Raw genomic sequence first — 72,089 nt, 5'->3', positions numbered from 1 at the left:
AATGCATTATTTTGGCTTCTGAAAGGGCAAACTACATGGAGAGATCTCTTCGTGGAAATAATATGGCTCTGAAAGTGAACATCCGTAAAGCTTTTGACACTCTTAACTGGAATTTTCTTTTATATGTTCTTCAGGTGTTTGGCTTTCCTGATATCTCCTGCTCTTAGATTAAGACTATTCTTAATTCTGCGCGTATATCGATAAGCTTCAACAGTTCCTTGCATGGCTATTTTACTTGTAGTCGGGGTGTTCGCCAAGGTGACCCTTTATCACCAATTTTATTTGGCTTGGCAGAAGATGTCCTTAGCCGTCTTCTCGCTGATGCGGCGCACAAGGGGCTGATTATGAGTATGCGGTTCTCTTGAACCATGCTTTTTTCCTCCCACTTACTCTATGCAGATGACGTACTTCTTTTATGCCGTGCTTCTAGACGTAATTGCATCATGATTGACTCGATTCTTCAGTCGTATGCTTCAGTGTCGGGTCAGGCCTGTAATAAGCAAACGTCCATGCTCTATTTTGGGAAGGGTATTTCCCCGACTCGGCGTTTGCGCCTTCAGCGGGTTCTGGGGTTTGTCGTGGGTTCCATGCCTTTCATCTATCTTGGAGTGCCTATTTTTTTCGGTCGTGCTTCGACTGCCAAGCTTCGACCCACGTATGATAAAATTTTGGCTCACTTTCCTCGATGGCAAGGCTCCCAACTCTTGATGGCTGGCCGTCTCTGTTTGGTGTCTTCGGTGATTAATAGTGCGGCGGTTCATAACATGCTGGTTTACAAATGGCCGGCTAAACTCCTTCACGCTCTTGACAAAGCCTGGCAGTCCTTTATTTGGACTAGTAGCATTCATCGGAAGCCGTCTTTCTCTGTGAGTTGGGGCAAAGCTTGTGCTTTAAAGGAGCATGGTGGCATCGGGTGAAATCTTTTTCGAATATCAATCGTAGCTTTATGTATCGCCTTGGCTGGAACATCATGAAGCATGACTCATTTGGTTATTATATACTCCGTCAAAGATATCTTACTCTTACTATGGATTTTATTTCTAAATGGGCCACGTCTTCTGTTTGAAAGGGGTTTATGGGACTATCAATGACTTGATCATTAACTCTTTTTGCACTATTGGAGCAGGTGATAGCATTTACTTTTGGAGGGACAATTGGCTCGGATATTGCCTTGTTGACAAACTTAACATCCCGGATTTTATGTTGCCTTACTTTTCTCAACGGATTTGCGATTACTATAGAGACAACACTTGGCATCTCACGGCTAATTTTGTGCAGGCTTTCTCGAGCATTGCATTAGATATTGTTGCTACTCCATTTGCCGGGAATGTGGACGATAGATCCTGGGTTCACACGGACTTTGGTGCGGTCTCTGCAGCTTCTGCTTTTGCTTATATCAGGCCTCAGTTCTCGAAGGTCAGCTGGGGAAGCTGGATTTGGGACTCCTTTATTCCTGCACGCAGGTCGCTTTTGGCTTGGCGTACTATCATTGGCAAGCGGCTTACTTTCGATGTGCTCCGTCGGCAGGGCATTCATGGCCCGAGCTGTTGTCCGCTTTGCTCAGCCTCGAAGGAGTCCATGGATCACCATTTTTTGACGTGCACCTTCTCGCTTTCCATTGGGACGGAGTTTTTTCAATGGTTTAATCTTTAATGTCCTACCATTTTCGACGTCGACAGCCTGCTCCTCTTCGCTAGTAATAGGCGCGCTAGTAAGCAAGTTACCAACTTATGGAAAGTGGACGTGGTTTCGCTCATTTGGAGCCTTTGGACTCACCGCAATGACATCACTCATAAGGATGTTACTCCGTCGCGTTACTTCATTCTCAAGCAGCTTAGGGTTTTCCTTTTGGAAGTCGCGAATAATTTTGATCTGGGGCTGATGGATAACTCAGTGTCGGATCTTCTGATTCTCCACAAGCTTTCAATCATTGGTCAGCCTAGGAAGCCGACCTCTTATACTTATGTGGCTTGGCATTTTCTTTCGCCTAATTGGGTTAAGATAAATACTGACGGCTCAATACGTGAGGGGAATATTCACGCTGGTTGTCTCATTCGGAATGCTTTTAATGATGTCCTGGGCTATTACCACTTCTCGGGCGATCGTGGGGCAACGTTTGAAGCTGAGCTTCTTGCTATCATCATCGGCATTGAGTCGGCTTATCGTGCGGGCTGGAATAGAGTTTGGTTTGAGTCGAATTCCATCTTTGTTGTAACACCCTAATCTAATGAAAGTGTTAAATGAAATTTAAATAACCTTTTGGCAGCAAAAATATCGTAAAGTAAAATTTTTGATTATTTTAAAACCATTTTCAAAAGACATAAACTACTAAATAGAATACTCAAATGAAAGCTTGAATTTAAAAGTGCTAAACCATGACATAATCACAATATATTAATATTATGACATGAAAAGTTGGACATGATATGCAATTAGTTTAGGATTCAAAACTTATGCTACACCAAAATATTGGATACTAAACTAAGTTTTAAATGACATAGTTTGAGATGCAAAACTTAAGCTATACAAAATATTTGATACTACACATATTTCAAAATGACATCTTTGAACTTGTTCAAAATATGACTAGATGTACCCATTCGACCCTCCATTGCAACTCCAACTTCAATTTCATGAAAATGTTAAATATTTGGGGGGTGTGCATACAAAGTATACTCAATGTGGGATATCATGCAATTGTCCAAATTAATAAAACGGTAACGCATACAGTCATTTCATATATAACCTCGATTCGCACGGTGGCAATCGAAGGACTTTAATGTCCCGAACCCTATTTACGGGCCCCTGATGATAATATAATGGTTGCAACCTTAACATGTAATCGCATTGTGGCAATCCAAGGACATTTCCGTCCTGGACCCTATTTACGGGCCCCTAGCGATACATAACAACCTCAAATCACATTGTGGCAATCCAAGGACTGTGAAGTCCTGGACCCTATTTATTGGCCCCTAGCGATATATAATTTCAAAACACATATGGTAAGCACATAATATTAAAATGGACAATAGATAACCACGACATGTACTTAAATAAATCCCACACCTAAAAATATGTACTTGATAGATAACGTGAGTAATTTAAATAAACAATTACGTCTTAATCGCACCGCACCTAATCAGGTAAAATTCGATAATAAAATGTAAGGGCCTGAATGTACTTGAAAAATAATTTAATACTTGATAATTTATGCTACAAAACCTTTTTCAAATAAACATCATTTGTTCAAAATAATAAAACAAATAAATAATTAGAAATCTTTTGTTATAGTTCAAATCTCAACTTAAACCACGCCCGATTTTAATTAACAGATACAACTTAAAAGCTTAATTATATTAAGAACGTCAATCTCACTTCATATATAAATTAAGGGTGATTCTATTCATAGCCCCAATTTTACTCTTGGTAGCCACCTATTTAAATTAATATTTAAAAATAATTAAAATTTTACTAATCTATCCTCCCCTCCATAGCCCCAAATAATTAGAATTATACTCTCTACGCAAGCAAGTAGCACAACAATGGCAGCCGCCAAAGGAGAGAAGAAGCTCGCCGAGACGAAACCCGCCGCCGAGAAATCTCCGGCGGAGATGAAGCCCAGGGCCGGGAAGAAGCTACCGAAGGAGGCCGGCGAGGGGCGCCGCGCCTGGTGCGCACAGGGCCTCCGCCTAGCACTGGAATCGCGGTTGCTGGACACCGGATCTGTCGAGCATTGAAGCTCCACATGTTGGCGTCGAGGGCGGCGGTTCCTCCGGCGATTGCTGTCTGCTCAACGGCCGTTCATCGTGTGGAAGAACGGTGTGAAGGTGGATGGCGGAGCTCCCGGTAGGAGACGCGATCTAACGGGGAGATGAGTAGTGTTTTTCATTGCGCCTCCTTCTCGTTTCGCGTCGACCGGCAGCGATTTCCCCAGGGTGGAGGCGGTGTGAGTCGGTGGAGCCGAAGGAGAGGCGACGGGAGTGCGGAAGGTGAGGAGGCTTGGTGGCAGACGCGATTTCAGAACGCGATCTGAGTTCTCCGGCGTTTCTGTGCGGCATTAGCTCTCGTGCTGGGGCGGCGGCTGTCGGCGTCGCAGTGGGCAGAGGTCGACGTCGGCGGGATTGCAGGCGGCGTGCCTGGGCAGAGGTCGAGGTCATCTTCCTTTACTCTCAAAAAGATGTTTTCTTCGTCAATTTGGGGCTATAAAGTAAAGGCTAAATTAGTAAAATTGTAAGTATTTTAAATTATTATTGTAAATTAGAGGCTATAAAGAGTAAAATGGGGGCTACAAATAGAATTACCCATAAATTAATTTAAGAATAAATTTTAAAATCCAATAATTAATATTAATATGTGAGCCCAAGAATTTAATCCCAAATTTTCTTGCCCATCAATTAAGTCTATCCCAGGCCCACTTCTTCAAACCTAAAATAAAATAAATTAAAGCTTCGGCCCAAATTCTTCAACTCTCTTAAATCCCTCTCTGCACTTTTATTACACACACACGAGCACACAAACACACGCACTCACACAACACACACACACACACACACACACACACCAGCGCACCTATGATGCACGGATTCTTCAAAAATTAGCATGTACGGCGAATCGGGTGCGATTCTCTTGGATTCTCGTCGGATTCGCACCCGATTCGCCACGTGGCGTATCTTTTAAAACAATTTATAAAAATAAACCGGATTCGCAAATTCCACAGGCGAAATTCACGTATCTCGTGCACGAAAGGCTTACACAAAGTTATTTTGATAATTTTATTTTCAGTTATGACTTATATATTGGACTAATAATATTTGAATCGTTATATTGTTGCTCAATTAACTTATATAATTGAAAATGCTTAACATTTGGATAAAATAAAATGTAAATTACATATAATTAATTTAAGAAAATTTAAATTGTATATATTTTATAAGTATTATATATCATAAAATTTTAATAATTAGATGTATCCTTGTCGAATCGCACCCTATGATTTTTAAAAACCCGTATCCCCGTACTCGTATCGTATCGCCCCCGCATCCGCACCTCCGTACCTGTGCAACATAGCAGCGCACCCTCTCTCTCTCTCTCGGCCTTCCTGCCGTCGCCGCCTCCTCACAGCAGCGCTGCTCGACGGAGGTCGGCGTCCCTCTCTCCCCCCCCCCCCGACGTCTCTCTCCCTGACCTCTCCTTTCTCTCGGCCAGACGGCCATCAATGGAGAGCCAACACCACCACGCCTCACGCCTCCTCTGCTCCGGCGGTCAGCTCCGCCCTGCCGCCACCCCCGTTACCGACAGCAGCAACTGGCAGGCCACCGTCCCTGCTTCCCTCTTCCCGGCTCGATTACAGTCGTTCCCCCCAACATCCCCAATTTCTCATTTCAAAACTCTCTTATTTCCTTCTAGTTTCAAATTTCTCATATTTCTTCCAAATCAAAATTCTATTTTCCATTTCCTGAAATAATCCATGGAGTTCATTTAATGTGATTTGTTATGAAAGATTTCAGATTTTAAGATAGTTTGATTTTTGGTGTTTATTCCTTGATGCGAAAGTATTGTATATGAAATATATGAAAAGTAGTTTGAAAAAAAGTAGCTTGCTGTGAAGAAATACTCCCTCCGTCCGCCAAAAGTATTCCACTTTGGCCGGGCACGGAGTTTAATAAAATGTGTGATGATGTTGATGTAGTGGAGAAAGGGCTCCACCACTTTATGAGATGTGTGGTTGAGATTGAATTTAAGGTGGGTTTTTTGTAAATAAAGAGTGTTTGTAAGGATAAAATATAAAGGTGAATGGTGGGACCATGGCTTAAAAAGGAAAGTGGAATACTTTTTGCGGACGCCAAATATAGTAATTGTGGAATACTTTTGGCAGACGGAGGAGTTTGAAAGATTTTACAAAATAAAGGGGATTACCGTATGGAGCTTTGCCAAGAAGAGAAGTATGAAGCTTTTGCAGAGAGAAAAGTAGAAATGAGTTTGAGCTTGGTGAGTGTTTTGAAAAATTTCAGAGAAGTAAAATGAGAAACGAAGGCATCAATGAAAATATATAGGATAAATGTCACTTTGTGTCTCATCGTTTGGCCGAATTATCGATTATGTTCCAACTTATCGATAATATTTAATTGGTACTCAACCTACCAATATTTTTTTAATTGTGTCCTGTTAAAATTTTTCGGCGCCCGGAAGATGATGTGGAGCGTCGGAGATTAATTACATGGATTTATTAATCCACATGGAATTTTCAACATTATTAAAGTTTTAAAAAACTAAAAACAAATACTTATGCGGCACATTAGCCCTAAACGACACCGCTTGAATCAAAGAACAAAAATCTGCACTTTCTCAATGAAAAGAACAAGTGTCGAAAGAATAAGGGTCTCAAGTCATTGAAGAACCTTTGTGAAATTCGAAGAAATCGCAAGGGTCAATCGACGAAGAGACATTCCCTACACTTTAGAGGTGAAATCGATTCCCTATTTCAGTCGAAAGGACAAGGGTCGAGCGACGGCGAATGCTGAAATCAGTAAGCTCATTTCGTACCCTAGTTTTTCATTTTTTTTTTGTTCTGATTTTTCGACTTGTTGCAATGATTTTGGTGAAATCGATTCCTTAAATCCACGTGATTGCTTGCCATTTTGATAAGACATTACGAGAAACTTAAGATTTGGGCTCCAAATCAGCCTGACTTTATAAACTTAGTTTTTATATGAGTTTTGGGCTCCCAATCTCGTTTCTTGCCATCATTTCTTCTATGAGTTTTGTTCAGTCAAGGGTTGGCGTTGACATGTTGTTGTTCTCAAGTTGATTATTTTTTTTTTCATACAGAAATGGCGTCCCTTATTGTTCTTTTTAGAATGTGGCATGATAGTTCTTTTGTGGCTGATGACAAGGAGTATGTAGGGGGGCAAGATTATATTGATGTTCCTAATTATGATGTGTTTGAATGGGAGGATACATTTGTGGCTGAGTTGTTGCAATCTGATTTGGGCAATGAAAGAATCCAAAGGTATGGGTTTAGAAATAAGGAGAATGGTGGTTTTTTCTTTGTTATCCTGAGGATAGTTCCATAGATTTCGTGAGTCTTGCCATGAAATTTAAGGATGATAAAGAGAATATGTTAGAAATATTTGCTGAGTGTGACAAAGGAGTGTCTCAAGATATAGTAATTGGGAAAAAGAAGGGCAAGCAAAAATTAATAGAAGAAGAACAGCCTACCGTTGAAGATGAAGAGTGGAGCGAAGATTCCGACTATGAAGTAGACATCACGGTGTTGGAAGATGAAGATGAGACAGATGATGGGATGGAGGACATGGACTTCTCCGATGAGGATGATGAATTTCTTAACGCGAGAAGCTTGATGAGAGAGTTAATCGAATGAAAACAATGGCTGAAGTGACTAAGGAGAAATGAAAATCAATGGCTGAAGTGACTAAAGATCAAGGAAAATCAGTGGTTGTCAATGATGTAACAAAGAAGGTTGTGCTTGATGAGGAAGAGACGAGCAACATCTATCTTCGTGTATGTGTAAAATTCAATGTTGTAAGCATATATTCATTCGTTGATGTGAATATTGATGCAAGTTGTCTTCTTTTTTGGATTCGGGAACACGACGTGTGCATTTGGTTAGTGATTCTCGATTGACTCCTAGACCTTCGAAAAGGAAGAAGGACACGATGACAAGCACACCAGGATCGCAAGGGGTCGAAAGCGGCAGCTAAGTGGACAATCCGACCCCTCCATAGAACTCTAGACCGATAGCTATTTCTTTTTAGTAGTTAATTTTTGTAAGGCTCGTTTGTTGAGAATGCACTCTGTCGAGCTCTATCTTTTGTCTTGATAAGTCTCTTTTTGTGATGCTCATGGGATACTAGACATGATTTAGGAGTGTGTTACTCTACTTATTTTACTAGAGATATTGTTATTTGGTTCATTTGCTGTTTTAGATATGCATTAGTTGCAGCATTTTGTTTGATGTGGCCTGTCGTTTTGTTTCAAGATAGTGTAATCATTTGCCTGGGTGTTTCATCAATGGGTGTAGTTTGAAACTAATGACCTCTTGGAAGTTTTTAGGTTTTTTGAAGCAGCTGCAAAACTTAATATTTCAATTAACATTAGCCAAATTGGAAGTGATGGCCAAGTGCGCCTATATATCAATTTTCTAAGCCAATAACTGTATGGATCATGCAGATGACACGAAGCTGATTGTGTAGCACTCTACGTCCATCTCGGTATTTGCTTGTGTTCCATGACATGAAAAATGTCGGTTGTTCTAACTTGTTAATGGACATAGATTGTTTATTTTTGTAAGTTGTGAACAAAAATGAAAAAATAGAAACATGAGAGACTCTTCGCAGCTCTATTACCAAACCTAAAAAACACAATAGAGTTTAATACATGATACACTAAATAGCATAATTCGGATGACACATAGTTTCACTTAGGAAGATGAAGTCTCGGTGACGAGACAAACTCTACATGACCTACGAAAATCCAAACGAACAATACCATATAGGTAACAATGAGAACAAAGAACAATGCTTGAAGTCTACCCTTCATTGCCTTCAAAGATTTCTTCAACGACCTATTCTCAACACGGTATGTTTGCATCTTCATCTCAAGCTCATCCTTCAAATATTCAAGCTTTTGGGCAGCAAGTTTTTGCTCTTTTTGTATCATTACATTACTTTTTCGTATGCAATGAAGAAGAGCCAATCTCGCTCTACCATCAAATGGGTCACCGTACCATTGAAAAAATTTGCAGTCATCGGGCTAATTATCAAAAAACTGAATTTTAGGAACAATTTCATAAAAACTAATTAAACATAAATTACAGGAGGAACAAAACTTACCAAGCTTGCAAGAGGACACCTCCAAAATATTCTACCAGGATTAGCTACACTAAAGGACCTAATAAGGTTACATTCTCCATGAATGCAATGTTCTTTGTGACCTGAATTGAGGAACTCCTCACTGTAAGAATTCTCCATGAAAGAAAGCCTTCTTCTTCTTCTTTTTTGAAAAAACGCGCCGAGTTTCTTCAAAGAAACACTCTGAATTGCCACGCTGAGTTTCTTCTTAAAAACACTCTTCAATTGCTACGTTGAAGAGTATTAGGGAAAACACGCTGAATTGCAAGAATTTCTTCAAGAGAAACAGCGGTGAATTGTGTGACTTCTTTTATTTGATTTGGGAGAATTCTCCACTTAGGGCTAATGTGCCACATAAGTATTTGTTTTTGGTTTTTCAAAACTTTAATAATGTTGGAAATTCCATGTGGATTAATAAATCCACGTAATTAATCTCCGGCGCTTCACATTATCTTCCGGGCACCGGAAAATTTTAACAGGACACAATTAAAAAAATATTGGTAGGTTGGGTACCAATTAGATATTATCGATAAGTTGGGACATAATCTATAATTCGGCCAAACGATGGGACATAAAGTGATATTTACCCAAATAAATATAATGAATTTTAAAGTGATACATGGTTGTGCAGATTAGGTGGCTTAAGCTGTATACCACACGTAAAATCTCTCTTAAAATTAAAGTCAACTGTAATTTGTTAAAAGATAAATGGGCCTGTGATAAGTGAAAATAAATGGGCTTCTAAATTATATATATAAAAAAATAATCTTAACCCATTAACAAAAGAAAAATATAAGGCCCAATATAAATAAGTTGCAACTAATTTTATTTAGGCCCAATTTTTAAAAATCTCTAGAATATAAGTTTCCATATTTATGGATATAATCTCTAATTTAAAGTCTTATATCTAATTAGGGGTACGACTAGACAATTTATAATTGACAATAGAATAAATTTTTCAATAATCTCACAAGAATTAAAAATTCAAAATAATTCAAAGCTAAATAATTTCAAATAAATAAATTGGTTTCAGACTGTCACATTTGTTGTCCACTTACTTCAAACCTACGCTTCCTCTGTTCCGTGGAGGTTTAAAGCGCGCTGGATGCAGGCGCTCCACTATCTCGATTCCTTCGATTGGCACATCTCCCACATTTATCGTGAAGGCATAGATCAGCTAATTGCCTTGCTTCTCACGTGGATGTTGAGGGTTTTTGGACTTACGCTATCACCGGTCTTCAGGCTTTCGTCACTGATGATTTCCACATTCCTTTTTTTACTCGCATGTCTTGAGTTTTTGTGCTTTTCTTTTTCGCTTGGCATGGGCCGGGTTAGCTTAGGGGTGATGGTTCGGCCGGAATCTCTGAAGCTATCCCACCTCCGCTCTGCCTGCATTTTGCTTCTTTTTTAGCACTCTTTTTCCTCATTAAGCTTTTCCCTCTCGGGTTTTCTTAATGAGGTTTTAACAAGGCTCCGCCCTTAGTCTGCTACGTTGTGCTTTGAAGGGTGTTTTGTTTTTGCTTCTTCTTATGTTTAATAAAAATTTATTTAAGCACTTAATATATTGTTTCAACTATAATATGATTATACTACATTCGTCTACTAAAAGTACGACACTTTTGATGGACACATATTTTAATAAAATATGTGGTGTTTCTTATATAAGAGAGAAAGGATCCCATCAAAATTTAAGATGAGTGTTTGAAATTGAATTAATGATGATTTTTTGTAAATGAAGATATTTGTAAGGATCAAACATAAGAAAATGAGTTGGGATTATGTCTTAAAATGGAAAGTGCCATAGTTTTTGTGGCTCAAAATGATAAAAATGTCGTACTTTTTGTGGACGGGTGGAATATCAATTATACTAGTGTTACGCCCGTGCGATGCACGGGATTTAATTTTTTTTATAGTTATATTGTCAATATTTTAATATATTTAAAATATAATAAATAGTCATACTATACGTATATTACCATTTGATAATCTATAATTTTTAAACTTTAAGGAGCCATATAGTATCTTATTACATTATATATATCTTATAAGTACTAAAATATATATTTAAGCATATAATCTTATATTTTAAGATTATATCGTTAATAGAAAAGTAAATTTAACTTAAAATAAATGAAGAAATAATAGACAAATAAATTTAAAACGTATTGTTCTTCGTAAATATATAGAACAATGTAGTTAAAAGTAGAATATTATATATTTTGCAATACTTCCTTGTATACAACATTTGTAGTAGCAGTTTTTTTGTTGTCACCATCATTCTCACAAATCAAAATTTTTAAACCATTATGATTTGTCAATGTAACACAAAGTATTTAACACATATAAAATATTCAGTTTAGAGATATTGTATGTCTTTAATTGTACCTCTGAATTCTCACAAAGGTCTTTTATGCTTGTCACGGTGACTCCAGTTGCAAGCTCATCAATAACAGATGAACTTATTTCTTGTGAAGTACTTGAAATAACCGTAGTGCTTAAGCCGGAGTGAATAAGCCTTGAAATCAAACATGGTCAACAATCAGAAAATATATACACATTAAAAGATGAATATGTCTTCAAACAATAAATGGTTTGGCATCAAACAATTAGTTAAATGAAACATACCTCTCCTTGAACTCATGTATGTCACGTATATCTTCGTTCAACAAAATTTTAGTAACTTGGTACCCATTTTGCACTTTTACAACACCTGTGAGTTTAAATAATAATAATAATAATAATAATAATAATAATAATAATAATAATAATAATAATAATAATAATAATAATAATAATAATAATAATAATAATAATGAAGTTGCAATATAGCCTAATAGATATTAGAAGCACAAAAAGTTAAATTCGATTAAGACTACTTATTATATTCTTAATAGAACATGTGAAATAGAATTTAACATGTTTCGAAAATTAAATAGTTATTTATTGCTAATAACATGTTCTGAAAATTAATAAAAGAAATTATATTATTATATTCTTAATACAACTTGTGAAATAGTTATTTATCTCTAAAAACATGTTCTCAAAATTGATAAAAGATTCTCAATTTTGAAACATAAATAAAAGTAAGATTGTCACAACACAAGTTGAAAATAATTAAATAGTCATTTATCTTCAAAAACTTGTTCTGGAAATTAATAAAAGAAATTATATTATTATATTCTTAATAGAACTTGTGAAATTGTTATTGTTATTTATCTCTAAAAAACTGACTTCAGGGAGTACATAATAAAACTCAAAATTTGTTTCAATCTCAAAATAAGTTATTTATCTCTAAAAATATTTTATGAAAATTGATAAAAGAAATTATATTTGAAACATAAATTGAAGTATGATTGTCACTACACAAGTTGAAAATAATTAAATAAGTAAAGCTATTGACTCAAACAAAATAAAGTTAAGTTCAATTTTTTAAGTGTCAACATTGTACTGACCTTGAAACATACTTAGCCTACAAAAATGTAACACAATAATGTTGACATCCATTTGACGTTCTTCATATTGTTTCATGAAAATATCAACATAATTCTCCCACAAAGTGCAAGACATTCTCTTTCCCCTTTGAACCAACATTATATAATATAGTAAGAACAACAATAGTTTAGTTTTAATAATAAAGAAATAACGACAAAAATGTACATAAATACTCACTCGGTATCTTCTAGAATAAGATCCAATATTTTTTTTTATTTACCATCTCGAGTTGTCAGTTTTGTTGGATTAGGCCGGGAGGCAATTCTGCCTATAACATCTGCACATGTCACATTGATGGGACTAAGATTTTGTAGTGTATGTAAATATATGAAAAAAAAATATAAAAATATTTTATCATTACCAATTGGAAGAGCATCTGCAATGTTTTCAGTGGCTTGAATATCATCAAAGGACTTGAATGCATAAATGATATTAGGAAAAGTTGGATTAGCTTCAACTCTCACTTTCGTGTTTCCATAAAAAGTTGCTTTATATTTATTCGAAGTAACTCTAAACTTTAATTGATTATGTGTAACACCGAAGTTACGTATAGCATAAAGTCCTCCTTCTTGAAACTTAGAGATGAACTTAGATACTATAAGTTTTGGTGCTGTGAAATGGTACCTAGTTCCCTACAATTTGAATCAGAATGGATTAGAATGCATGAGGGTTTTGAAAAAAAAAAATTGTATATGCTATATGTTCTATATTTAAACTGTTACATGTCTTTTGTTTGTATATGTTTCAAATAGATAAACTAAAATCTTACAAAGCGCGCCCCGGAGAGATTCTTCAAAGACGTGTAATCTTTTGTTTTAAAATCTCATGTGAAAATTGTGATTTTCTCTTGTTTTCTAATAGAGAAAATTTGATGGAGAATTAGGAAATTGGTGTGTATGTGAATGTGGTGCACACTTTGAAGTGGGGAACAAAGACACACCCAATAATTCTTCATTCATCACACATGCTTACACGTCATTCCACTTCTAATCATATCCAAATCCTCAAATCATTAGAATTTAACAACAAAAAACTGACCTCGGAGAGATTCTAACATTAATGGTTTGTTCTATAGGTAGATTTCAGTTTCAGTTTCAGAAAACTTATAGGTATGATCGCCTCTTAATAGTATCTTAAGCTTTAGCTTGCTGAAGTGAATAGGAAAATGTTAATTAGCAAGCCTCTATACAGGTGCATGCTTTTTATTTTTAAGAACTTTTTTTTCTTTTGTCTACATATGTAAGTTGAAACCTGCCTTATTAGATTTGCTTACCAACTTGAGGATTTGAACTTTGGATTTGAATGTAGAATGCAGGATGGTGTTGAAAAAGAATTGTATATGCCTTATGTTCTATATACATGCACTGCTATAGAGTATTGGAATTTAAAAAAATCACGCAGATATTCAAATCATTTCAATCGATAGCATGTATGTAGAGAAGTAAAGAATGCCAAAATCTGTGTGACTTATATGACCAATTTTTGAAAATGAGGCCTGTTGCAATATCAGCAAACTTATAGGTATGATCATCTCTTGATAATATCTTAAGTTTGTTTATAATCATTAGAATTTAACAGTAAAAAACTGACTTCAGGGAGTACATAATAGATCTTACGAATTATGTCCCAATCTCAAAATAAGCATAAAAAACTATTTTGCTCATCATTTTTGGTTGAAGGCATGCTATAACATCTTATAAAATTTTGATATATAAATCATACCTCTATATCATGGAATATGCATTCAAAACTATTTAGCTCATCATTTTTGGTTGAAGGCATGCCATAACATCTTATCAATCTCGCTTTAACTGCAGGTGACATTGCCAAAGGGCGAAGCTCGTTGAAGAGTGACCACATTCCGACCATCGGTGTTTTTGAACACAATGAATCTACAACCATTTTTAGTTATTAGATATTGAAACTGTAGCAGCTATAATGTAATATATAAACATTACATCTCTTAAAATACTACACTAACAATGACATTATGAATCTGCAACAACATTTAACTATTAGATTTGCTTACCAACTGGAGGATTTCAAATCTGGATTTGAATGTAGAATGCAAGAGGCTGTTGAAAAAAAATTGTATATGCCTTATGTTCTATATATATGATTTGTTAGTATTGGAATAATAAAAGTTCAGGCAGGTATTTTGGGGCATTTCAATCGGCAGCATGCTGAAATCTGACACATTTATCTTTTTTAAATTATGAAGGTTATATATTACATTTTGTTATTATATCTTATTGCAGAATTGTGTTGAGTATGAAGGTGAAAAGTGAGCATGCGCCGCCCTTTTTACTTTTTAGTGTTTGCAAGTCAAAAAAAGTGGATGAGAATATGAAGTGACATGGAGTTAATTAATATAAGTAATAAGTAATAAAATATTATTTATAATAAAATAATATTTTTTGCATGGAAGATGGGTTTTTGGCGGGAAGTTTTCATGCAGAAAACTTTCCTATAGTATAATAGTATAGATATGGAATTTGAAACGAATTAAAAATATCTTGTAAGTCGAATATGTGGGCACTTAATAATTTAAGGGTGGAAATTTAAAATACCCATTTTCATATCTTATCTATAAAAAATAACCACTTTTATAATAAACATGCTAAATCTACCCAATTTAATTGTTCCTACCCTTGGAAAGTGATAGGTTTGTATAGTTTTTTTTTTGTAAAAGTTCTTACATTTTTTTTACACAATGTACTTGTGTAAAAAACAATTATTATGCGCTCCCGGCCCGGATGGGTTCTCGGGCCGCTTTTACCAGAATTGTTGGAGCATCATCAACGTTGATATCTGTGTTGTTGTTCGTGCTTTCTTCGTACATTCTTACTTCCGGCCGGATGTAATGCCAGCACTCTGATTTTGATACCTAAGAAAGAACATGTGGATACGGTGACGGATCTTCGCCCTATCATTCTTTCAAATTTTTTCTTTAAAATTATCTCCAAGATTTTGGCTGCCAGATTAAGTGCGGTGGCGGCGACCTGTGTTTCTCCTAATCAGTTTGGCTTCATCAGTGGTCGTTCGATTCATGATTGCATTGTGTTGGGCTCAGAGGGTTTTAATTGCATGAATAGAACTGGTCGTCACTCGAATTTTGCTTGCAAGATCGATATTCGTAAAGCCTTTGATACGATGAATTGGGGGTTCATCTTGCAGGTCTTGAAGGTGAATGATTTTCATGACACCTTTATCAGATGGATATCTGTGATCTTTACTTCGGCTCGCATATCTATTCTTTATAATGGGCAGTTGAATGGCTATTTCGCGTGTTCCCGGGGCGTTCGGCAGGGAGATCCCCTCTCTCCCATTTTATTTGGTATTGCGGAGGATGTTCTGAGCTTTCTCCTTCTTAATTGCGTGCAATCGCGGCATCTGGTGCCGATGGATTTTTGCCGAGGATTTCACTTTCCCACTCACCTCCTATATGCTGATGATATTCTCATCTTCTGCAAAGCTTCGATTAAAAATGCCCAAAAGATTAAAGAAATTTTGAATCTTTATGGTGAGCTGTCGGGTCAGATCTGCAATCAGTCTAAGTCTCATGTTTTCTTCTCCTCCAATGTTACGACCTCCATGAGAAATAACATTAAGAGAGAGCTTGGGTTTGCCACTGGTTGTTTGCCTGTTACGTATCTTGGTGTTCCTTTGTTTACGGGTCGGATTCGTGCGTCATATTTTATGCATATTTATGACAAAATCGTTAATAAATTTGCCAATTGGAAAGGGCGGCACCTCTCTATGGCAGGTCGTCTCTGCTTGGTTCGTTCTGTGATTCAAAGCTCGGTTACTCATTCCATGATGATCTATAGATGGCCGAAGTCTCTTATTTATAATTTGGACAAGTGTCGCAACTTCATTTGGACCGGGAATGTGGACTCTAAGCCAACCTGCCCGGTGAACTGGAATCGAATTTGTGCCCCTCGCACGGAAGGTAGTTTGGGGGTTCGATCCTTCTCTACAATGAATAAGAGCTACTTAATGAAAATGGCGTGGCGCATGGTTCAAGGGAAAGATTTTGCTTTCACTTTACTGCGCAATCGTTATCTCACCACGTTTGGGTATGCGAAGCATAATATTGCCTCTTCTCCTTTCTGGACGGGCACTCGGGAACATGTGAATCATCTTGTTGAGAATTCTTACTCTTATGTGGGCAAGGGGTCGACTACATACTTTTGGAAAGATGATTGGTTGGGTTATAAACTAATTAATAAACTGAGCATCCCTGTTTTTATGCATGAATTCCTTAACCAGGCGATTGAGGACTATTTTTTCGACGGAGTTTGGCATTTCACAGAGGACTTCATTATTCATTGTTCGGATATCGTTGTGGACATCCTGCTCATCCCCTTTGGTGAGGAAAAAGATCAGCGCTTCTGGAAACTGTTGCTTTCTGGTGAGGTCTCGGCTGCTTTGGCGTTTGCGGCCAATAATCATTGTTTTCCCAAAGTGTGCTGGGGTCGTTGGATTTGGGAAAAGTTCATCCCGGAACGTAGATCGCTGCTTACTTGGAGAATCATTCATAGGCGCTTACCTACACAAGATCTTCTCATCCGTCATGGCATGCTGATGGGGCCGACTAGATGTGCCCTCTGTGGTATGGACGAAGAAACTTTAAGTCATTTGTTTTGGTCCTGTTCGGCGGCAAAGTTGGTTTGGCGCGAGTTTTTGGAGTGGTTTCAGAAGGCCGAGTTTATGCATCATGTGGACATTCATGATTTCCTGGTCATTGCATGGAATGCTCACTTCAGCCTGTTGGTTAATTCGTTCTGGAAAGCGGGGGTAATCAATACTTTATGGAAGATTTGGGATTGTCGTAATCAAGTTACTTTTGAAGATAAAAATTTCTCGCCACGGGATGTCAGTCGTTTTATTAAGGTGGCTTTCAAAGAAATTGATGCGCATTTTTCCAAAATTGGTACCTCCAATAACTCTTGGTCGGACTATGTAATTTTACGTAGTATTGGGGTGGCCACTCGTGCTGCTCCTCCACCGGTTATGATTGAAGTTCATTGGTGGCCTCCGGTGGGACAATGGATGAAAGTTAATACAGATGGTTCTGCGATGGGAGCTCCGGGAAGCATTGCAGCTGGTGGGGTTTTCAGGGATCATTGGGGCTGGGTTCGGGGCTGTTATCATTATAAAGGTGGAACGGGTTTTGCCTTTGAAGCGGAACTCCTGGCCGTGATTTATGCTATTACTATTGTGCATCAAAGAGGTTGGCTAATGTTGTGGATTGAAGGGGACTCTGCTTATATTGTTCGACTTTTGGAGTCTAGGTCGCTCGACGTTCCCTGGCGTTTCATGGCAGCTTGGAAGAAAGCCCTTCGGCTTTTGGAGGATTTCTCGGTGCAGGTGTCGCATATTTTTTGAGAAGGGAATTGTGCAGCTGATCTGATGGCAAATCAGGTTATGCCGGAAGGATGGTGGCCTTATACTCGGGACGAGATTAAACTTGCCGTGGTCAAAGACATGGCGACCCACAGTCATGTCCGAATCAAGCATTGATTGTTTCTTTTTTGGGCAGATCTTTGCGCTGCTGTTGCAGCGGTTGGTGCGCTGCTGCGGATTTTCCTCGAACAGTTGGTGGGCTTGCGGGCAGAGCTGCTGTTTCAGCGGTTGGTGCGCTGCTGCGGATTTTCCTCGAACAGTTGGTGGGCTTGCAGGCAGAGGTTTCTTCTTCTGGGTGTTGTCGCAGCTCGTGGTCTGTGTTGGTTATGGCTTCATGACTACTCGTTGGCTTTTGGTGGTGAGCTGGGGTTGGTCGAGTTTTGGGCCTCTCTTTGAGGGTTTTCCTCATACAACTGGTGGACGGTGTTACAGCTCAGGGGATGAGTGATTGCTGGTCTGTTGGGTTGATGTCTCTGACTGTTTTCTTTTGGCTCTACTTCGATTTCTTTCTGCGAGGTTGTCAGCGATTTCCTTTTCCAAGAAATAGGTCTTTAGTGACGGCGTATCACCGACTGTTTGGCCTCTTTCTTGCGTGTCGGCGGTCTGGTGGAGAGCCTCAGCGACGGCGTATTACCGGCTGAGGTTCTTCCGATTGCCGTTTCTCTTATTTTCTCATTTCTGGTTTCTTTTCTCTTGTGTTCTCTTTTCTCTGGTTTTTTTTTCTTGTGTTGAGAAGCCGAGATTATCTAGGAACGATGGTGCGGCCGGAGTTTCTGAGATTCTCTCACTTCCGCTTCTAACACCTTTTCTTCTTTGACGAGTACTCTTTTTCCTCTTCTTGAGGTTTTAACGAGGCTCGGCCCTTAGTCTGCGTTTCTGTGCATTCAAGGGTTTAGGTTTTGTTGGTTCGTTTTTTCTTTCTTTCCTTTTTTAATAAAACCCTATTTTAGTAAAAAACAATTATTAGTTGAAAACATGAGGTAATTATCGGTAATTCACCTATTAATTGGTGAAAAAAAAATCTAAACATGTAATATACTATAGGTGTCCAATTTTAAAAAATAAGAATATATTTGTTTAATTAAAACATCAATATAAAGATGAAAAAAGTATATATTCAGGTCCAAAATTAAATTAGAGTGGATTTTGAAAATAGCCACTTTGGAATAGTAAATTTAAAAATTGATCACTAAGATAAAAAAATTAAAAATTGGCCACATTTACCATTTTACCCTTGCATAGAAAAAATTTAAAAATTATCCGCGCATTTACACTCAGTCGAATTCGCAACCAGTGTTCATTTTAGTTGTGAATTCAAGTAGTCGTGAATTTGAGTTTTAAAGTTTGAATTCACAACTAAAAATAGTGTTAGTCGTGAATTCAATTTTTAAAGCGTGAATTCACAACTATAAAATATTGTTAGTCGTGAATGAAAGATTTAAAACGTGAATCCACAACTACAAATATTGTTAGTCGTGAATTCAAGATTTAAAACTCAAAATTCACGACTACTTGAATTAACAATTAGCAATAGAGTTGGTTGTGAATTTGAGATTTAAAAACTCGAGTTCACAACTAACACTAGAAATTCAGTTGTGAATTCATCAAATTGGTTGTGAATTTAATTTTAAAACTCGAATTCACAATCAACACTAACAATTCAGTTGTGAATTCATCGAGTTGGTTGTGAATTCTAGTTTTAATTGTAAGTTCATAGATCTTGTTGTGAATTCAAGAACATTAAGTTGTGAATTCATATATCTGGTTGTGAATTCAAGAACATTAATCAATTATCCAAAATCCATTTCTCTTTCAATCGATCAAATCATCTCTCCCAGAATGTAGTGTGTACCACCGTATACCACTCGTAATTTCTTTATTTTATAATTTTTTTTATAAAAATAATTTTTTTATATATATTATAAAGTCTAATTAATATTTATCTCTAAAAATTGGAATTAAAAAAATTATATATCCTAACTTTGAATTAATGAACCCAAATAATATATTATTAATTCAAATAAATATAAAAAAATAATTATAAATCCTAATTGGATGAGTGAACCCTTGTTAATTATTTTTATATTATATTAAAGCACAATAAATTAAAATTGAATAATAAATAATTAAAAATTATAAAGAAATTAAGAGTAGTACACAGTGGTACACACTATATTTGGGACAGAGGATCTCATTTGCTATTATTAGATGTAATACCTAACAAAACCTCATTTTCTGCTGCTGAAATTTGATCCTCCAATTCTTCTATAATCTCTCAATCGTTGCCCAGCGTCTAGATTCGTCATTGATGTCGGAGATCCACGGGGAGTCGAGTTTCGCTCGCACGCCCACGTTGGCCACCGCTGCTTCGACAATGGCTTCGTTGTCGAAAAATGCGCTGTTCAACAAGTACGAGATAGGGAAGTTGCTCGGCTGCGATGCCTTCACTTAAGAACTGGATATATATATCTACTTCACACATGTTGAGACTAAGCTTTCAACACTTTTTCCAGAAATCCAAAGTAACTAAACTACATCAGTTCAAACTAGGGCTGCAATGGACTAATCGGGCCGGCGGTTCGGCCCGGAACCGACCCAGAAGTCAACGGTTCCGGCCCGGACCGTTGACTTCCGGGCCGGTTCTGAGCCGAACCGCCAAACTAGAAGGGCCGGTTTAGGTTCATGGAAATCTCGGCCCGCGGCCCGCCGGTTCGAGCTTGAACCGGCGGTTTCGGTCGAATTTTCATTTGTTTTTTAAATTCAAATTCAAATTCTACATTTTTCAATGTGGGATAGTTTCAACTAAATGTAGCTTCACTATTTATATTGTACTACACATAGTAGCGAATCTTACATTGTTCAATGTGGGATAATTTGAACTTAATGTAGCTTCACTATTTATAGTGTACTACACATGGTAGAGAATCTTACATTTTTCAATGTGGGATAATTTCAACTTAAAATAGCTTCACTATTTATAGTGTACTACACATGGTAGAGAATCTTACATTGTTCAATGTGGGATAATTTCAACTTAATATAGCTTCACTATTTATAGTGTACTACACATTGTAAAAAATCCTACATTTTCAATGTGGGATCACTCACGACTCAACTTAACTTATAAATATATAACTTATATTCATGTAATATATAACTTATAACTTATAAGGTCTAGGGATCAAACCCTACCGCTCCCCCTCCCCCAAATGTCAAAAAAAAAAAAAACTTATAAATATATAACTTATATAATAACTTATAAATATATGTTGTATTTTTTTAAATTTTGCGTATATATATATATACTTAACTTTAATAATTTTGAAATTACTCAACTTAAAAATCTTAAATATTATAATAATTTACAAGTGTTAAAATTTTAATAACTTACAAGTGATGAAAAACACAACATATATTTATAAGTTATTATATTATTTAAGTTGAGTGATCCCACATTGAAAAATATAGGATTCTAAATTTTGCGTATATATATACTTAACTTTAATAATTTTGAAATTACTCAACTTAAAAATCTTAAATAATATAATAATCTGCAAGTGTTAAAATTTTAGTAACTTACAAGTGTTGAAAAACACAACATATATTTATAAGTTATTATATTATTTAAGTTGAGTGATCCCACATTGAAAAATATAGGATTATTTACAATGTGTAGTACACTATAAATAGTGAAGCTACATTAAGTTGAAATTATCAAACATTGAAAAATTTAAGATTCTCTACCATGTGTAGTACCCTATAAATAGTGAAGCTAGTCAAGCTACAATAATTTGAAATTATCCCACATTGAAAATAGTAGGATTCTTTACAATGTGTGGTACACGTACTATAAATAGTGAAGTTACATTAAGTTGAAATTATCTCACATTAAAAAATGTAGGATTCTCTACAATGTGTAGTACACTATAAATAGAGAAGCTACATTTGATTAAAATTAAAATATTACTCCCTCCGTCCCATTAGTAGTGTCCCATTTCTTTTGGGCACGGAGATTAAGGAGTGTATAGAAAGTAGGTAAAGTGAGTTGGTAGAAATTATTTAAATATTATGTATAGAGAGAAAGAGAGAGAATATTGGCACAAAGGGAATGGGACACTACTAATGGGACAACTCAAAAATAAAAGTGGGATACTACTAATGGGACGGAGGGAGTATTTAAGTTGAGTAATTTCAAAAAAATTCAACACTTGTAAAGTAAAAAATTTTGAAATTTCAACACAAATCATTTAATTTCATAAAAAAAATTCCAAAAATATTTAAAAAAAATCGAAAATCGGCAGTTTTCAATCCGGAACCTGTGGTTTTTAGCTCGGAACCGGCAATTTTCGGTCCAACCCGAAATCGGCCCTTCAAGAGAACCCATGGGCCGGTTCAGGTTCACGAAATTTTCGACCCTGAATTGCCGGTTCGGACCCGGAACCGGCGGTTCGTGAACCGGTGGTAACCCTAGTCCAAACTATAAAATCATACTGGAAGCATCTGATTGAATTTTGTGATTTGGAGATAGAATTTCTCCTTTGATGTTTTTGTCACACCCCAATTCTTGAAGGAATAAACTATAATCGAGGTGCGACTAAAATCATAGAATGAACAAGGAAATAACCTTGTGAAATTCAAATAATAGGATAAAAAGTCGGGCAATGCCCCTTGAGTGAAGAAAGATAGAAATCAAGTGATACTAATCAATCAACAACATTCTAAACCTTAGGATCACAAGTTTGGTTTCATGCTTCCGATAACCAACGTTAAATAACATAGAACTGGATGTTGAGAGTTTAAGCTCGATAAGAAACATAGTTTAGAATTTAACATAAAAGTCTTAAGTTAGAGAAACGTAAGACAAATAAAAGCTAGTGCAACATCGGAAGACAAAATACGAAGTTGAACCCTAGCCTAAGCTCTGTCCCGTCAGCATCGGCCAATTAACCTGAAAAACATTTGAAAGTATTTTTGGGCTAAGTACTAATGTACTTAGTGGGCTAGCATTTTTATAAACATTTCATAATCATAAGAGCAGTTTATCCAATTATACTTGACATGACTTAGAAGGTTTTAAATTGAAATAACTTCTAAGCATGTTAAAATATTTTATTATATTGTGCGCAATTGTCACACTCCCTTTCCGTTACTCGCTGTGATCCCGGACCTTTTAGCCATCGACGGATCCATTACTCCTGCTTTACTTGAACTGAGGGCGTAACCCAGCCAAGTTCCCATTTGGGACCCAATGCTCCAGAACACATCCCGTCGAGCACCCTTATAACGCCTCATACATGATTAGTGCCCGAATGGAGATCAACCCACCGAGTCAGCTAATAGGTGTACACAATTCTCAAATAACGTGTTAGGTCAAGAGAGAACCTCGATCGATTAACTTATGCGAGCCTTAAACAGAGCAGAGTGCACAAAATATTTTATCGGATAAACAATTTTCATTTCATTGAAACATTTAAGCTCAATAGCTAAACCATACATTTGGAAAATAAGCCCACCTGATTAGGCAAAGCCTGTCGTTTAATCTTAACCCTGAATCGGAATAGCAGTGCTAGTTCTCACGATCCACAAAGCCTACAAGAAATCTATAATCTTAATAGGTCTCATGAATCTAATCTTAAGTCATAGTGAAGTGCTTATCATCCTATGATTCACTTAGCCGGGTTTTCATATTTTAATAAATAAATAATTGAAAAATAAATTCTTGAGTCAAGGACACCAACTATATCCTTATTCGATTTTTAATGATAAAACCAATTTAATCATAAATGATTCCATGTAAAATGTTTGATGCAAAAATTAATTCATGCTTTAACTCACATAATTAAATAAATATATTTAACATATGCACATAATAAGAAAATACTATTATGCAAACTTTTTCAAAAAAATAAAATAAAATTAATTAAACTCAAATAAAGAGTCAAATTAATAAATCAATTAAACAAGTCCAACAATTAAATGGAAGCCCATATTATTTCAAAAATTTGCAGCCCAAAAAGTAAATAGCAGTCCACCATTTAACAAATTACCCAACCCAAGTTTTCAAAAATAAAATTCAGCCCAAAGCCCCACTCTCATACCCAAACCCTCACCCTTCTTCTACAACCTAAGTCACGCGCACACACACACACACACACACACACAACCAATGTTGATCTCTCTCTCTCTCAAACCCTGCCGACTCCACACACACGCACACACTCACACCACACAGCCGCCCAGCTCCCCCCTTTCCCTCTTCCGGCGGATGACAGCAGCCGGCCTCCGGCCGCTGCCGCCGCCCCCTGACCTCCATCTCCTTCTGTCTCCCTCTCTCACGACTGCTCACACACCCACACGAACTGGAAACCGTCGCCCCCTCCCTTTACTCGAGTCCGGCAGTCGGCGGCAGCAGCAGCGAAGAGCCGACCACCACCGCCTCCAACCCCAGATCTGAAATCGCCGCCTTCCTCCCTCACTATGTCTCTGTCTCACTCTCTCCTACACTCACTCCGGCCGCCGAACAACAGAGGCGTCGAGTCACCGCCTCTGCCCCATCTCTCTCCCTCTTCCTCTCTAGCTTCGATGGACAGCAGCTGCCAGGCCACCACCGCCGTCGCCGAGCTCCGACCCAGCCCAACAGAACACACACTCTCGGCTCAAAAGCGAGATCAAGACTCCATTTTTGGTTAAATCGATTCTTCACAACAGTAAAACACCCAACATCAAGCCAACACAGCAACACACAAGTCCAGTTCATATAAATTCTTCATTTATGTATCATTTAATCTTTTCATCCATGTTACCATATGTAAAAACAATATTCAGTATCTCTTTGTTTTATTTACAGTTGGTTTTATTCGTACTATGATGTTGAGCATGAATGAATAAGTAGAGGGATTGAAAGGTGAAACCTTTTCGAATTTGTTCTGCTATTTGTTGGTTCTGTAGATAAAGGTATGCAGAGGAATGGTTTGAGATTACATAATTGATGGAAAGAAGGAAAAATTGAAATGAGGGAGAGAAAGCTTTACCGTATGAAACTTGCAGCTGGAAATGAACATTTTAGTGAATGAAGAAGATCAATTTAAAGATAAGGAGATGAGCAGTTGAAGGCATGGGTGAATGAGTAGTTGAAGGTACATGCTGCAGTAGCAAGCATGGTGAAGGTTGAAAAGAGGTATGGGGTGACTTGTTGCTGCAGCGCAGCAAGAGAGATTGGGTTGGATTGGGCTAAAGATTAAGTAAAAATGCTTGAGTTGGATTGGCCTCATTTAAATAAAATGGTTCTTGGGCTTGGGTTATTTATCAAAATTACAAGATCCAAATAACACTTATTAAAACCCAACACATTCAAATGATTAAAGTCTAACATAGACTTTAATTTAAATAATGTAGTATTAAAATAATATTAGCATATAGAATTAATCACATATTCATATATAATTACTTTAAATAATATGAAATGCATAAAGGTTTGAAAAATGAATTTTTCAAAGATTTTGTAAATTATTTTGTTGGCATTAAAATAAATTCATTTCAAATTCTCCGGTGTAAATCATCATAATCTAAGTTCAAAATAAATTCTAAATTTATAATATAAATGGGTGGGGTGTTACATCCCTCCCTCCTTATAAAAATTTCGTCCTCGAAATTGCATATCTGGGTCATCTAGTTTGGATACTAGACTTTCATTCCACTCAACTCTTGTGTGACACTAAATCATATACGGCCTTAGCTTTCTAACAGCGCGACATTGTTTTTCGAACTAGAAAATTTTCCTCAAAATTTGGTACGTCGTTATGTCGTGGAAACTTGTCTCGTTCTCTCCTGAAGATTGAAGAGGGATCTTTCTCTTGTTAAAAAGTATCGTGGCGCTGACTTGAGTAAGTCAACCAATTCTAGGATTACGCTAAATTCTATCGTAGGAATAACATGCGAGTAGTTCTAAATGTTTCGGCGCCTATATCGAGCTCTGAGTTCGCGGTGACGTCCTTAGTAGCAGTCTTTCATTGTCAGTTGTACTAACTTCTAACGTTGTTACGGACGATTATAGCGTAAATTCTAATATCTTACAAGCAGCGTATGAATTAAAAAAGCTCCAATATTAAGCAAGGCTATAAATGGGAGGTCGAAAACATTAATAGTACCTGCCAGGTTTTCGTGATCTCCTGCTGCTTGGTGTTGGTTAAGGGCATAGGCCCTAGCGTATCGTGGTTGCCCCTGATTTTCTCTGGGACCTTGGTTCGATCGTTGTTGGTTCCCGAGATTTTGTTGTTGGGGTGCTCCTCCTCCCTTCTTTGGGCAAGTCGAGACATAATGCCCGGCCTCTCCGCAGTTATAGCAGACGTTCATTTCTTTCAGACACTTTGACAACTTATAAGCTCTTAAAAATTACATCTTATAAGCTCTTGAAACATCTTATAAGCTCCAAGAGCTTATAAGCTCTTTGAAATAAGCTTAGCCGTCAAATAGAGAAAAAATGATTCAATGCGTGAATTAAAGGTTTTATTTATCTTGATTCTAATCTATTGGAAAGCAAAAGAAAAAGTCGGCTGTGTATCTCTAGTGTGTATGTGTTCGGCGGCTGATTAGAAACAAATATATATAGAGGAATCAGAGGCGGCGGTGGCTTCTAGTGCACGGCCGCCTAGGGCACCCCACAGCTTCAAGGAGGCAGCGGGAGCCACTGGTTGCAGTTTTTTCGACGAGCGCCGGCCACGCGTCACTGCACTATGCAATGTTCTTGTTTTGATCCGTTCTCATTTGTTTCAAGTTTGATTTTAGATTCGTTTCTGTCTATAAACTGAGATAAATTTCAATTCTTATTCAGAACACTCAACGCAATTATGTCTAAATTTTTTGTCCACTTATTAAACAATTCAAACATAAAAATTTTTAGATTACAAAATTAGCAAATAAACTCAAATCAATTAATCTGGAGTAAACGAGACCAAAATATAAATCAACAGAACACAAACATCCAAAAACTCATCACAAAATAAGCTAAATTACATCTACCATAAACAGGGGCGGAGCCAGGGGGGTGCCCGGGGGGGCTGAAGCCCCCCCCCAAATTTTGAAAAAAATTTTTTTTTTTTTTTTTTTTTTTAATAATATGTCTAAAAATGTTGTTATTATTGTTATTATATTTGTATTTTAGTAAAAAAATGTCTAAAATGTATTGAATGCCCCAAAAAAAAATTTAGTAAATGTTGAACTATATTATCTATGAAAATGTTATTATTATTATTATTATATTTGTATTTTAGTAAAAAATGCCTAAATGTATTGAATGCCCCAAAAAAAAATTTAGTAAATGTTGAACTATATTATCTATGAAAATGTTATTATTATTATTATTATATTTGTATTTTAGTACAAAATGCCTAAATGTATTGAATGCCCCCAAAAAAAAAATTTAGTAAATGTTTTGAACTATATTATCTATGAAAATGTTGTTATTATTATTATTATATTTGTATTTTAGTAAAAAATGTCTAAAATGTATTGAATGCCCCCAAAAAAAATTTTAGTAAATGTTTTGAACTATATTATCTATGAAAATGTTGTTATTATTATTATTATTATATTTGTATTTTAGTAAAAAAAATGTCTAAAATGTATTGAATGCCCCCAAAAAATTTTTAGTAAATGTTTTGAACTATATTATCTATGAAAATGTTGTTATTATTATTATTATATTTGAATTTTAGTAAAAAAATGTCTAAAATGTATTGAATGCCCCCAAAAAAATTTTTAGTAAATGTTTTGAACTATATTATCTATGAAAATGTTGTTATTATTATTATTATATTTGAATTTTAGTAAAAAAATGTCTAAAATGTATTGAATGCCCCCAAAAAAAATTTTAGTAAATGTTTTGAGCTATATTATCTATGAAAATGTTGTTATTATTATTATTATATTTGTATTTTAGTAAAAAATGTCTAAAATGTATTGAATGCCCCCAAAAAAAAAATCGGGGGCTACCGCCCCCGAACCCCCGTAACAGTTCAGCCCCCCCCCCCAAAAAAATTCCTGGCTCCGCCACTGACCATAAATGTCATATTATACAACTTAAGAGATAAGTATCCCTGGCTTTCCTTCTTACACAAACACTAAATACTTACAAACACATTTAAGATAAAATATTGGTAAACAAGCAAACTAGATGGAGTACAAAAAAGAAGTGCTCATCTATTCCCATTTAGTCTTCAACTGGTTAAAATGTCTAAAATGATAAGACATCAAGAGACTCCCATCCATCCTCTTAAAATTGAACGTCTCCACCAAAACATAGCATCCGAACTCATTCCAATCGCCACCTCCTTCCAATTCTTCCTCCCTATGAATCTTCACTTGCCTCTCCTCCCCTCTCACCCACCCTCCCCTCTCTTCCTCCCATTTCATCCTCTCCACCAACTCCACTCTCAACCCCACTCCTCCTCCGCCGCCGCCTTCAACCTTAAACCACACCACTCCGTCCACCGCGCTTCTCTCGTCCCACGCAGCTCTGCTCCCGCCAACAAACACCTCTTCCGTTTCAACAGTCGCATCAACCACCACCGAATTAATCCCCTTCTCACGATCGCCATTATCAGTCTTGAAAATCTGCTCCCATCTCTGCTCCATGGTCACCTCATAATACATGGATCGCTCCACCTGATCTCTCAACGAATTACCTTCCTTGACGAAGACAAAGGGCGCGTACCATTTTCCGACGGCGCGGGCTCCGGGGGAGTCCAGCTCCGGCAGGGAGGCACGGAGCTGGGAGTCGAGGCCCTGCGCTGCGCCCAGCTTGAAACTGCTGGGAGTCTTGGTGGTCGCAGTCCACCCCTTCTTTCGTAAGAACTTTGGTGGGACGCCGTCCGCCGCCGCGGATTTGGCGGAGAAGGTGTCGCTGCTTCGCCCCGGGAACAGGGCGAACTGCTGATATGCGTCGTTGGGATCCAACGGCCTCGGCTTGGCGTCTACGATTCCGGATGAGAAACAACATGGCGCATCGTCTTCTTGTTCCTTTGAGGAGGTCAATGCCTCCCTGAAAGATGAATTCATTAATTGTCATATAGTTAGAATCACCAAAAAGTAGAAAAGAGAAAGAGATACCCTTTGCGTTTTCCATGGGAAAGGAGGGCGTAGTAGCGGTTGGAAGACAAAGGGTGGTTGAGAGCAGGGATGAAGAAGACGGAGTGGGAAGAATCGGAGGGGGTGGCGACGTCGAGAGAGACGTCGCCGATGACGTCGACGGGGAGAGAAACGCCGGCGCTGACTCCCAAGCTTCTAGGATATAGAATGGCCACCTCCTTGTCTTGAGGGAAAGGCAACTTCTTAAGCGTCCGATTCTTCTTCAGTCCAAACATGGAATACGTCTCAGATTCCGCATCTTGAATCACTAGGAATCCCGAGTTCGGACCCTCAGGTGCCGCTGCAAGATTCTCTGCAGATTTTTGCAGCACAGACAGAGGCCTTGTTACGTACATATTTTGATTTTCTTCGTCTCTTTTCTGCTCAGATTTTGCTTCTTGTTGTGTTTGTTGATTACTGAATAAATACTGATGATAAATACTGTATACTACGTGTTGATTTTATATTGGTTAAGCAAATTCCTACCTTGTACTCTAACTATTTGACTAGTATTATATTTGGAGTAGACTATTCTGCCCTGCCTTTGCATATCAGCATCATATTTGCGTTTAAGTTTGTATTGCATGATTAATTATATATATGATTGATTATTTTTATTCTTAAAAGTAGGATATTTCCAATTTCACCCTTTTCATGAGATAAGAATCAAGTAAAATTAGCTTGAATGATAAAAATAATCAAAAATCTTACAATATCCAAAGTTGTAATTCATCAAAGTAAATTAAGAATTAACCTTACTGTTTTTATCTATCAAGACTAATCCTTTCAAGTGAACGCCCCTTAAATATATATTTTTTTCCCTTATTTTTTATAAATAAAAATTTCTTCATTTCTCATTCTTTATTTTCACGAGATAATATTATCCTTTTTTTTATTATAATATTTTTATTAAAAAAACATACTTTAATTGATTTTATAAATTATATATACGATTGCTAATTATAAGATAAACTTGTGGGGTCTTCGCAACGACCAACTCAAATGTAAACTAGTATTTTTCATGAACCCACCGAATTAATGCTAGTATGTTTCACAGAAGTTTCCCATTATTTTCCAAGAATTTCGTGAAACATGTGTAGTCCAAGTAAATTTAATTCTCCAATCACGAATACACAACATCAGTCTTCTCATACCACTGAATCAAATACAACTCACAACACAAATAAGCATATAGACAAACTCTTAAAACCATCACTAAGTAGTAGTAATTACTTAAGAAGTGATAATCTATTCTATTCCCACTTAGTCTTCAACTGGTTAAAGTGCTTAAAATTATAAGACATCACCAAAATCCCATCCATTCTCCTCAAATTGAAGGTCTCCACCAAAACAGAGCATCTAAACTCATTCCAATCACCACCTCCTTCCCATTTCTCCACCTTATGAATCTTCACTTGCCCCTCCCCTCCCACCCACCCTCCTCTCTCTTCCTTCCATTTCATCCTCTCCACCAGCTCCACTCTCAACCCCACTCCTCCTCCGTCTTCAACCTTAAACCACACCACTCCGTCGGCCGCGCTCCACGTAGCTTTGCTCCCGCCAACAAACACCTCCTCCCTTTCAACTGCAACATCAACCACCACCGAATTCCCATTATTATGATCACGACCAATCTTGAAAACCTGCTCCCATCTCTGCTCCATTGTAACCTCATAATACATGGATCGTTTCACTTGATCTCTCAAGGATCCATCCTTGACAAACACGAAGGGAGTGTACCATTTCCCCACCACTCTCGATGAATCCAACTCCGGCAGACGAGCACGGAGGCCGGGATCGAGGCCCCGTGCCGTGTCCAGCTTGAAAGTGTGGGGAGTCTTGGTGTAGACCGTCCAGCCCTTCCGCCGCAGGAAGGAAGGAGGGAAACCATCCGACGCAACCGACTTGGCCACGAAGTGGCCGTCGGAGAGGCAAGCGGACTCGTATGGAACAAGCTGGAACTGCTGGTACACGTTGCGCGGATCCAACGGCGTCGACTTGACGTCCTTGACGCAGCGGCAGAAGCAGCAGCTCACCTTATCTTCTTCTCTCGAGCATGTGAAAGCTTCTCTGAGAATAAACATTCATCACTCAGTCCATCTCAATTATGAATTAAAGCAAGAAAAAGCAGACGAGAATGGTACCCTATGCGTTTCCGATGGGGAACGACGGCGTAGTAGCGATCGGAAGACAAGGGGCAGTTGAGAGCAGGAATCAAGAAAACAGGATCGCTAGATGTATCAGTGTTGCTGGTGGTGTATTGAATGATGAGCTCCTTGTCTTGAGGGAAAGGCAGCTGCTTAAGGCTGCGATTCTTGCATAGTCCGAAACAAGAGTATCTCAAAGATTCCTCGTCTTGGATCACTAGGAATCCACTGTTGGGACCGTCGGGAGCTGCTGCTACCATCTCTGGGGATTTTAGCAGCTGCGACACAGGCCTTGTCACGTACATTCTTCTTTTTTACTTGCAGAGTATTTGTTTTGTTTGGTAGATGTATGCCTCAACATCCTTGGATGCATATTTATTGTATCTTATCTGTATTATAAGCTTTGAAATTTCTTCGGTCTAAGAGGTGGAATTTTTCGGATGAATTGCCTCGTTACAACAAGGCATGTCTCAATCTGAATGTATAATAATAGAAGAGCCAATGCATTAAATTTCTCATATAACAAAAATTAAAAATATTATCTATAAAGATAAATAAAATAAATTTAATGAATTTTTTTATATAAAAATTACATAAGGGATATAAAATTATCCAACTTTCAAAAGGTGTCTACCTAATATACGATTGTTTTTTTTTTTAACATTAAATTGTTACTGAAAATGTACTGAGTTGTGTCAATTGAAAGACAATGATCGTAGATTTGATTACATTATCTATACTTATTAAGTTATTTTTTGTTTTTCCTCAAAAAAAAGAAGAAGTTATTTTTTGTTTGATCTGACTGATTCAACTATTCGCGCGAAGCCCAAAGCAGAAATGTGTTTTGCGCCCAAAGCAATTGGGAGTAATCAATTATGCGCCAATATGTATTTTAGGCCCAATTTATTCGATATTATTGTTTTTCTTTTGGATCATCTTATGGATCATCTTATTATTAAATGAAGGCTTTTTAGAAAAAAGAATGCAAAAAACCTAAAAGACGAACCCTTAAAAGCACAATTGGTGTCACTAGCCTTTTTGTTGTTTTAACAATTATTAGATTTGTCTATCGTGCGATGCACAATAATAATTATAGTTAAAAAAATTTATATGTATATTATTATAGTATTAAATTAGAAAAAGTACTAAATATAACACATAGTTAATTTTGAAATAATGTTTAATTTTATACGACATCTATAGTTGCACTACAGAAAAAATAGAGCAGTATTTTTGGGTCGTTAATATTGTTTTTTATTTTTTTATTTTATTTTTTTAGTTTTATTTTTTAACGACCGAAAATTCGGTTGGAATATATTTTTTTAACGATCAAAAAAATTCGATCGTTAATATTTTATTTAAAATTTTAAATTCTTTTATTTTTTATTTTTATTTTTATTTTTAACGACCTAAAAATAAATAAATTTAAATAAAAATGTGAAATCTATTGTGACATATGTAAGAAGAATTATATTACAAAAAATAATGTTGCACTACTATACGTGCATGGCTCATCGAGCATTGCATATTTTATTGGATGTGGAAGGACAATGACTTTCAAGATACTTATAAGCTATGTACTATGTTGCATAGGTGCGAGGGGGCGGGTGCGAGAGCGATACGATTCGAATGCGGGGATACGGATTTTAAAAAAATATAGGGTGCGATTCGTGAATGATACGTCTGTTATATTTATATAGTATTTGATTATATATGACCAATCAAATTGAAAAAAAGAAAAGAACGTTCATAAATTAAATGTTGCATTGCAAATATAGATCAAAGATCAAGAAATAAAATACATATAATAGCTGGAATTGCAAGATAAAGCATTTCAATCTACCACTTTTACTATTATAATTATTTAATTATTAGTTTACTATTTACTAATTATGATAGAACTTAGAAAATAAAATATAGTAGGATTATAATTTCTTAAAATTGAATTCTTCTTAGTTGAGGGATCGAAGAGACACAAACAATTGTAGGGCGATAAATTGTAAAAATTGCAAAAGAGCCCAAAAATAATGAAATTCTTCAAAACAGCCCTAAATGAACCCGATTCGCGAATTCGATTTTTTTTTTTTTAAACTTTTTGGGGGGATTCGCCACGTGGCGAATCCCACTCGAATCGCACCCGCACCCGCACCCTGTGCGTATCCGATACTGCAATGTGCTATTTTTTAGGTTCTATTGTTAAGGGGGAATTGTATTCACCCTGTTTTAGAACTTGTGCTCTGAGTTCAGTCTTTTTCTTGCTTAGAACTGTTGTGTGGTTTTGGCATCATCAAAAAGGGGGAAATTATTGGAAACTTAATGGAATATCCTAATCTTTGTTTTGATGATACCAAAGTCCATAGGCTTTGTTTGTAATAGACTAGAACTGCTCGAACTCAAGTGTTAGAGTTTTTCTAGTTTAGTTGCTGTTCTGAAGACTGAAGAACGGAGGGCTGAAGATTGAAGACTGAAGTTTCCGACTGAAGCAACAGTCGAAAAATTAGTCTTGAACTGATTACTTAATGCGTGCCATGTGGAATCAGCGGACTGATACTAAAGTCAAGTATCAGTTAAACATTCTTCCTCGGACTGAACCTCCAACGTTCAAAGGAAGCCACGTACTCCAGAAGTACAGCCGCATTAAATGCAGATATCTCAGGATCGTCCTTTCTCTGCAGAGGTCATTCCTATTTGGTGATTACTTTTTCAGAGACGTCGCATCTCCTGCTCTTCAACATAGCCATTCTCACCAAACAAGGAACCTCGAAGATTGAAGCCTCAGTCCAAGTTCAAATTACTCTCTAACGGAAGAAATCTAGAAGACCTTTTACGCCAACGGATCTATTCAAGACTTCTCCTATAAATAGCACTCGAGGATCACTTCAATCTTCACCGATTCAACAACATAAGATGAAACTCTGCCAAAATTGTTTCTCAGCCAAAAGCATAAACTCTCCAAAGCTTGAATCGAAGAAGAGAATCTCAAAGCCAAAAATCAGTCATTGCTGATTACATAAATTCTCTTAGACCTTAGGCAAACCTTGGTTATCCAAAGCCTAGGTCAAACTAACTCCAAAGAACTTGTTCTTTGAAGTTTAGTTGGCAAGATTTCAAACCTCCCTTCGACCGATTGAATCGAGTGTTTGAGTTGTAAATGAGTTTCAGGAAGGTACTCTGTCTCCATGAGGTCCTAGTGCCAGTTCGTGCTAGGAGTGAGAAATCCAACAAGGTGTGTTGGTACTGAAGATTGGATCTTCAGTTGTTTCCGTTGTGTGCACCCGCAAACACATGTTTCGGTTTGCTGTGCACCCGTAAGCACGAGCATCGGTTTGCAGTGCACTCGTAAGCACTTGCAGAGTGAAGTTGTTGGTCTGATCAACCGATCGTGGATGTAGGAAGTATTTTCCGAACCACGTAAAAATCTCTATGTTATTTACAGCTTTCAGTATTTAATTTCATGCTTGTGCTCTTCCTCTCATCAACTGAAAACTGATTAATTGCAAAGAGAAACTTAAGACTAACAACGTGCTCAACCGAAAAGGCTATTGCGAAACAAAAGTTTTCCGCTGCGTGTGTTATCAGTCTGGCTGATCTATCTTCTGATAGTCAGTGAGATTTATAACATCTCTGTTTATCAAACTCGACCGAAGCCTTACGTGCATCAGTTAAGATCTTGTGACTTAACTGATAACTCCTTACTGAAGAGTTTTTCAGCATCAGTCGTCAACCTTGTTTTGGTCAAAACTCTTTTCAGTAAACATGTGTCTGAGTTTGTGTTTGAAGTTTCGTTTACACCTATTTGAGACCCTCCGGACCTAACATATATATATATATATATATATATATATATATATATTATCTTTACAAATATCCTTTATTTATTTTTAAAAAATCACTTTTAATTCAATCACAACCACACATTTTATACGATGATGGATTTATTTCTCCACCATATAAAAATCCACCACCACTTTTATTAAAACATGTCTATTTTTTTTTTTAAAGGTAAAAGAATTCTTACTCACAGAATAATTCTAAAATGAAAATTTCATCATTTTTTCGTGACCAGCAGGTTAAGAAAATGTTAGGGATTGTCTCCACAAAAGCTAATTGAGATTAACTAAGTCAAATAGAGAAAAAATGATTCAATGCGTGCATTAAAGGTTTTATTTATCTTGATTCTAATCTATTGGAAAGCAAAAGAAAAAGTCGGCTGTGTATCTCTAGTGTGTATGTGTTCGGCGGCTGATTAGAAACAAATATATATAGAGGAATCAGAGGCGGCGGTGGCTTCTAGTGCACGGCCGCCTAGGGCACCCCACAGCTTCAAGGAGGCAGCGGGAGCCACTGGTTGCAGTTTTTTCGACGAGCGCCGGCCACGCGTCACTGCACTATGCAATGTTCTTGTTTTGATCCGTTCTCATTTGTTTCAAGTTTGATTTTAGATTCGTTTCTGTCTATAAACTGAGATAAATTTCAATTCTTATTCAGAACACTCAACGCAATTATGTCTAAATTTTTTGTCCACTTATTAAACAATTCAAACATAAAAATTTTTAGATTACAAAATTAGCAAATAAACTCAAATCAATTAATCTGGAGTAAACGAGACCAAAATATAAATCAACAGAACACAAACATCCAAAAACTCATCACAAAATAAGCTAAACATCTACCATAAATGTCATATTATACAACTTAAGAGATAAGTATCCCTGGCTTTCCTTCTTACACAAACACTAAATACTTACAAACACATTTAAGATAAAATATTGGTAAACAAACAAACTAGATGGAGTACAAAAGAGAAGTGCTCATCTATTCCCATTTAGTCTTCAACTGGTTAAAATGTCTAAAATGATAAGACATCAAGAGACTCCCATCCATCCTCCTAAAATTGAACGTCTCCACCAAAACATAGCATCCGAATTCATTCCAATCGCCACCTCCTTCCAATTCTTCTTCCCTATGAATCTTCACTTGCCTCCCCTCCCCTCCTACCCACCCTCCCCTCTCTTCCTCCCATTTCATCCTCTCCACCAACTCCACTCTCAACCCCACTCCTCCTCCGCCGCCGCCTTCAACCTTAAACCACACCACTCCGTCCACCGCGCTTCTCTCGTCCCACGCAGCTCTGCTCCCGCCAACAAACACCTCTTCCGTTTCAACAGTCGCATCAACCACCACCGAATTAATCCCCTTATCACGATCGCGATTATCAGTCTTGAAAATCTGCTCCCATCTCTGCTCCATGGTCACCTCATAATACATGGATCGCTCCACCTGATCTCTCAACGAATTACCTTCCTTGACGAAGACAAAGGGCGCGTACCATTTTCCGACGGCGCGGGCTCCGGGGGAGTCCAGCTCCGGCAGGGAGGCACGGAGCTGGGAGTCGAGGCCCTGCGCTGCGCCCAGCTTGAAACTGCTGGGAGTCTTGGTGGTCGCAGTCCACCCCTTCTTTCGTAAGAACTTTGGTGGGACGCCGTCCGCCGCCGCGGATTTGGCGGAGAAGGTGTCGCTGGCTCGCCCCGGGAACAGGGCGAACTGCTGATATGCGTCGTTGGGATCCAACGGCCTCGGCTTGGCGTCTGTGATTCCGGATGAGAAACAACATGGCGCATCGTCTTCTTGTTCCTTTGAGGAGGTCAATGCCTCCCTGAAAGATGAATTCATTAATTGTCATATAATTAGAATCAGCAAAAAGTAGAAAAGAGAAAGAGATACCCTTTGTGTTTTCCATGGGAAAGGAGGGCGTAGTAGCGGTTGGAAGACAAAGGGTGGTTGAGAGCAGGGATGAAGAAGACGGAGTGGGAAGAATCGGAGGGGGTGGCGACGTCGAGAGAGACGTCGCCGATGACGTCGACGGGGAGAGAAACGCCGGCGCTGACTCCCAAGCTTCTAGGATATAGAATGGCCACCTCCTTGTCTTGAGGGAAAGGCAACTTCTTAAGCGTCCGATTCTTCTTCAGTCCAAACATGGAATACGTCTCAGATTCCGCATCTTGAATCACTAGGAATCCCGAGTTCGGACCCTCAGGTGCCGCTGCAAGATTCTCTGCAGATTTTTGCAGCACAGACAGAGGCCTTGTTACGTACATATTTTGATTTCCTTGATCTCTTTTATGCTCAGATTTTGCTTCTTGTTGTGTGCAGCCACAATATACATATATATATATATATATACTCCCTCCGTCCCAATAAATGTGGCCACTTTGTTTTCGGCACGGAGATTAAGAAAGTGATAGTTAATTGTTAATATGTGTGGTCCACCTTTTTAATTAAGTGTTATCTATCAAAATTAAAGAGCTAATTAAGTCTTCTTCTCACTACATCAGTTCCATATTCTCGCCGGAGGCGACGCCGGCGATGATGACGCCGGAGCCGGCGACGAAATCGCAAACCAGATCCCAAATTGCAAAGCAGATCGCAAATGAACAGATCCAAATCACAAGAAATGAATTAAATTAGATCACAAAGCAGATCGCAAATGAACAGAAATAAATCCGAAATCGCACATCGCAGATCCCAAGTTGCAAATTGCAAACCAAATCACAAGAAGTTGGGTCGGATTTGTTCGATAGAGATCTGAGCAAGGGAGAAGAGGAGAGCTTCTTGCCAAACCCGGGAAAGGAGAGAGAAGCAGAGGTTGCGGCTGATTTGCAAACCAAAATGGAAAAGTGACCACTTTTAGTGGGACAAACCAAAATGGAAAGGTGGCCACATTTATTGGGACGGATGGAATATATCGCATGTACTTCTTGATTACTTAATAAATACTGATGATAAATTGACCTGTATACTGTATACTACGTGTTGATTTTATATTGATTAAGCAAATTCTGACCTTGTACTCATAACTATTTGACTAGTAGTATTATATTTGGAGTAGACTATTCTGCCCTGCCTTTTGCATATCAGCATCATATTTGCGTTTAAGTTTTATCATTGCATGGAAATAATAGTCTTACTAGTGCGCGTGCATCTCCATATAATTAAACGTTAAAAGGGTGTGTCGTTCTTTTTTACTCATAAAAGGAAAGATAATAATTAGGGGTGTTTCTATTGCATGATTAATTATACTCCCTCCGTCCATGAAACAACTTCCTATCTTTTCTTTTTAGGACGTCTTTTCACTTTTCACAATTCCCAATATTAATTATAACACATTTTCACCACTCCCAATACACTCAACTACCTTTTATCCACTCTTAATACACTCAACAATATTTTTTCTTAAAATCTGTGTCACTCCCTCCTAGGAAGTTCTATATTTCTAATTTCACTCCTTTCATGAGATAAGAATCAAGTAAAATTAGCTTAAATGATAAAAATAATCAAAGTCTTACTATATCCAAAGTTGCAATTCATCAAAGTAAATTAAAAATTCACCTTACTATTTTTATCTATCAATACTAATCCTTTCAAGTAAACACCCCTTAAATATATGTTTTTTTCCCTTATTTTTTATAAATAAAAATTTCATCATTTCTCATTCTTTATTTTCACGAGATAATATTATCCTTTTTTTATTATAATATTTTTATTAAAAAAAACATACTTTAATTGATTTTATAAATTATATATACGATTGCTAATTATAAGATAAACTTGTGGGGTCTTCGCAACGACCAACTCAAATGTAAACTAGTATGTTTCATGAACCCACAGAATTAATGCTAGTATGTTTCACAGAAGTTTTCCATTATTTTCCAAGAATTTCGTGAAACATGTGTAGTCCAAGTAAATTTAATTCTCCAATCCCGAATACACAACATCAGTCTTCTCATACCACTGAATCAAATACAACTCACAACACAAATAAGCATATAGACAAACTCTTAAAACCATCACTAAGTAGTAATTACTTAAGAAGTGATAATCTATTCTATTCCCACTTAGTCTTCAACTGGTTAAAGTGCTTAAAATTATAAGACATCACCAAAGTCCCATCCATTCTCCTCAAATTGAAGGTCTCCACCAAAACAGAGCATCTAAACTCATTCCAATCACCACCTCCTTCCCATTTCTCCACCTTATGAATCTTCACTTGCCTCTCCTCCCCTCCCACCCACCCTCCCCTCTCTTCCTCCCATTTGATCCTCTCCACCAGCTCCACTCTCAACCCCACTCCTCCTCCGTCTTCAACCTTAAACCACACCACTCCGTCGGCCGCGCTCCACGTAGCTTTACTCCCACCAACAAACACCTCCTCCCTTTCAACTGCAACATCAACCACCACCGAATTCCCATTATTATGATCACGACCAATCTTGAAAACCTGCTCCCATCTCTGCTCCAATGTAACTTCATAATACATGGATCGTTTCACTTGATCTCTCAAGGATCCATCCTTGACAAAAACGAAGGGAGTGTACCATTTCCCCACCACTCTCGATGAATCCAACTCCGGCAGACGAGCACGGAGGCCGGGATCGAGGCCCCGTGCCGTGTCCAGCTTGAAAGTGTGGGGAGTCTTGGTGTAGACCGTCCAGCCCTTCCGCCGCAGGAAGTAGGGAGGGAAACCATCCGACGCAACCGACTTCGCCACGAAGTAGCCGTCGGAGAGGCAAGCGGACTCGTATGGAACAAGCTGGAACTGCTGGTACACGTTGCGCGGATCCAACGGCGTCGACTTGACGTCCTTGACGCAGCGGCAGAAGCAGCAGCTCACTTATCTTCTTCTCTCGAGCAGGTGAAGGCTTCTCTGAGAATAAACATTCATCACTCACTCCATCTTAATTATGAATTAAAGCAAGAAAAAGCAGAGGAGAAGTGGTACCCTATGCGTTTCCGATGGGGAACGACGGCGTAGTAGCGATTGGAAGACAAGGGGCAGTTGAGAGCAGGAATCAAGAAAACAGGATCGCTAGATGTATTAGTGGACTGGCCGTTGCTGGTGGTGTATTGAATGATGAGCTCCTTGTCTTGAGGGAAAGGCAGCTGCTTAAGACTGCGATTCTTGCACAGTCCGAAACAAGAGTATCTCAAAGATTCCTCGTCTTGGATCACTAGGAATCCACTGTTGGGACCCTCGGGAGCTGCTGCTACGATTTCTGGGGATTTTAGCAGCTGCGACAGAGGCCTTGTCACATACATTCTTGTTTTTTACTTGCAGAGTATTTGTTTTGTTTGGTAGATGTATGCCTCAACATCCTTGGATGCATATTTATTGTATCTTAGCTTTGACATTTCTTCGGTTTATGAGGTTGGAATTTTTCGGATGAATTGCCTCGTTACAACAACGCACGTCTCAATCTGAATGTATAATAATAGTAGAGCGCAATGCATTAAATTTCTCATATAACAAAAATAAAAAATACTCCCTCCGTCCCACTAGACTTGGCACTTTTGAGTTGGGCACGGAGATTAAGAATAAAGGGTTAAGAGTGTAAAGTAGGTATGGTCCACTTATTTTATGTGAGTAGAGAAAGTAGAGACCACATACTATTTTAGAAAAGTGTCAATTCTAGTGGGACAAACAAAAAAGGCAAGTGTGCCAAGTCTAGTGGAACGGAGGGAGTATTATTTATAAAGATAATTAAAATAAATTTAATCATTTTTTTTATATAAAAATTACATAAGGGAGATTTATAAAATTATCCAACTTTCAAAAGGTGTCTACCTAATATACGATTGTTTTTTTTTTTTTTAACATTAAATTGTTACTGAAAATGTACTGAGTTTTGTAAATTGGAGGAAAATGATTGTTGTAGATTTGATTACATTATCTATATTGATCTGACTGATTCAATTATTTGCCCGAAGCAATTATGCGCCCAAAGCAGAAATGTGTTTTGCGCCGAAAGTAATTGGAAAAATGAATGAGGCAAATATTAAAGTAACTATTTTGCTTAAGCAAAGGTTAATAATAATCATAAAAATAAAAATATATTAATTGTAAACATTTTTATCAAAATATCCTTATATTTTAAAATTTATATTCTTAAAAAAAAAAATTCAAATCATTCCCATCGTCTCCTTCCTCCAGTCAACATAGACAAACCCATGACTCGACACACTTGCATCAAGCGGCGAAGCAGCAGCGAGAACCACCGCCTCCGTCTTCCTCCTTGACGACAGCGAAGGCGTCGTCGCCTCCCTCTAAGTCTCCGGCGGAGCTCCCTACCTTCGGACCGCCACTGACACCTACCATTCCTCTATTTTAGCCGCCACCGCCGTCTGTATCTCGGACAAGTGGTTCACCTGAACCCTAGCCCCCAAATCGCGCCACCACTCTGATTTTCCGGCGGTGGCGACTCCCGTTCGTCTCTCTCTTTGCCTCACTCTCTATCTTTCCCTTTCTCGGCTGTGGAGAGTCGATGCTACCTGGATAATCTTTATATATATAAAAAGTAAAGTAAATGTAATTTAATTCAATTGCAAAGATATAATTGGAATTGGAAAAAATCTTAATTAGTGGTTAATTCTTTTGTTTCAAACGGATACACTTTGTTATCTAAAAAAAAAAAAAAAACGGTTACACTTCTTCATTTACTTTTTATTCTCATTAATTATAAAAACCCTATTTTCTTTTTTATTTATTTAATAATTTATTATGAATATAATATACAAAATGCATCTTAAATAAAAGATCATAAAAAGATCTTTACTTTGATATATAATATGTAAAAAATTAATTTAAAATAAATAAATTGTTATCATTTAAAGTTTAACCATATTCAAAAAAATAAATACTTCTAACTTCCGTTCAAATGTGTAACATATTCAAATATATTTCAAAATATTTTCTAATTAATATTTCTTCTTTCTTTTTATGAATTTTGTTTATTTTATTAAAAGTTTGAATTTTATAGGTTGATATTTTTTTTTAATTCATCATTTTTCACACCAAATTCATAATGTTTTTTTAACTAAACCAAATTCATAATGTTACATAGAAAATTCATACACAATTTATTTTATGCGATAAATCTGGTTTAATTAGTGTAATTATAGAAACTCCATATATAAGTGATACAATATTTATATATAGACACATGTTATATTTTTGTATAATTACATTGGTAATGTTAAAATATTAGATCACTTAACAAAATATAATTTTGGTGTCGAATTTTAATTATATTAGTTTATATTAATATTATAAAACATATATATGCAAATTTTACATAAGTCTAAATTCACATTCAACCGCGCTATGCGCGGGAGGTACACTAGTTGGTGAGAAAAGGAAAGGGAAAGGTGGTGGTGGTGGTGGTGGGAGGTGGCCGAATTGGTGACAAAAGGAAAGGTGGGGGGGGGGGGGGGAGCGGAGGGTGATTGAATTGGTGAGAAAAGGAAAATCTAAAGGTTGGGGTTGGGGGTGGGGGTGGGGGTGGGGGGAGGGTGGCGTGGGGTTAGCAGATGAGTGCCAGCCGATGGGAGAAGAAAAGAAGGGGAGGGGGTGGCCGGGTGGGTTACATTTTAATTCTATTTTTATTTTGGGTAAATATCATGAAAACTCCTGAAGTATATCCGTTTTATCAAAAATATCTTGAAACTTTTAAAATGTTCTCTGAACCCTTAAACTATCAAATTTTTATCAAATATATCTCGCATCTATTTTTCAGTCACCAAATACGTGATGTGGCTCGCCGGATGCCACAATGTAATTTATATTCTATTTTTTTAAAATGCAATGGCAAAAACGACATCGTTTCGTACCATATCATTTTTAAAAAATCCACTCTAAAATTTAAAATTCACTCCTATCGTGTTTGAAATTCACGCTTATAACCTAGAATTACGGATAAACACGGTAGAATATGATACGAAACGAAGTTATTTTTTCCATGTCATTTAAAAAAATAGAATATAAATTACATTGTGGCATTCGGCGAGCCACATCACGTTTCTAGCAACCGAAAAATAGATGCATGATATATTTGATAAAAACCTGATAGTTTGAGGGTTTAGAAAATATTTCGAAAGTTTCAGGGTATTTTTGATAAAATGAGTATAGTTCAGGAGTTTTCATGATATTTACCCTTTTATTTTTAATTATTATTTGGAGGTATTGATAGTAGTATAATTTTAGTAAGGATAAAATAGTCTATTCACACAAAAAATGATTTGAATTAATATATTTTTATTTTTATGATTTTAATTAACCTTTTCCTAAGTAAATTGGTTATTTAGGAGTATTAACACAAAAGAAATTATGCGCCAATGTATTTTCAGCCCAATTTATTCGATATATATATTTTTTTCTTTTGGATCGTTTTATTATCTGTCTTATCATTTTTATTTAATTTATACATTTTTTTTTATCTTATCTAAAAGGGTTAAGGTGCAGATTATCCCCTGAACTAGACCCCCCTAGAGCGTTTACCCCCCAGACTCGGTCAAGGCGCGTTGACCTCCCTGAACTCCCGAAACAATGGTGCAAATAAACCCGTCTGTTAAACGGCGTTTAAACGCCGTTTTCTTAAAAAAAATTATTTTTTTATCACTCCTCTCTCTCTCTCTCCAATTGACCTCTCTCTCTCTCTCTTGGATTGATATCTCCGCCAATAAATTCCCCTTTCTGTTCAAAGCCACCGATTATCCCACCACCGCCACCTCAGCCGCGTCGCCGTGGCCTTGGCCGGCCTGCGTCATCAGTCCTAAGACTCTCTCCTTCTGCGCGAACGCCAATTCACCGAAACCCCCAACTCCTTATTCAGCATCCGCCGCGACGAGAGCTTCTCCGCCTCTGCGGCAGCGTCACATGTATTCCTCGAAGAGACCGCCGTGATCGGAGGCCTCTGATCCGATCACCTCTTCTTCAAGCCTGGCGAGACAAGCTCCATCCTCAAGGAGGCGGCGCGGTGAAGGCTAGGGGTGAGCATTCGGGCGGGTTGGGTTGAAACCGAACCGAAATACCCAATCCGAAACCCAAACCGCCTAAAAAATTTCGAACCAAACCAAACCGTTTGACTGGTCAAAATCGAACCAAACCAAACCGTAAATTTTCGGTTCGGTTCGGTTCGGTTTGGCCAAAACCGTTTTTTTTTTTTTTTAAAGCTACAAGCAAAAATTAAAGTACTATGAATAAGCAAAAATTACCACATCTAGATAAATCCATTTACTTCTACAATCAAGAGTTTGTAAAAATTAAAGAACAAGCACATAAAAAAAATCTTATGTACTTTTGAATTTAATGTAAAGTGTAAAATTCTAAATTTAATTTTTAAATATTTATTAATTAATTATTTAAAAATAAATATTTATTAATTATATTTAAATCGGGCGGGTTCGGTTTATAAACCAAACCGTTTTTCTCAAACCGAACCCGAACCGTTTTCTGGCGGTTTGAAAATTGTCAAACCAAACCGAACCGTTTTCTCTACATAAACCGAACCAAACCGTCCGGTTTGGTTCGGTTCGGTTCGGTTTGGCGGTTTCGGTTTGGTTTTGCTCAGCCCTAGTGAAGGCGCGCGCCTTTCCCTACAGTGGCGGCGGCGGCGACGTCAAAATCAGATCCTCAATGGCGGAGATGGTGGCGGCGCACGACATCAAGTGTCGGGACTGCCTCGAGGAGCTGCCGACGTGTTACCTCAGAGTCAACGAGAAAAGCAATCACGGATACATCGTCGGCGCCTTCTTCGATCTCCTCATTCACCTCTCACTGCATGCGGTAAATGGTCTTAGTTTATTCATTATTGAAATTAGCTTGATGGGTTTGTAAATTTCTGGAAGGAATAATGTAAGTTAGAAACATAATTAAGGGAATTTTGCTCTGTTGGCTGAACTATGTTCGCTGGCACCGTTCAGTTTCAAGTCGTTGTATTCGAAATGGAAAACTTGGTGGTGATTATTGTTTATCTTTTCTCGATTTCTCTGTCTGGTTCGAAAGTAGAAGAAGAAGAAAGGGAGATATCTCTCTCCCGTTATGCTCCCTCCGCCGAACAGAGAGGACGATGCCATTCCGATTTTTGATTGGAGATTCAAAGCTCGCTTTCTGGTGGTAGATTGATGACAATGGCCGTGGAGAAGAGAGAGAGAGAGAGGAGTGGGGCCCACTAGAGATAAAAAAAAGGAAAAAAAGAAAATGGAGTTTAAATGTCGTTTAACAGACGGGTTTTGTTTGCACCATTGTTTCAGGAGTTCAGAGAGATCAACGCATCTTGACCGAGTCTGGGGGGTAAACGCTCTAGGGGGATCTAGTCCAGGGGCTAATCTGCATCGTAACCCTATCTAAAATAAGTGAACCATGTTTAATAGTTGGAAGCCTCATTATTTAGTGCCCATTATTTAGGGCCCAACCGTTTTGGTGCGCACTTACGCTTTTTAGTGCCCATTATTTAGTATCACTAGCCTTTTTGTTATTTTAACTATTATAGGGGGAAAGAATTGTAGAAAGATAAAGTTGCTAAAATTGCCTGGGCGTCCATTCTCCAATCAATTTACTATAAAGTGCTATATATTTGTACACATTATTGTTATTAACGAAAATGAATATTCGTACCAAATGTGTATGTTCTTGCGGGCAAGGGCGGGGTCAGGAATTAAGTTTAGGGGGGATTGAACTTGTGCAGGGGTTCGGGGGCGGTAGCCCTCGAGATTTTTTTCGGACATTTCGTATATTTAATGTATTTTTTTTATTGAAATACGAGCATAATAGCAATAATAACGAACAACATTTTCATAGATTATATAGTTTCAATATATTACCAAAATAAAAATAAAAATTGGGCATTCTATATATTTAAGGCATTTTTTTTTATTGAAATACGAGTATAATAGTAATAATAACAAATAACATTTTCATAAATTATATAATTTTAATATATTACAAAAAAATTTTGGACATTCCGTATATTTAAGGTATTTTTTTACTGAAATACGAGCATAATAGTAAGAATAACGAACAACATTTTCATAGATTATATAATTTCAATGTATTACAAGCTACAATCAATAGTAATAAAAGACAAGTATAACAGTATCATAACAAACAATTTTTTTTTCGGGGGGACATTCCATATATTTTAGGTATTTTCTATTAAAAGACAAGCATAATAGTAATAATAACAGACAATATTTTCATAGATTATATAGTTTTAAATAACACAATTGATGCAGCCAGATCAGAGCTAAGCTCGCGCCAGAGCAAAGCTGAATCCCGCGCCAGACCAGAGCCAAACTCGCAAGAGCTGAAGTCGTCCATGCAGAGCAGAGCAGAACGCCCATGCAGAGCAGACCTGCAGAGCAGAGCAGACTTGCAGAGCAGAGCAGACCTGCAGAGCAGAGCGAACTTCCAGAGCAGAGCAGACGGCACAGAGCAGAGCGGACGTGCAGAGCAAAGCGTACATACAGAGCAGAGCAGACGTTCAGAGCAGAGCGTATTTTCATAGCAGAGCTGAAGTTCAGAGCAGAGCGCATTTCCAGAGCAGAGCAGAGCTGGAAGTTCAGAGTTGGAGTTTTAGAGCTGGAGTTTCAGAGTTGCAAATTTCAGCTCTGGCATTCTCGCCAGAGTCATGCTTTGCAGAGCGGGTGTTTCTTGCAGAGCTGATGCGTTCCAGCTCTGCAGCTTACATAGCTGGATTTCTCGCTAGGGTTATTTTGGATTGCTGAGCAAGTTTCTTTGTTTATGTTTGTTTCCTTCTTTACATTAGGGTTTCCTGTTACCTATAAATAGGGTTGCTATGTGTTGGATGAAAGTTAGTTGATTTTTGATAAATAATACAGTGAGTTTTCTCTCTCAAGTTTTGAATTCTTCTTGATTATTCCAAACAAGAATTCAACCTATCGACGAATCGACGAGTTCATCATCCCTCGTCGTGTGTCATTCAACGTCTCCGAGTTGTTGCATCGATCACATCGTTGGGGTCTAGAGATCCGTTCTCTAGGAAACTTCGTAGATTAGGTGAGGGGTTTTGGGATAAATTTCATACTTTACTTTGTTCAGTTCTTGTTGTTCAATCTTCCGCGTGTATTCTCTGTTCAGTCCGGCGAAGAACTTATGATCACCGGCGAGGTTCACATCATCTGGTATCAGTTTCCAGGTTTCGTAAGGATCGAAATTTCTAGGGTTTGTGTCGAAATTTTTTGTTTACCAAATTCTAGAGTTTCTGTCCATATATCATCGGATGACTATTCCCTCATTCCATGGGAGGAACGGACCAGAACTCTATCTTGAGTGGGAGAGAAAGGTGGAGCTTCTATTTGATTACCACAACTTTTCCGAGCTCAAGAAGGTGCTGTTGGCAGCGCTTGCGTTCACAGATTACGCACTTGTGTGGTGGGATAAGATAAGAACGAGTAGGAGGCGAAACGGAGAACCACCTATTCAGACTTGGCAAGAGATGAAGGCGGTGATGAGAAAACGTTTTGTGCCGAATCATTGGGATGAAGACTTCAACGAACCACGCAGAGCAGAGTGGGATGATTGGATCTATGAGCATCGGGGCACTTGGAGGCAGTATCAACCATTTTCTAGTGGTTCCTCGTTCAAAGGGAATCAATGGAAAAGTGAGGCGCCGCCACGTGATGATGAGAAGCAGTTCTTTCAGTCTCGTACCGAGGCTGTGAATTCAGCAAATTAAGGTAATCTGGCAGTTTCCGATGGTTGCCATCGAGTTACAACGTGGTGCATGTATCAGAGATTCGAACATCGTATGAGTAAGAGTTCGAGCACACCAGTTATGATCATGAGAGATGATCGTAAGGTGGTGACTGCGGGTGAGGAGACCGAGCCTGATATACAAAAATTGGAGGAGACTGACGACGAAGTGGCGGTTGTGGTGGAAGTCGATAGAGAGGTTGCTGCTGTCCAAAATGAGGAGTCCAATCTTAAGTTGCTGGAATTGAAGGATTTACGTGAGGAAGTGCGTGAGAAATCTCCCTTGGCAACACAGGCTTTGACACAAGTTCAGGGCGTTGAAAAGGAGCAGTGAGGCGATGTCGACGAAAAGGCGGCGGAGAAGGTTAACACTAAGGAACAGCAGGTGGAGAAACAGGAGAAGAAGGGTGAAGTGGAAGTCGAGGTTGCTGTCAAAGTTGATGAGTCTAATCCTAAGTTGGAGCCATCTGAGGACGTGCTGCTTGAGGAATCTGTTCCCACTTCTTTGGAAGCAAAGGTTTTGACTCAGATCAACAAGTATAACAGTGCAGTCTTTTGTGATGCAGCGCTGATGGTTGAAGCAACCATGGCTGAAGTAATCCTGGCTGTTCGGAAGCAACCATGTCTATTTGGAAGAGAAGTGAAGCATGGCGGTATGCTGTTCGGAAGCGAAGTAAAGCATGACAGTATTTTCAACAAATTCTTCACGTTCAAGGTTCTCGAAAAATCAGGGTTAGAACAGCAGCATCTGGTTTTTGATCCCGGAAAGATGAATGATGGACAAGAGAGAACAGCTAGGGACCATCAATCGTTTCTTGCAACAAACGAAGATCTGATTTTTTATCCCGGCATTGGCATTGACAACTTGGATTTGAGGACAAATCCTCTTCAAGAATAGGGGAATGATGCAGCCAGATCAGAGCTAAGCTTGCGCCAGAGCAGAGCTGAATCCCGCGCCAGACCAGAGCCAAGCTCGCCAGAGCTGAAGTCGTCCATGCAGAGCAGAGCAGAACGCCCATGCAGAGCAGAGCAGAAACGCCCATGCAGAGCATACCTGCAGAGCAGAGCAGACTTGCAGAGCAGAGCAGACCTGCAGAGCAGAGCGAACTTCCAGAGCAGAGCAGACGGCACAGAGCAGAGCGGACGTGCAGAGCAGAGCGTACATACAGAGCAGAGCAGACGTTCAGAGCATAGCGTATTTTCATAGCAGAGCTGAAGTCCAGAGCAGAGCAGAGCTGGAAGTTCAGAGTTGGAGTTTCAGAGCTGGAGTTTTAGAGCTGCAAATTTCAGCTCTGGCATTCTCGCCAGAGTCATGCTTTGCAGAGCGGGTGTTTCTTGCAGAGCTGATGCGTTCCAGCTCTGCAGCTTACAGAGTTGGATTTCTCGCTAGGGTTATTTTGGCTTGCTGAGCAAGTTTCTTTGTTTCTTTTGTTTATGTTTGTTTCCTTCTTTACGTTAGGGTCACCTGTTACCTATAAATAGGGTTGCTATGTGTTGGACGAAAGTTAGTTGATTTTTGATAAATAATACAGTGAGTTTTCTCTCTCAAGTTTCGAATTCTTCTTGATTATTCCAAACAAGAATTCAACCTATCGGCGAATCGACGAGTTCATCATCCCTCGTCATGTGTCATTCAACGTCTCCGAGTTGCTGCATCGATCACATCGTTGGGGTCTAGAGATCCGTTATCTAGGAAAATTCGTAGATTAGGTCAGGGGTTTAGGGACAAAATTCCATATTTTATCTTGTTTACGTTTGAGTGTTCAATCTTCCGTGCGTGGTTCTGTTCAGTCCGGTGAAGTTCGTGAGGTTACCGGCGAGGATCACATCAACAATTATCCTTAAATTAAGTATATATGAGGAAATATAATAACCAAATACTCTTTTGTAAAAAAAATTCTTTTATAATAGATATAAACACACACACATATATATATATATATATATATATATATATATATATATTTTAAAATTAAAAAAAAAATTGGGAGGGGGCTCCGCCCCTACTTGCGGGACCGCTTGAGCACTTCCGAGTGTGAGTGTGAGTGCGTTGTGTCAACACCAACTTTTAAGTGAGTATATATATATATATATATATATATATATATATATATATATTTTAAAATTAAAAAAAAAATTGGGAGGGGGCTCCGCCCCTACTTGCGGGACCGCTTGAGCACTTCCGAGTGTGAGTGTGAGTGTGAGTGCGTTGTGTCAACACCAACTTTTAAGTGAGCTCGAGTGTGAGACAAAAGTAATTGCTGGAGTCGACTGCTAGCTATATGATGCGCTAATCTATGCTAATGTTACAACGCCCCGTGACACATGGGCGAGAAGCTTGAGTGAGGTGACTACCTACTCTTCCTAGATCAATTCTAAGACAAAATTGAAATACCATTGATATCATATCACCTAAACACCATTCATTTCAAAAATTCTTAAATTAATAACTTCATAGATGACACATTTGTATATCTGAGAATGGATTACTACCCTTGTTTTGTTTTCTAGAGACCTACAGCAATTATTCTTTTTTATATATATATTTATTAGAATTAATAATTGATTATTAGAGTTAATTAATTTAAAATTATATATGATAAATAATTTTTGAAAAAAAAATTAATTTTTTGCAATAAATATTAAGTAGAAAATCTAATATTTTGAATGACTTCAAAAAGGTTCATAAACTATAGTTGTCCCATGGCCTCAGTCTCAACCGAATAGGCTTCAAGATTTGAGTGCCCATATAGACAATAGTTTCAAGTTGAAATTTAAATGACACTCATTATTGCAAATCTATGACCTTATTATTCAAAATTGTGGTTAAAATGATATATTCATTGTTGCATATATTACAAGGTCAAATGATTTGGATAAACATGCTGAAAGTTTCTCATAAACAATCTGTTCCAAGGAACTAGGCTGAACCCAAAATTTTATTTTAAATCGTGAAGGTGGACTGGTGGAAATTTGAAATTTTGAGCTGAGTAATTTAGTTGATGGGAGATGAGAGATAGTGCAAGTTTAACACAAAAAGAATGCAATTAAATTATTTGTTCCACTCGCACAAATTCTGAAAGCTCTACCATGAAATGGTGAAAATACTAATGGAATTTTGATTTACCACCTAAGGTTAGCTAGGGTTTCCTGATTCAAGTAGTTGGCGATAATTTACTTATATAAAATTGATATACTTGAAAATCTTTGTGATCAATTCATTCATTCCAACTACATAATAATAATAATAATAATAATAATAATAATAATAATAATAATAATAAATAAATAAATAAATAAACAATAATTAATTAATTAATTAATTAAAATAGAGCTTGCATAAAAAAGAAAAAAAAAACCTTAAGAAAAACCATTGAAAGCACAGGAAAATTAGAAGGGCTGAGCTTCATTAAAACCTTATTAAGGAAAATACAAAGGGAAAAACCTTATAAAAGAAAAAGAGTGCTCGTCTACGAGACAAGTCACAAAGACAGAGAACAAAAACATAAAACATGAAGCACCGACATGAGAGTGGGGAGTTGCTTCCGAAGCTCCGACCTAACCATCACCCCCATGCAACCCCCGGTACCTCTCAAACCCAAAAAACAGAGCCAAAGAGAAGGCCAAAACGCAAAATAAATCGAGAAGAAGAAACGAGAAAAGAAGCAAAAGCAAAACTAAAAAATCAACGCCGAATGGAGAAGCTCCAAACGCGAAGCAACCAACAGAACCTGTCACACCCCAATTCTTGAAACAATGACTATAAATGGGGTACGACTCATCATTTAATATGAACAAGGGAAAAACCTTGTGAAATCCAAAAAAAAAGGATAACAATCGGGCTTAGCCCCTTTTGAAGAAGAAAGACAGGTATTCAAGTGATACAAATCAATCAACAAGCATAATAACTTCAGGATCACAAGTTTAGTGTCATGTTTCAGATAACCAACATTTAGAATGAAATACTTGTGGAATAATAGTCTTGGCTCAACAGAATAAATATATTGTTTAGAGTCACAACATAAAGGTCTTAAGTTAAGGAAACAAAAGACATAGATTGACTAGTTCTACAGCGGAAGTCAAAACACGGAGTTGAACCCTAGCCTCAGCTCGCCCCGTCAGCACCAGCCGTTAACCTAAAAAACATTTGAAGATTTTTGGGCTAAGTACTAATGTACTTAGTGGGCTGCAACTTTTGAAACATTTCATAATCTGTAGAACAGTTTATCAATCATACTGACATGACTTAGAAGGTTTTGAAGTGAAATAACTTCTAAGCATGTTAAAACATTTCATATAATACTTAATTATTTTGCGCGAGTTTGCACACTCTATTCTGTTACTAGCTCGTTGTGATCCCGGACCTTTTAGCCACCGACGGATCTCTGTCTCCCGCTTACTTGAACTGAGGGTGTAACCCAGACAAGTTTACTTTGACCTCGGGATGCTACCCTGGCAGGCCCTTATATTTCTCATGCTCCGGAACACATCCAACCGAGCACCCTTATAACGCCTATGGTTAGTTCCCGATGGAGATCAACCCACCGAGTCAGCTAACAAGTGTACACAATTCTCAAACAATGTTTTAAGTCATAAGAGAACCTTAATTGATTAACTGTACGAGCCTTAAACATGGTAGAGTGTACAAAAATATTTTATTGGATAAACAGTTTATTATACACGAACATTTAAGCTCATTAGCTCAATCATACATTAGGAACATAAGCCCACCTGTTTAGGCAAAGCCTGTCGTTTAACTTATCTCTGAATCGGAAAAGCAGTGCTAATCCTCCTGACGTTCAAAGCCTACAAGAAATCTATTCTTAATAGGTCTCTTAAATCTAAACTCAAGTCATGGTAAAGTGCTTAACATTCTATGATTCACTTCGCCGGGTTTTCAAAATTAAATGAATAAATAATTGAAAATATTTCTCTTGAGTTAAGAACACCAACAATATTCTTACTCATCTTTCTTTTGTAATTGGAATTATAAATAAAACCAATTAAAACATGACGCAATGCATGACTCATTTCATACTTAAGCATATAAGAAGTGTTTACTAAAAAAAATGCACAAATGCACTACTCCGTTCTGCTCTGTTACGTTAACCAGCTCTGGTCTCTACCAGCTCTGCTCTACAGCTCGGGTATCCCAGCTCTGCTCTGCAATCTAGCTCTGCTCTGCGATCTAGCTCTGCTCTGCAAATCTAGCTCTGCTCGGCGATCTAGCTCTGCTCTGCAAATCTAGCTATGCTCCGCGATCTAGCTCTGCTCTGCATTCTAGCTCTGCTAGTCAGCTCAACTCTTTAGCTCTGCTAGTCAGCTCTGCTCTTCAGCTCTGCTCTTCAGCTCTGTTAGTCAGCTCTGCTCTTCAGCTCTGCTAGTCAGCTCTGGCGTCCGAGCTCTGCTATCCAGCTCTGCTAGTCAGCTCTGCTCTTTAGCTCTGCTAGTCAGCTCTGCTCTTCAGCTCTGCTATTCAGCTCTGCTCTTCAGCTCTGGCGTCCAAGCTCTGCTCAGCTCTGCCAGCTCTGTCCAGCTCTGCCCAGCTCTCTACTCTCATCTCCCAACTTCTAAACACCCTCCGACTCTCTCTTTCTCAGCCCACCAGTACAACTCTCGCCGATCACCTCCTTGGCAATGGCGAAGCACCGTCACCTCCCTCTGTTTCCGGCGACCGCAGCAAGCCACGGTCGCTACCTTCACTCTCCTCTCCTCCCGATCCCCAATTCAGCCACCAATCAACCCACCCTCTCCCTTAACTCCGACGAGTTCTAAAGCAAGCATAAAAACAAGACTCTACCTTTTTCTTTCTTTTAACAGTTATGATGCTAAAATACATATAAACACACAAATACACGAACAAGAATTTAGATTCTTGAACAAAAAGTGAAGTAAGGAAGCAGGGGAGTTCATTGGTGAAACCTTGGATTGATTTTGCTGGGCTGCTGTGTGAATCGAGAGCTATGGTTGCTGCTGTTCTTGAAGTTCTCTTCGGGTGTTGGAACGAGAGAGAGATGAATTGAGAGAGAATGATAGTGGCGCAGCGGAGGAGGTATATTTGAAGAGGGAGAGAGAATAGTGAGGCGGTGGAGGTGAGCAAAAATATCTTTGTGAAGATGGGTTGGGGTTGATGTGAAGATGAGTTGGGCTTTCATATATTTTACTCAAATAAATAAAATATAAGGCCCAAAAAGAAATTAAATCTCAACACACATAAATGCTTGAATGTTTAATTAAATAAATATGCAAAGCATATAAATTTAATTACTAAATTTACAAATGCTTTTGTAAATCATTTTTGTTGGAATTAAAATAAATTCTTTTTCTCAATCCGGCGTGAATCATCTTAAATCTAAGTTTAAAATTATTCTAAACTTAGCTCGGGGAAACGGGGTATTACAGAACCCGACCTTATAATAATAATAATAATAATAATCATAACTCAACAAACATCCAACATAATTATCATATAAAACAATCATAGAATCTCATGAGTATATTCTCAAACATTTTTTTTTTCAAACAACTAGCATAAATAAGCATACTAATATAAATAAACCAACTAAATGTATATCCAACTAGTCTGTTCATACACAAACAAAAATAAAAAGTTGTAAAATTTTTACGAAGAGCGAGAAAATAAAATATTTTAAAGTTTTCATAATTTATTCTTTTTAAACTCACTTTTGATGATTTTTATACCATATTATATATTTTATCACGAAGTTATATATAATATGCATATTAAATATTTATGCATAAATTAAATTTGAGGATGTTTAGAGAAGAATTAAATTATATACAAAAAAAGAGATAGAAATAGAGTAAAAAATTAGTGGGAGAAGAAAGAGAGAAAAGAGAGGAAGAAGATGGAGAAAAAAAACTCTCCGTCCCTAAAAATTGTAACCCAAAGGAGATGGCATAGGTTTTAGGAAAAAGTGTAATAGTTATGTTGGAGTGGAGATAAGGTCCTGTTATTGAGGTGTGTAGAAATGCGGACAGAGTAACGATGTGAATGTAGGAACCGAGGCAAGAGTTGGACTCTTTCTCCGTAAGACAAAATTGCCCCGCACAGTACACACGGTTCGATGGCAAATGTCCCCAAGATACAACGGTTTGAATGAGTACGAGACCTTGTACTAGGAACTCGAACTTCCGGCGAACTACAGAATACTCGGGACTTGAGTATGAACTGGAAGACAAAATGAACGAATTAATTATCTGAATTAATTGTTGGTCTGTTTAATCTCATTCTGCAGGGCTGTATTTATAGGAGTAGGAAGGGTGCGATGAAGAGGTGTCTGCAGAGGGGTGTCTGTTCGAACCAAGCAGTGGTCCGAACCATCACACTGGTTCGGTCAAGGGGTGCGAGCCAACCACCCCACCTCCTGATCCATCCGCTGCCACGTCAGCAACCCCATCCACCCAGATTCCTTATCCGCCACGCGGTGCCACGTCACACGAGCCACCGTTTCAGTTGTCAAAACTAAAGGCTCCTCAAAGCTCCTCGCGACGACGTCGCGAACGAGCTAAGTGCAAAGTGCGCCTACAAAGCGCCCATTGCGACAAGTGCGACGTGCACGTGCTCGGACTCGGCCTCGGAAGGTGCTTCGCACCTTCCTCGTAGGAATTGAGTTTTAGCCTTAAAAGGCTAAGTCAAAACCCACTTGGGTGCACCATAGGTCCACCATAGAGGAGCACACTTGATTGTTCCTTTATGGTGGAGAGCACTTTATAAATAGCTTTCAACTTCTTTATTTTTCCAATGTGGGATGACACTCCACATTTCCATCTTCAATGGCTATCTTTGGGCATTAATTACTCATTCAATTCTTAATAGATTTGAACAAGTAAATATACCAAATTAATCTACTCAAAATGTAGATTCCAAATATACCATTTAATTCCATTAATTACAAAGTAATTATGGACTAATAAAGCCATTTATTCCAATAATCCCCCACATGAATGATGATTAATGCAAATGCAAAAAACTAAGTCCCGACGACCCATTATTGCATTAGGATAGGTAGTTGTTAGCTTTGAACCTTCCTTAGTGTAATGCCATCGGATTTACTCGTTGCTCGGTGAACATGATGTCTTGAACCGGTCAACTTTTGTGTAAATCTAGTCAACAACATACACACAATAATAGATCTAATATCTTTCGTTCTCACGTTGTGTCCATTTCGGCCTTGGACCATTTCTTGGATTCACAAGTGTTATTGATAATTTGACGGCCCCACTTCTTCACTTGTATAGGTTATCTCCTATAAAGAGTATCCTGCCATACTCCACCTAATAAGGCTATAGGAATTATTAAAAGCTTTTGACGGCTTACCCTTTACCACAAGCTGCAGGCTTTGCACTTGAGCAGCTATGAGAATGGATTTTTGAAAATTTCAAGTGCTCAACTTGAACTTCCATAATTTAGTTGTCTCATTGAACCAAGTTCTTGGGATCTCCAGTCATTATGGTTGAGTTACCACTCTGAAAGTTCTTAACGTGTGGATTTTAATCCCATTCCCCTTACTGCGTTGTACAATTGATCACGATTAATACCTTTAGTAAACGGATCCGCAATATTGTCTTTTGACTTTACATAGTCAATGCACATTATTCCTGTAGTGATCAATTGTCTAACGGTATTATGTCTTCGACGAATGTGTCGAGATTTACCGTTATACAAACTATTCTTTGCTCTTCCTATGGCAGCCATGCTATCACAATGTATCATAACAGGAGGCAAAGGTTTTTCCCAACATGGAATATCTTCTAAGAAGTTTCTTAACCATTCGGCTTCTTCGCCGGCTTTGTCTAAAGCAATAAATTCCGATTCCATTGTAGATCGGGCTATACATGTTTGCTTAGAAGATTTCCATGATATTGCTCCTCCACCAATGGTAAATACAAAGCCACTTGTGGATTTAGAGTCTTTAGTGTCGGATATCCAATTGGCATTGTGTGTCTTAAGTATCTCAACACTCTTGTTAACGCGGTCCAATGATCCTTTCCGGAATTACTTGTAAACCGACTTAATTTACTAATCGAATATGCTATATCTGGCCTTGTACAATTTGACAAGTACATTAGGCTTCCAATAACTCTATCATATTCTGATTGTGATACGGGTTCTCCTCGATTTTTGGCTAAGTGTATACTTAGGTCAACGGGTGTTTTAGCCGGAGGCAGATCAAAAGCTTTGAATTTCTTAAGTACATTCTCAACATAGTGAGATTGTGATAAGACTATTCCCTCAGGTGTTCTAAGGATTTTAATTCCTAGAATCACGTCAGCTAATCCCATATCTTTCATGTCAAAGTTTCTCTTTAACATCTCCTTGGTTTCAATGATTATTTTATTATTGCTACCCATAATTAGCATATCATCAACGTAGAGACAAACAATGACAAAATTGTCGGATGTTCCTTTAATGTATACACATTTATCACATTCATTGATTTTGAATCCGTTTGCCATCATTGCTTGGTCAAATTTCTCATGCCACTGTTTGGGAGCTTGTTTGAGTCCATACAAAGACTTTACAAGTTTACAAACTTTCTTTTCTTGACCGGGAATCACAAACCCTTCGGGTTGTTCCATATATATCTCATCTTCTAAATCTCCATTTAGAAATGCTGTTTTTACATCCATTTGGTGTATCTCAAGATTATATAATGCTGCTATAGCAAGTAGCATTCTAATGGATGTAATTCTAGTGACTGGAGAGTATGTATCAAAGTAATCATACCCTTCCTTTTGTTTGTAGCCTTTAACTACCAAACGTGCTTTATACTTATCAATAGATCCATCGGCTTTATATTTCTTCTTAAGAATCCACTTGCAACCCAAAGGTTTATTTCCCGGAGGAAGATCAACAATAAGCCAAGTGTGATTGGATAAGATTGACTCGATTTCACTATTGATAGCTTCACGCCATAGATCGGCATCAGGACCAGACAATGCTTCCTTGATTGTCTTTGGTTCGTCTTCTAAAGTATAAACTACGAAATCCGGACCAAAGGTTTTCGCAGTTTTTGTTCGCTTTCCGCGTCTTGGTTGCGGTGTTAGTTCACGTGTTGGTCCGTTATCCTTAAGCGAAATTTCATCATAAGTTCTCTTTTTCGAACTTATATCATTCTTCTCTTTCTTGGGGAATATTTTTTCAAAGAATATGGCATTTCTTGATTCTATAATCATTCCCTCATTCATATCGGGTACTTCCGATTTGTGTACCAAGAATCGGTACGCACTACTATTGTTTGCATATCCAATGAAGATGCAATCAACAGTTTTTGGTCCTATTTTTATTTGTTTGGGTTTAGGTACTTCAACTTTTGCTAAGCACCCCCACACTTTTGTATATTTATAGGACGGCTTCCTTCCTTTCCATAATTCATATGGGGTTTTTTCTTGTTTCTTTTGGGGTAATTTATTCAAAATTTTATTAGCCGAAAGAATAGCTTCCCCCTACATGTTATGTGATAGGCCTGAGCTTATCAACATAGCATTCATCATTTCTTTCAATGTTCTATTCTTTCGTTCTGCAACACCATTTGATTGTGGAGAATAAGGTGCAGTCGTTTGATGAATAATGCCATTTTCACGACAAAATTCCTCAAAAGGTGCAACGTACTCGCCACCTCGATCACTTCGAATCATTTTGATCTTGGTGTTAAGTTGATTCTCAACTTCATTTTTGTATGTTTTGAAAGCTTCGAATGCTTCGTCTTTGCTTCTCAAAAGATACACATAGCAAAATCTTGTGCAATCATCTATAAATGTTATAAAGTAATTCTTTCCACCTCTTGTTTGCACAAGTTTTAAATCACATAGATCGGTGTGAATCAATTCAAGAGGTTTCGTTGATCTTTCCACTGAATGAAAAGGAGATTTTGCCATTTTTTGCTTCAACACAAATTTCACATTTTTGGTGTTGATTGAAAGACATCTTTGGCAATAAGTCTAAATTTACTAAACGACGTAGTGTGTTTAGATTTGCATGTCCTAATCTATCATGCCATAAATTAGGAGACTCAACCAAGTAAGTAACTTTTTCCTTTATTGCATTGTCACGTACAAGTACATGGATAGCATTAAGCTTGAAAAGGCCATTATCTAGGTAGCCTTTTCCTATATAGTGACCATTCTTGGTCATTACAACTTTACCTGCTTCAAATACTAGTCTAAATCCAGCGTTGCACAAAGCGGATCCTGAGATCAAGTTCTTGCGAATGTCGGGAACATGCAACACCTTCTGTAGGGTTATCTTGAGTTCCGACGTCATCTTGAGCACAATGGTTCCAATTCCGATGATAGAGGATGCGGTAGAATTTCCCATATATAGTTTTCTATCGCCGGTGAGAGCTTCATACGAGGAGAACATTGTCTTGTCGGCGCAGATATGCCGGGTAGCACCGGTGTCGATCCACCATCCTTTTGGACTGCCGACCATATTGACCTCGTCTACGATGGCACACAAGTCAAGTTCGCCTAAGTCGAGGGGCACAGACTTTGTCTCCGTCACGTGGGCTTGATGGTGACCATTGTGCTTGTCTTTCTTCGGTTTGCGACAATCTTTTGCCATGTGACCGGGTTTGCCGCAGTTGAAGCAATCTCCTTTGATCCTCTTCTGACCTTTTGAGTCTGGATGTTTGCCTTTGAACTTGCGTTTCTTTTTGTTGCTAGACTCGGCTAGATTTGCTTTTGCCTCCATGGAAGTTTTATTCGTCTTGTTTTCGGAGATTCTATTGTCCTCTTCGATTCTCAAGCGAACGATCAAGTCTTCAAGTCCCATCTCCTTGCGTTTGTGCTTGAGATAGTTCTTGAAGTCCTTCCAATGTGGTGGTAATTTCTCTATCACCGCGGCCACCTGAAAAGATTCAGACAATTCCATACCTTCGGCAAGAATGTCGTGCAGGATCAGTTGAAATTCTTGCACTTGCTCCACAACGGTTTTGCTATCAACCATTTTGAAGTCTAGAAAACGACCGACTATGAACTTCTTCAAGCCGGCATCTTCTGCCTTGTACTTCGTCTCCAAGGAGTCCCATAGTTCCTTGGACGTCTTGGCGCTAGAGTAGACATTATAGAGAGTGTTGTCTAGCCCATTCAGAATATAGTTGCGACACAGAAAGTCGCTATGATGCCATGCATCATATGCTATCCGCAGTTGCGAATCAGTCTCGTCTTCCCCCACAGTTGGAGGAGATTCATTCACAAAACGAGCCATATTCAAGGTAGTAAGATAAAACAGCATCTTAGACTGCCAATGTTTAAATTCAGAACCTGCGAATTTTTCCGGCTTTTCGGCAGCAGCAGGTGCTGGAGCATGTGGAACGTTGGTCGGAACTGGTGGAGCATTGTTGTTGGGCGGTGGAACATTGTTGTTTGGTGGTGTCGTCATCTTCTACACGAATTTTGTCTTACGATTGTTATTGAGGTGTGTAGAAATGCGGACAGAGTAACGATGTGAATGTAGGAACCGAGGCAAGAGTTGGACTCTTTCTCCGTAAGACAAAATTGCCCCGCACAGTACACACGGTTCGATGGCAAATGTCCCCAAGATACAACGGTTTGAATGAGTACGAGACCTTGTACTAGGAACTCGAACTTCCGGCGAACTACAGAATACTCGGGACTTGAGTATGAACTGGAAGACAGAATGAACGAATTAATTATCTGAATTAATTGTTGGTCTGTTTAATCTCATTCTGCAGGGCTGTATTTATAGGAGTAGGAAGGGTGCGATGAAGAGGTGTCTGCAGAGGGGTGTCTGTTCGAACCAAGCAGTGGTCCGAACCATCACACTGGTTCGGTCAAGGGGTGCGAGCCAACCACCCCACCTCCTGATCCATCCGCTGCCACGTCAGCAACCCCATCCACCCAGATTCCTTATCCGCCACGCGGTGCCACGTCACACGAGCCACCGTTTCAGTTGTCAAAACTAAAGGCTCCTCAAAGCTCCTCGCGACGACGTCGCGAACGAGCTAAGTGCAAAGTGCGCCTACAAAGCGCCCATTGCGACAAGTGCGACGTGCACGTGCTCGGCCTCGGCCTCGGACTCGGACTCGGAAGGTGCTTCGCACCTTCCTCGTAGGAATTGAGTTTTAGCCTTAAAAGGCTAAGTCAAAACCCACTTGGGTGCACCATAGGTCCACCATAGAGGAGCACACTTGATTGTTCCTTTATGGTGGAGAGCACTTTATAAATAGCTTTCAACTTCTTTATTTTTTCAATGTGGGATGACACTCCACATTTCCATCTTCAATGGCTATCTTTGGGCATTAATTACTCATTCAATTCTTAATAGATTTGAACAAGTAAATATACCAAATTAATCTACTCAAAATGTAGATTCCAAATATACCATTTAATTCCATTAATTACAAAGTAATTATGGACTAATAAAGCCATTTATTCCAACAGGTCCCACACATTTTTGTAAATAGTGAGAGAGAAAGTTTGTGGGGTAATTTCCATATAAAAAAATGTCACAATTTTCAGGGACGTACCAATATAGTAATAAGGTCACAATTTTCAAGGATGTACCAAATCGAATCAAAATTATTTGATTCATTTTCATCCCTAATTGGATGTTGAAATTTTGAAAATTTTATGTAATTTTGTGTTAGGTCCGGAGGGTCTCGAATAGGTGTATGGGGGGGGGGAGAGAATACACCTATGAGCTATTTTTCTTTCCTCTAAAAACAGAGGGATCTCAAGATAGAGATCAAAACGAAACTTTACACGCAAACTCTGACACCTGTTGACTGAAAACAGTTTTGACCAAACAAGGGTGACGACTCATACTGAAAACTCTTCAGTAAGGAGTTATCAGTTAAGTTACTGGAACTTAACTGATGCACGTAAGGGCTTCAGTCGAGTTTGCTAAAACAGAGATGATATAAATCTTCCTGACTATCAGAGGATAGATCAGTCAGACTAATATCACACGCAGCGGAAATAACTTTGTTTCGTAATAGCCTCGGTTGAGCACGTTGTTAGTCTTAGGTTTCTCTTTGCAGTTATTCAGTATTCAGTTTATCAAAGATAAGATCACAAGTGAGTATGTAAAGACTGAAAGCTGTAAATAACACAAAGACTTTTACGTGATTCGGAAAACACTTTCCTACATCCACGGTCGGTTGATTAGACCAACAATCCACTCCGCAAGTGCTTAACTGGTGCACTGCAAACCGAACCGTGTGCTTGTCGGGTGCACACAACCGTTTCACTGAAGAGTCCACTCTTCAGTACCCACACTTCACTCGTGTCGGATTTCTTACTCCTAGGACGACCTTGCACTAGGATCTCACGGAGTCAGAGTACCTTCTTGAACTCATTTTTCACTCAAACACTCGATTTCTTTCTCTCGAAAGGAGGTTTGAAAAACTTGCCAACTAAACTTCAAAGAACAAGTTCTTTGGAGCAAGTTTGACCTGGGCTTCTGGGTAAACAGATATTTGCCTAAGGTCTAAGAGAATGTGTGTAATCAGTAGTGACTGATTTTGGCTTTGGAATTCTCTTCTTCGATTCAAGCTTTAGGGAGTTTAAGCTTTGAGCTGAGTAGCAATTTTGGCAGAGCTTCAGCTTGTGTTGTTGAATCGGTGAAGATTGAAGTTGATCATCAAACGCTACTTATAGGAGAGATCCTGAATAGATCCGTTGGCGGAGAACGTCTTCAAGATTTCTTCCGTTGGAGAGCTTTTTGAATTTGGGCTGAGGCTTCAATCTTCGAGGTTCCTTGTTAGGTGGGAACGACTATCTTGATGAACAGGAAATGCGACGTCTCTGATAAAGTAGCCACCAAATAGGAATGACCTCTGCAGAGAGGGATGATCCTGAGATCTCTGCATTTAATGCGGCTGTACTATGTGAGCACGTGGCTTCCTTTGAACGTTGGAACTTCAGTCCGAGGAAGAATGTTTAACTGATACTTGACTTTAGTATCAGTCCACTGAGTCTACGGAGCACGCATTAAGTAATCAGTTCAGAACTGATTCTTCAACTGATACTTCAGTTGGTAACTTCAGTCTTCAGTCTTCAGTCCTTCGTTCTTCAGTCTTCAGTCTTCAGAACCACAAGCTAAACTAGAAACGAACTCTAACACTTGAGTTCAAAACAGTTCTAGTCTATTACAAATTAAACCTAAGGATTTTGGTATCATCAAAACAAAACATGATATTCCATGGGGTTCCCAACATTTTGTTTGGTTGGGGGTGGGAGGAGGGGCTGAGGAAGCTAATGGTAATTTGTAATTTTGATTTGAAAGTTCTTAATTCTCATATTATATATACAATTAAATACATAGCCCGTTGAAAATCGACAAAGAATAATTAGGTAATAGTATTAGAAAATATACAATAACTTCATTATATGTATGACAATTATATGAGCAAAAAACTAAAATAATATTAAAAATATATATTTATATATATCTTTTTGTTAGTTCTCCAATTGGTGAAAATAAAATAAAATAAATATTGAAATTGAAATAATGTTGAAAAATACATATTATGTGCATCCGTTTATAATTTTATATAGGTATTTTAGGCAATGAAGACTACTAAAAAGTGAATGTGGAACTGAATTTTTTTAGATAAATAGAAATAAAATCCACAAAATTCCAAGTATTAAGTATTTCTATTTTCCTATGTGTCTCAAATCCAATTAAAAAGTGATAATATTCATTTTCGTTCCAAATTTGAATTGCAATATCCGTTAATTATATTTAGCTATTAGAACTCATTTAAAAGTTATATACCCGTACTCGTCTCAAATCATATTAAAAGACAATAGGTTACTCATTTTCAACAACTTAAACACATATAATAATCCTCAATTTTGCATTCACTACTAGATTTTCGTTCATACATAACGAAGTTTCTCCGTTATCTATAGTATAAGTAATATATAACATTACAATGTGCTCATACGTACCGCTAAATTATCGTTATCTATATGCATTATACACAACGTTTCTTAACGTTATCAAAGAATACTTTTACCGTTATGTATTATATATATATATATATATTATATTATATTTGTTTTCATCATATATAACCATTTTTTATAATTTACACAACGGTTTTAATCATTATCTTTGTCATAATAAATTACAATTTTTTACCGCTATAAATATTTTTGTATTCGTTGTGTAATGTTGTTATAGATAACGACTTTTCCATTTTAGATGACGAATTTTTATACCATATATCATATATTCCAACTACAACTTTTAGTATATTTAATATTTTTAAAACAAAAAAATGATAAAATCGTCAATAACATATATTATATATCATACAAAACATTCATACATTATCATCCACAACATTCATACACAATGCTTTGAGCCCAACTTAAAATAAATGTTTCTAATTTTCATTCATGGTGCAATACCACAATTATCACAAAGGAGCCATGACACCGCGAGAAATAAAAGATTTCAGCAGTTATTACTTCCAAAGTTGTTACAACTTCTCTCTATGTAGATAATGTCCTGTTTGCAAACAAGAAAAAATCACGCATCAGAACAAATAAACTGTAGTTCACTTAAGAGATTTTTCCAAAAACTATGGCCAGAAGAAAAGCTTGGTAAATCTCAGAACAATCCAAACTCCTTCTCATACTAATATATAATGCTATATTATATGAATAAAGTGAAAGATTCAAGGCATAAAGCTTACATACCTATCTCATGTTTGCATAGGAATGATCCAAACGCTTTCATGGTTTCTTAAAGCGTTTGCTAGCCATTCAAAAGCTTCCATGTTCTGAAGCATGGCTCGTACTGCATTTGAAAGAAAATAATTAAAGATTAAAACTCTCACATGTACAAACTTGAGTCAGGGGGAAGCTGTAGTAAAGATAATACACTCAACATTCTAAAACTCTCACATGCATTTGAAAGGAAATATAACAATTTAAAAACGAAGATATAAGCAAGATAGAAACCATTGATAGAAATATAGAATATTCTCAATTTATCTGTTGGCAAGCTTCTAGCCTGACCACAGAGATAAAGAAGTCTTTGATTATTCATGTCACATAACAGAGCTCAGAACTCTAAAGCATCTAAAGTAAATAACAATTCTTACAAACTACAGCAGCCTAGATGAGTTAAGCGATCCAGGAGTATCAAAGTCAGGAAGTTTGTTATGAAAACACACGTAGAATTTCTACCATGCGGTAAAATGCAGCCCATTTTAACCTTCCAACTCCAACCCAAGCCCAATGTTCATAGTTACAGATTAACTTCCGAAACCAAACATAAGCTAGAGGCGGAGACAAGAAAATGGTTTGTGAAAGGCTTACCTGCCCAAATATATATATAAATATCGCAAATACTAGAGTTAGTACCGAACGAGATATAGTAACAAAACACGTAACAAGACCAGTAACAAAAGACGGACACCAGAAGTGATAACCCAGTTCGATTAAACAACCTACGTCTGGGGGGCCTTGCCTAAGGAAAATGATTCACTATGAGAGATTAAATTACATCGGGACTTACGTCAATTTGGATAAAACGGTTTTGGTCTCTGATTGTTGAAATTCCCTTCTTTGAATTGTGGTCCTTTCTGGGTAGTTCATTGCCATTGATTTTTCCCTTGATCATTTTCACCCTGGTTTTTGTCTTTCCACTTATGTTTGAGATTTACAGGCTGTGTAGGGATAGTTGTCGGTGCTTTCTTCTCTTTTGGCATTATCGACTCCATATTAAGTGCCCTTGTCAACATTTGTGAGTATGTCAAATCTCCATGACTGGCTAACGGTATCCCAATATCCGGTTTTAGCCCTCTTCTAAACTTTTCTAACTTTTTCCGATCGGTATCAACCATCCCCGGAGCAAAACGTAATAGCTGATTAAACATCCCGCCATACTCAGTAATAGATTTGCTTCCTTGTTGAAGATTCCAAAATTCATATTCCTTCTGAAAACGGTAACATTGAGGAATATATTTGTCATAAAATTCCCTTTTGAAATCCCCCCAAGAAAACCTATCCAGCTCTTCTAGCGTCATTGTTCTTTGGACAGATTCCTACCAATAATTTGCTTGGTCCACTAATTGATACAAAGCACATGATAGTCGCTCCTTGTCTGCACATCCCATGAAATCGAAAGTTCGTTCTAAGGATCGAATCCACTTTTCAGCGTCAAGTGGCTCACCTATCCCAGAAAATGTCAGTGGTTTTTGTTTTCGAAACAAATCAATTCTTGGTTCAACGGCCTGATTGTTTGGGTGATTCACATGTGCTCGATTCGGATTTGCTTGATTGATAGGTTCTTGATTCATATTTGCTTGATTTCCTACTCCTTGATTTGCAGGAACATTGTACTGGCGTCTTCTTGTCCGTGGCATCCTAAAATAATAGTATCGTCATTTGTTTCTTAGGGATAGTAATCATCTTCATCTAAATAAGAAAAATCTTAACTAGGACACTCTAACACATGAACAAGTTCTATGTTCCATCTAAGGCCTTACCTAAATTCTAACTTCTAACTTAAGGATATTTCTAGATAAGTCTGAACAACTTCACTTCCTTCTACCATTACATCTTTAGGTGACGACTAGATCAACCTTCATTCAAAAATCAAATCATCATAACATTTCAAGAAAATAATAAACTTCCTTAACATGGACAAAAATCCAAATAACATTTCTTCATACATTTAGCCATCTGGTTTCATACTCCAGACATGACCACTTTTCTCATTACAAAAGAACTCATATATTTTTAACATTTCATTTAAATACTCATAATCTCAATAACACAACATACCTTTTCTTGATTGAGGGCGATGTGGCTGATGTTGGAAATCCTTGACATCATCTAATGATACGCAGCGGAAATAACAGTCAAGGAAAAGATCTAGATTTACAATTGATTCATGTGTAGAGATTACAACTTGTTGTGTAGCAAACAATCCTGTAGCAATTCTTCTAGTAATCCTGCAGTTGAATCCACTACTATGGTATCCACGCATATTGCAGATTCGATGCAGGAACAATTCCCGATGCACAATTCAATCTTTGAAAGCTAGGAAATCTCCGATTGAATTCTATAGTGCTCTAAGTGTTTTCTCTCTTGTGATTTTACGTGTCTCGCGTGTGTTTTTCTCTCAGACAAAAGAAATATATTCCTATTCTTATAGGAATAAGACACGCCCGTAAACCCTAAGTTAAACAGGCCGAGCTTTTCTTTTGTCTCCAATTAATTAATCCAATAGTCAAACTATTTACTAATTAATTAAAGCTTATTAGAATATATCAAATATATCATAATCTAGTCCATATATCTTTCAATCTCCCACTTGGACTAGCATTAGATTAAACACCAAGCACTATCCTTGCACCCTTGAGCGAACCAACAATACACATAAAGTGTGACCCAATAGGCCTCCATTATCGTCGATAATCAAATTAAAGTCTACACAAAACTCCTAGACTGCGTTGTGTAGCGAACTCGATATATGAAGAACGTTTACGTGGATTCTGTAAACAAAACCTTTATGCGAAGATATAGTAACATCCTTTCATTCACGAACCACTCGATAGAGCCTAGAATTTGTCATTGTGTCTTTCTAATAGCTCTATCAATTTATCTCATCTTTATTAAATGACCTCCATCGATCATGTTCAACTTTTAAAGTTCGAACATATCAATTGCACTGGCTAGTGACTTAACGGTCAAGTAATATAGAGAAACTGAGTGTTATTCTCGAAATGTTAATCGAGGAATGAATCATATCTTGGCACAACTACCACCTTCCCTTATATCCCGATATACCCAACACAAGCCGTATCTACCCCTTTGGTTGGAGTGCAAACATTGTACTTGGTCAAAGTATACCCTTCAATAAGTAAGATAAATATTGCCCTCAAGTCAAAGGACTGTCACAATCTCACACACCAATAATCATAGACACCAAAACAAATGATATATTGGTAGGGTATGCCAATACTCTCTAAAGTATCCATGCATCTATCACGAGTATCTAATATCTCATAGTCGTGAGAACAACTACATTCTCTAAGAATGTGATACAGATCGCATGCCAACTTATAACATATCATCAATATCCCAATCTTGATGATCCTTAGTTGGGGCGCTTTAAGAGCTATACTCTATTGCTAACCTCCCACTAAATTAGCAACAGTATTAACTCATGGGAACATTTAATTGAATGAAAATAAATAATCGAAGTAATCAATCAAATAAATACAAAATGCCATTAGTGACATCAAATGTCATAAATGTGATCAAGTAATAAGTCTCAACACAGATTATTTCTAGACATATTACTTTTACTCCCACTGACTAAAGCTAGTCTCGAAGATATCCAATGCCCAAACACTCAAAGTGCTTGTTATGATTCACAATGCATAATAACTGGTCAAAAGGATTAGCTATGTCCTCTTATGTGGGAACATGCGCTAACATAATCTCTTGTTTCTAATATCTCTTAAAATCTGTCAACGATGCTAAGCACACACACTACACCCTGTGTAATGAAAATCATGACATTCATGACCATCCTATTGCCCTAGCGTTAGGATCATTCTTTGTGTATTAAATCTCATTGTCATTAGAAGGACAATCCTTCCTTGACAAAAAGATGCCATATTCCATTGGTAGATGTCCTTTCGGACTTCTTCATGGAGTATCGCCTTAACATCTTGTCTATGTAAGTGGATTTTGATAGCCTAACAGTTTATTAGCTCAAACTCAATAGATCTGAATCCTAAGGATAGAATAAACTTTACTCAAATCCTTCACCTTGAAGGAAATTAACAACTAGTCTTTCATGGATTGCATCATGAGTACAATAATTTTCATTTTCAATATGTCATACATAAATGATGATGAAAATTGTGTTCTCATTCTTGTGTTTCCTATAAACACAATACTTTCTTTGCTTTTGACCAAAATCAAACAATTTGATTTCTTTGTCAAAACATTTGTTCCATATTCTAGAAGCTTGTTTTAGTTCATAACAACAAGTAAAATCTCAATGGACTTGACTTTTGCAATTGGCGAAAAGATTTCATCATAATCAATGTTCTCGCACTGACTATAATCTTTTGCCACTAACCTTGCCTTGTAGGTTTGCACATTATCATTAGCATCAATTAGGTATTACCCCAAATGATATCTTATTTATGGTCTAACCGGTCCATTCAGATTTTATGGCTTCTTGCCACTTCTAAGAATCTATGACTATCATAGTTTCACATAAATTCTAAGATCATTACCAGTTTCAAATTCTTTCTCGTATTGATCTTAGACCAATAGATTAATTCTTTGACTGGTTTACGTTCTCTAGAACTTATACGACGTTGCATTTGTGCAGGCTCTTCGTTATTCTGAACTTGAGGAAGTTGATCCGCTATATCATGATGAAGAGTCTTCGACATCCAATATCATATCTCCCCCGTATTGAAGAATCTTACATTTCTGCAAAATCTTCAATACTAGTCTTATTGGATGTAGATGACGCTCTAAGTAGTGCATCAATACCAATGAAATCATGAACAGCTCCCACTAAATCCTTGTTTAGACCATCTAACAAGTTTTCTTCCTCCATGTTGACTTTGTGTCTCTCAAATCTTATTAAGATCAAAGTCATAACGTTCTTGTTCCCTATAGACCAAGTTTTTTCAAGAAACATCGCAATCCTAAAACTGAGAACTTATATTTTCCAAGAAAATAATAGTATTCTCGTGTTTTCTTCGGATGTCCCACAAAGTAACACTTCTCACTTTTGATTCCAACAAATCAGTGAGCATTTTCTCTACATATGTAGTGTAACCCAAGGTTCACACATGTGTAAAACTATGCTTCTTTCAATACCACATTCATATGATATTTACTCAACTAATTCAAGTGGAACTTGGTTCAGAATATAATCAATAATAAACAAGGCATGGTCCCAAAGATACACCAGAAGTTTTGAAAAGCTCATTATGGATCGAACTATATCTAATGAAGTTCGATTTTTTCTTTTGGATGTCAAACTCAAATGAGGCATCCCTAGAGAAGTCCATTATGGATGGATTCCATATGACTTCAAGCAATCGACGAACACATGGCTTAAGTATTTCTTTCTCGATCTAATCTTAGAGATTAAATACTTCTCCAAGTTGTTTCTTGACTTCTAACTTAAACTCCATAGATTTCTCAAAGTTTCTGATTTGTGTTTCATAAGATACACATTTCCATACCTTAAGAAATCGTCTGTGAAAGTTGTGAAGTACGAAAATCCACTTTGTGCTTGAATTGAAAACACACACACTAATTAATTAGGGTTTTGAGAGAGCAGAGAGGCGCAGGAAACAAGTGGGAATTTCTAGCTTGGGACTTTCATAGTTCGTTGTCCATCCAACGGTAAAAGCTGAGCGGGATACAGTTCAGAAGATCAAAACTGGAGTCTTTCGATTCGATCATCAACGACCTCTGCATCCGCTTCTCAAGTAAGTATTCCTAACACCAATGTGCAGCTGTTAAATTCATAGGAGCATGTTAAGATTAATCGTCGTATGATAAATTAATAATAATCCAAGAAACGATCATCGGGCAATTAGAGTATTAATTCAGTTTAATATTCCTTCAATTGGTATCAGAGCCCAGGATTAATTTCTTGGCTCTATTATTAATTTATGTACGCTAATAATGTGCATTGTTTTTACTGCTGTTGTTCTTCGTGGCTTGTTGATTCGTGGGATACGTCATTTTGACGTTGTAACCGTTTTTCACCGCAAGATAAATCCGTGGTTAGATTAGGATTTCAATTTGTATTTGTTTTCCCTTTGTAATCTGTAAAATTGTGGAACGAGACGACGACGACGACAAATCAACGATGAAAGAACGATGTTTGGAGGAGGCATGCCGGGTGCAGTGCGGCAAGGCTGCCGGCGCCGAGGGCAGCGCGTGCACGAGCGCTTGCGCGCTGTGCGCCGCGCGCGCCTGATCAGGCATCGTGCACGCTGCTGCTGCACGGGTGCTGCGGGCTGCGGGCTGGGTGAGACGGCAAGGAGGCAGCCGGCAGGGGCGGTGCGCGCCCGGGGCCGCGCCTGCGCGCTCTGCGCGCTGCGCGCCCAGCGGGCGGCGCGCTGCCGCTGCTGTTGCCGTGCGCTGGAGCTGCTGGAGGTGCCGCCGCTGCTGCTGCGGCTGGACGCTGCTGGAGGGCTGCCGACTGGGGCTGCTGCTCGCGCTGGAGGCTGGCACGCCGGGCTGCTGCCGAGCGCCGGGGCGGCTGCCAAGGGAGAGGTGGCGGTGGCAGCTAGGGTTTCCAAACCCTAGCTGCGTATCTCAAACCCTAGGGGGTCCAAACCCTAATTCCAAAGACGGGCCTAAAAGTGTTCGGGCCAAGTTTATGTTTTTGGGCTTTCTTTTCTATTTTTTTCTTAATAGATTAGATGATGAGATTCCACGAATGGGTCACGAAGAATTTAATTCTTTTATTCTGTTCTTTGCATGTCGTGGTGTTTATCCCTTATGCTCTTTGCATGCTGTTTTTGTCTCTGCTTGTTAATATGTGTTTATTAACTGCGCTTAGACAAGCATGCTAGGTTTATCGTTTTCTTAAGCATGTTTTAGAATTCTGTGAGCATGTTTTACATGTTGCGTTCTAGATGAGCATGTTTAGGATTATGTGTTGAGCATGATCAAACCTTTTAAATTAAAAAGACTAAGCTGTTGATAATTTTATAGATGATTAAAAATTATTTAAATTACCACAAACGATCTCAAGACAAAGTGATTGAAAATGTGAGTAAACGTTCACCCTATCGTGGCTTACTTCATATTTGATTTCACAAGTTTGTTCAGTTGAGATTTCTATTAAAAATATTTAAATCCATTTAAGTAGTGGGAGTTATGCGGTAAACGTCCACCCTATCGTGGCTTACTCGTATAATTTTTCACAAGTACTTTAGAAGATGGAATTAAAAAAGATAACTGAGAAATTAAATGGAATGCGACATGGTCCTAGTGTGTATGTCAAATTCGAGAATTTAATTTCAAAGTTAGATTGTGGTTATTGTTAATAATAATTTTTATTCTTAAAATTATGTAGACCTCCACATGCGGTTTCAAGACAAAGTGATTGAAAATATGAGTAAACGTCCACCCTATCGTGGCTTACTTCATATTTGATTTCACAAGTTTGTTAAGTTGAGATTTCTATTAAAAATATTTAAATCCATTTAAGTAGTGGGAGTTATGCGGTAAACGTCCACCCTATCGTGGCTTACTCGTGTAATTTTCATAAGTACTTTAGAGGATGGATTTTAAATAAGATAACCAAGAGGTTAAATTGGAAGCGGTATGGTCCTAGTGAGTATGTGTAACACCCCGTCCATTTATATTATGATTAGAAGTATTTTTGAACTTAGATTTAAGATGATTCACGCCGGATTGAAAAAAAGAAATTATTTTAATTCCAACAAAAATGATTTACAAAAGCATTTGTAAATTTAGTAATTTAAT

The 72,089-nt window shown here is 37.8% G+C and overlaps 4 protein-coding genes and 1 long non-coding RNA gene across 6 annotated transcripts; 1 reads left to right on the top strand and 4 right to left on the bottom strand.

Moving 5' to 3' along the window:
• The first annotated feature begins 12,156 nt into the window (after positions 1-12,156).
• Positions 12,157-14,528, top strand: LOC131024431 (uncharacterized). The gene is made up of 2 exons (XR_009101831.1): positions 12,157-13,883; positions 14,180-14,528. It is a non-coding gene; the product is annotated as an uncharacterized LOC131024431 (long non-coding RNA).
• Positions 14,529-26,707: 12,179 nt separating this feature from the next.
• Positions 26,708-29,380, bottom strand: LOC131024430 (uncharacterized). Its single transcript, XM_057953940.1, has 3 exons — positions 28,878-29,380; positions 27,823-28,809; positions 26,708-26,785 (listed from the first exon to the last, which is right to left on the bottom strand). Exons 1-2 carry the CDS (start codon positions 29,249-29,251, stop codon positions 27,969-27,971), a joined length of 1,215 nt encoding a protein of 404 aa, XP_057809923.1. The 5' UTR covers positions 29,252-29,380; the 3' UTR covers positions 26,708-26,785; positions 27,823-27,968.
• Positions 29,381-29,992: 612 nt separating this feature from the next.
• Positions 29,993-40,302, bottom strand: LOC131024428 (uncharacterized). 2 transcript variants are annotated; one of them, XM_057953937.1, is made up of 2 exons: positions 39,822-40,302; positions 29,993-30,965 (listed from the first exon to the last, which is right to left on the bottom strand). In XM_057953937.1, the coding sequence occupies exons 1-2, from the start codon at positions 40,136-40,138 to the stop codon at positions 30,149-30,151; spliced, it is 1,134 nt and encodes a 377-aa protein (XP_057809920.1). In that variant the 5' UTR covers positions 40,139-40,302; the 3' UTR covers positions 29,993-30,148. The 2 variants fall into 2 exon arrangements, with proteins under 2 accessions (XP_057809920.1, XP_057809921.1); XM_057953938.1 differs by lacking the exon at positions 39,822-40,302 and adding an exon at positions 31,040-31,526.
• LOC131024427 (uncharacterized) lies at positions 35,689-37,176 on the bottom strand. The gene is made up of 2 exons (XM_057953936.1): positions 36,767-37,176; positions 35,689-36,698 (listed from the first exon to the last, which is right to left on the bottom strand). The coding sequence occupies exons 1-2, from the start codon at positions 37,138-37,140 to the stop codon at positions 35,858-35,860; spliced, it is 1,215 nt and encodes a 404-aa protein (XP_057809919.1). The 5' UTR covers positions 37,141-37,176; the 3' UTR covers positions 35,689-35,857.
• Positions 38,775-39,828, bottom strand: LOC131024429 (uncharacterized). Its single transcript, XM_057953939.1, has one exon. The coding sequence runs from the start codon at positions 39,357-39,359 to the stop codon at positions 38,928-38,930; it is 432 nt and encodes a 143-aa protein (XP_057809922.1). The 5' UTR covers positions 39,360-39,828; the 3' UTR covers positions 38,775-38,927.
• Positions 40,303-72,089: the final 31,787 nt, after the last annotated feature.

Source organism: Salvia miltiorrhiza, chromosome 5 (assembly GCF_028751815.1).
Source record: "Salvia miltiorrhiza cultivar Shanhuang (shh) chromosome 5, IMPLAD_Smil_shh, whole genome shotgun sequence".
Classification (NCBI taxonomy): Eukaryota; Viridiplantae; Streptophyta; class Magnoliopsida; order Lamiales; family Lamiaceae; genus Salvia; species Salvia miltiorrhiza.
The sequence above is the reverse complement of the archived record's forward strand: the minus strand, read 5'-3'. Positions and strand labels throughout refer to the sequence as shown.

Excerpts from the sequence above, each read along its gene's own strand:
- LOC131024427 (XM_057953936.1), bottom strand. The coding sequence starts at position 37,140 with ATGTACGTAACAAGGCCTCTGTCTGTGCTGCAAAAATCTGCAGAGAAT. Across the intron at positions 36,699-36,766 it reads TCCCATGGAAAACACAAAGG|GGAGGCATTGACCTCCTCAA; the intron begins GTATCTCTTTCT and ends TTCATCTTTCAG.
- LOC131024429 (XM_057953939.1), bottom strand. The coding sequence starts at position 39,359 with ATGTATTATGAAGTTACATTGGAGCAGAGATGGGAGCAGGTTTTCAAG.
- LOC131024428 (XM_057953937.1), bottom strand. The coding sequence starts at position 40,138 with ATGTATGTGACAAGGCCTCTGTCGCAGCTGCTAAAATCCCCAGAAATC. Across the intron at positions 30,966-39,821 it reads CCCCATCGGAAACGCATAGG|AGAAGCTTTCACATGCTCGA; the intron begins GTACCACTTCTC and ends GTTTATTCTCAG.
- LOC131024430 (XM_057953940.1), bottom strand. The coding sequence starts at position 29,251 with ATGTACGTAACAAGGCCTCTGTCTGTGCTGCAAAAATCTGCAGAGAAT. Across the intron at positions 28,810-28,877 it reads TCCCATGGAAAACGCAAAGG|GGAGGCATTGACCTCCTCAA; the intron begins GTATCTCTTTCT and ends TTCATCTTTCAG.